The following is a 72,089-nucleotide window of genomic DNA, read 5'->3' as shown; positions in this document are numbered from 1 at the left end:
TAAAAGTCTCATTGACAGCTATTGTAAACGCTTGTTTACAATTACTTAGTGTAAAATAGGGACAATAACTTTTTCACACTGTGCCCTGTAGCTTTGGATTACATTTTTCCTTAAAAATGAAGACCTTCATTTAAAAACTGCATTTTGTGTTTACCTGTGTTATCTTTGTCTGATATTTAAATTAGTTTGGTAATATGAAACATTTAAGTGTGACAAACATGCAAAAGAATAGGAAATCAGGAAGTGGCAAACACTTTTCTCACAACTGTAAATTGTTTGTGCTAACAATGTGGTGCAGCCAGGAGTCCACATTTGCAAATCTAAATAGTTTGTGCTAATAGTGTTGTGCAGCCAGGAGTCCACATTTCAGAATTTAAATCCTTTCTGCTAATAGGGTGGTGCAGCTGTATGGGGGTGGCAGGTCCCCTTAGTTATGTTTTCCTTCCTCCTCGTGACCTCCCGTGCCTTTCATGGAATATATATGTGATGTTCACTATATGTCTGTCATACCCTGTATTGTCATGTGTTCCCAATGTATTACTGTTATGCACCTGTTTACCGTGTATTATAATGTTCTCCTTTAACTGCTATATTCTGCCTGTTGTTAGCTCAGGGAAAGCAACAGTTAATCTAGTGGGCTGGCCAGCTGCAGAGGGGCTGGGCTAGCAGCCACGAGGTGAAAGGAAGCTGCAGCTTCCTCAGTACTGCCTGGAGCCTTTGACCAGAGCAGACTTGCTTGACAGATGGGGACACTGCCAGAACCCTTGGACAGGAGAGGTCTGTTGCCCTGGAACTTGGAATATCCCAAAGGAACTCAGGATTGCAGCACAGGTCTCCAGGACTTTGGAAGGGCCCCCCACTGAAGGGGTCTCAGGTGCCCAGATGCCAGCATTTGGAGGACTGTGAATCTCAGCTACCGTGGACGTTGTGGGTACAGACGTAGATAGTGTGAGGGAAGGATCATGAATCCAGTTTTGTGCCTTTGTTTCTACCATCCATACTCTATCCTTTATTTTTATAAAAGAATACCAAATAAAGTTTTCAATGTTGGATCCCAAAAGTTACCCTGGACTCTCATTACCTGGACTGCAGTGACCAGAGGAGAGAAGGTAATCGGTGGGGAAAATCTGCATCACCTCCATCTTACATGTACAAGGGATGGGGGGCGCTCACTGACCTTTGTTCAGTTGACTCTATCTAAACACTGTGCCTTTAAATACCTTGGCTACAACTACTTCCCCTTGGTGCCCTTGTTACACTTCGTGTATTCGGCAGGATGGATCCCCACAGCCTTACAACCCTGGGACCAATGGAGTATATGAAACATGTGGGACTTGTAATTCTGAAGTGCCTATAATAGAATAAGTGGAGATGGCAGCTGACTGGGGCTATGACTCTGAAGTGTGTGATGTGGTGCCTGAGCTGGACGATATGGAACTGTCAGCTGACAGAGACCCTGAGACTTATCATGGCGAATTTGGGACTTTTGTTTTGTTGCCTGCCATTATAGCCTTCCAGGCAGATGTTGCTGAGTTACAAATGGCGTCGCCCGCCGAAAAGATGGCACCCATTGGCACGAAAAATGGGAAAATTGCCGCCTTTCGTGGGCGTCATATAGAGAATTTGGTACCAGGAGAAAATGGGCCATACCCTATTGTGATGGATGCCCACCCTAAATGGGTGCGGGCGAAGGCAGAACTCCTGCCCCCACAGTTGAACTTAAATAAATGGGTGATGCCGCAGGAAGTGACCCCATCCATGAGTGGGTGGAACCTGAAAGAGATGATCTATCTACCAAAGGATGAGCCGCCATTGCCACATGACATGGAAAGGAGCAGCATGTCTTACCGTGGTGGCATCAGCCGCCAGGATTGAAGACATTCGAAGACCCGCATGGAGGCAGGCCTATGGTTTGAAGACTGGTGGTCTGAAGAATGGGAGGGCCGGTCCCTGTTTCGGCAGCCTCAACAGCCACCTGTGGAGGATGATGAGGAGTACAAGGGCCTGGTGATGCCTTGACGGGAGCCTGCAGGAGTCTGGAAGGCGCTGGATGTGGCTCTGCAGGGCATGATGTCATCCGCAATCAGTGATGTTGGCTGCCGCACCAGAGGACTACCGATGGCTGTGGCAATGGGTGAGAAATCCCTGCCCTGCTATCCCAGCTCTCTTACGTCCCGTGGATATGCAGTCATCTCTATAGCTGTCCCTGTCATCTGCCCCTTCAGCATCATCTGATGCACCCCAACCGCAGACTCTGCCATCACCTGCAGCAATAATGGCCCCTGCGCTTCCTCAGGCTGACCCCATTCTGGCTGCCGCCCGTGGTAGAGAAGTGGAGAGGCCCCATGCACCTGCGGCAGCGGAGGATCCGTCACTCCAGGAGGTCATCCAGGAAAAGACACAGCCGAAGCATCAGATCATCTGGAAACTACAGCGCCATGACAGAGGGACCGCAGCTAGACAGATGACCCATGGCCTCATCCAGTATTTGAACAGGAAGCAAGTTTATGGCTTTGTGCAGGAGTTAGAGACTGGAGCCAAGGTCTATATTATCGCTTGCTCCCTCATGTTTTGTGGTCCCTTCCGAGAGGGGGATTACTGTTATGGTTCCCAATGGCAGGGGAACATCAGAAGCATAGAAAAAACGGACAAGCTCTCGGGTGATGGAAACTAGAGCTGACCGCGATGCTAAACCTATACACACAACTAATAGTAGCCAGGGAACGTACCTACGTTTTCTCTAGACGTCTCACACCAGCCGGAGAGCTAACTACCCCTAGTAGATGAAACACAGTCCTGGCTTGCCTCCAGAGGAAAATCCCCCACAGGAGATAGTAGCCCCCCACATATAATAACGGTGAGTTAAGATGAAAAGACAAACGTAGTATGAAAGCAGATTTAGCACAGCGAGGCCCACTAACTAGATAGCAGAAGGATACAATAGTGGACTTCGCAGTCAGCTACAAAACCCTATCAAATACCTGAAATTACCTTAAACTCATGTGCCAACTCATGGCACCGGAGTGGCAATTTCAGCCCACAAGAGCTTCCAGCTGCAGAGAATCACATAAGTGCAAACTGGACAAAAGATACAAAAATAGACAAAGGACAGAAATGTCCAACTTAGCTGGTCAGCAGACTGGGAGCAGGTACATGCAACAGAAAGACTCTGGTTACATTGATGGCCGGCATTGGAATGACTGAGGAACAAGGCTAAATAGGAAACTCCCACATCCTGATAGAAACAGGTGAAAAGCTCAAAGACACCAGTACCACAAGCGACCACTGGGGGAGCCAAATAACCGAATCACAACAGATTACATCTCCTTCATCAAAGAAGAAGGACCTCAGGGGCCTTTTGCGGTGGCCATAAATCTGGACTCAGGTTGGGAGGCAAGCCCACCGCAGTGGGACCCACCTGGTGAGCTGCCAATTGCCGTGGCTACAGGTCCTGCAGCTAAGCAGGAGAGAGCGGCACCTCGGAGCAGTGAGGCGGTAACAGATACATGAACAGAGTCAAAGGCTCAAGGAGATGCAGGATCACCACTGGAGGTAGTGTGGAGCCGGAGGAATATCGGAGACTCCTTCTTCTCCAATGGGTCCTTGTCCAATGTGTATGTGGCAGTGCAGGGTCCCCATGCGGCCCACTATGCCACACAGCGGCCGTGTCCAGACTGATGCCATCTGGTCCCTTTAAGGAAAGTGATGATAATAGGTGTTAGGTGCACCCAGCTTTTCTAGGGGACTGTCCTGCATCCCCAAGAGGGCAGTTAGTCCTGCATGGCGCATGAAGGACAATGTCACCTGATGTGGCCCCATGGTAATGGCCACAACTGTTTGTTTTCCCTTCCTCCCAGTTTTGTTTGCACCTGTTGGTGCCTCCCTTACTGGCTCACAGGACCAAGACCCCATGTGGGATAATGACGGTGGACTCCAGATGTGGCTGTAAGACTGCCTGCTCCTGAACTTTGTCCCCATTCTTACCCTTGGACTGACCCCATGTTTAAACACAGCCCACCACAGTCAAAAGAGGCCAGTGATCTGCCGCAGGGAGGGAGGGGGAGACTGTCATCAGTGGGGCCAGGGTTATGTGGACCAAAAAGGACTGTCGGGTCTACAAGCGGCCCATTTCTAAAACTGTGGCCAACCATGTTAAAAGAGGATAACCAGCCATTATAAAAGTTAAATGAACCACTGTTTTATGTTTTTTCCAAGTTTTCTATGGCCGGGAACATCCATGCTTAAGGAGGGGTGTGTTTAAGGGGGTGGCAGGTCCCCTCAGTTATGTCCTCCTTCCTTCTTATGACCTCCTGTGCCTTTCATGGAATATACAGTACAGACCAAAAGTTTGGAAACACCTTCTCATTTAAAGATTTTTCTGTATTTTCATGACTATGAAAATTGTACATTCACACTGAAGGCATCAGAACTATGAATTAACACATGTGGAATTATATACTTAACAAAAAAGTGTGAAACAACTGAAATTATGTCTTATATTGTAGGTTCTTCAAAGTAGTCACCTTTTGCTTTGATGACTGCTTTGCACACTCTTGGCATTCTCTTGATGAGCTTCAAGAGGTAGTCACCGGGAATGGTTTTCACTTAACAGGTGTGCCTTGTCAGGTTCAATAAGTGGGATTTCTTGCCTTATAAATGGGGTTGGGACCATCAGTTGTGTTGTGCAGAAGTCTGGTGGATACACAGCTGATAGTCCTACTGAATAGACTGTTAGAATTTGTATTATGGCAAGAAAAAAGCAGCTAAGTAAAGAAAAACAAGTGGCCATTGTTTCTTTAAGAAATGAAGGTCAGTCAGTCGGAAAAATTGGGAAAACTTTGAAAGTGTCTCCAAGTGCAGTGGCAAATACCATCAAGTGCTACAAAGAAACTGGCTCACATGAGGACCGCCCCAAGAATGAAAGACCAAGAGACACCTCTGCTTCTGAGGATAAGTTTATCCGATGTAATAATAGAACAACACAGCACTTGTAGTAGTGTATAGAGTAGGTGCTCAAGTAGGGGTATCCAGCCCAAAAAATCCGAATCTGAAAAAACTTGGAGCTCTAGATGAATAATTATCATATGCAAAAGGTTTATTGATGTGCATCCATAAAGGAAAGTCAAAAGTTTTCGGTCCACATCCGGACCTTCATCAGAACAAATATAAGAGATCTGGTGCAGGGAGAAACATTAATCCTGTCTCTATAAATTCCAATATTGGTAGGGTAGCCTGGATGCAGCAAGAAGTCCTGTCCAAGTAGGCGCACATGTAATGTGACCGGAGTCGCTGGGTAAATAGCGCCATTTACCCAGTGACTCCGGTCGCATTACATGCAGAATAGACTTGTTTGGGCTAAAGAACACAAGGAATGGACATTAGACCAGTGGAAATCTGTGCTTTGGTCTGATGAGTCCAAATTTGAGATCTTTGGTTCCAACCACCGTGTCTTTGTGCAAGGCATAAAAGGTGAACAGATGGATTCTACATGCCTGGTTCCCACTGTGAAGCATAGAGAAGGAGGTGTGATGGTGTGGGGGTGCTTTGCTGGTGACACTATTGGGGATTTATTCAAAATTGAAGGCATACTGAACCAACATGGCTACCACAGCATCTTGCAGCGGCATGCTATTCCATCCGGTTTGTGTTTAGTTGGACCATCATTTATTTTTCAACAGGGCAATGACCCCAAACACACCTCCAGGCTATGTCAGGGCTATTTGACCAAGAAGGAGATTGATGGGGTGCTACGCCAGATGAGCTGGCCTCAACAGTCACCAGACCTGAACCCAATCGAGATGGTTTGTGGGGAGCTGGACCGCAGACTGAAGGCAAAAAGGCCAACAAGTGCTAAGCATCTCTGGGAACTCCTTTAAGATTGTTGGAAGACCATTCCCGGTGACTACCTCTTGAAGCTCATCAAGAGAATGTCAAGAGTGTTCAAAGCAGTCATCAAAGCAAAAGGTGGCTATTTTGAAGAACCTAGAATATAAGACATAATTTCAGTTGTTTCACACTTTTTTGTTAAGTATATAATTCCACATGTGTTAATTCATAGTTTTGATGCCTTCAGTGTGAATGTACTATTTTCATAGTCATGAAAATGCAGAAAAATCTTTAAATGAGGTATGTCCAAACTTTTGGTCTGTACTGTATGTGTGATGTTCACTATATATCTGCCATACCCTGTATTGTCATGTGTTCCCAATGTATTACTGTTTTGCACTTGTTTAAGGTGTATTATTATGTTCTCCTTTAACTGCTGTTTTCTGCCTGTTGTTAGCTTAGGGAAAGCAACAGTTAATCTATTGGGCTGGCCAGAAGCAGAGTGGCTGAGCTAGCAGCCAAAAGGTGAAAGGAAGCTGCATCTTCCTCAGAACTGCCTGGAGCCTTTGACCAGAGCAGATGTGCTTGACAGACTGGGAACTGCCACCCCCTGGACAGGAGATGTCTGTTCCCCTGGACTAAGGACTATCCCAAAGGAACTCAGGATTGCAACAAGTGTCTCCAGGACCTTGGAAGAGCCCTCCTGAAAGGGTATCAGGCGCCCAGATGCCAGTGTTTGGAGGACTGTAAATCTCGGCTACCGTGGACGTTGTGGCTACGGATGTGGATAGTGTGAGGGAAAGAGCAGGAATCCAATGTTGTGCCTACATTTCTACTACCCATACTTTATCCATTATTTTATAAAAGAATGCAAAAAAAGTTTTCCCTGTTGGATTCCAGTGGTGACCCTAGACTCTCATTACCTGGACTGCGGTGACCAGAGGAGAAAAGGTAATAGGTATGGAAAATCTACATCATCTCCATCTTACATGTACAAGGGGTCGGGGGCGCTCACTGACCGTTGTTCAGTGGAGTCTATCTAAACACTGTGCCTTTAAATACCTGAGCTACAACTACCATCCCTGGTGCCCTTGTTACACAGCCAGGAGTTCACATTTCAGAATCTAAATCATTTGTGCTAAGAGTGTGGTGCAGCCAGAACTCCAAATTTCAGAATCTAAATACTTTGTGCTAATTGTGTTGTCCATCCAGAAGTCCCCATTTCAGAAGCTAAATCCTTTGTGCAAATTGTGTGGTCCAGCCAGCAGTATCTATTTCAGCATGTAAATCCTTTGTGCTAATTGTGTTTTCCATCCAGAAGTCCATATTTCAGCATCTAAATCCTTTTTGCTAATTGTGTGATACAGACATTAGTCCATATTTCAGTATCTAAATCTTTTGTGATAATTCTGTGGTCCAACCATGCTATATCAGCAAATAAATACAGACTGTTAATTTACTGACAGGTGACTGACAAGTTTAGGCCTAGGGTTGTGAAACAGCTGGTTAAAAGAGGGGAAGAACATCCAACATGAATGGAAAAAAGCAAGGTAATGGTGGAAGGGGAAATGGGCTTGGTGTTCGAGATGTACGGTGGGTAGGTGGTAATGTTATTGAAAATTGTACTGAACAAATGCAGTCTTATCCTTTCCAAAGGCAATTGACAACTTCTGTTACTGGACAGGCTACTTGTCTCCCAATCTTTGGCAGCTGCACAGCTGTACACCTTGTAGATGAGGGCCAGAAAGAGCATGTGCTCCAGTGGATGGCAAGCGCTGCATCAAGTGGCCGCTCGTCCTCTTCGTCCACCTTATGGTCATACACAGTACATTCCTCAGAGGTTACATCCCAATTACCCTAGTTCCCCTCCGAGTCACAAGTCTCCAACTGCTCATTTGACCCGGAGTCCAATTAGTATAATTGTGCAGCATGGATGCACAAGAGAGGGCCTACGACAGGACTTGGAAGAGCATCTCCATCTTAAACATTGATCAGATTGGGACCGATGCAGGCTTGCAGTGCTGAGAACCCGGACACCTCATGCAACAGCTCAAACTGCTTTACTGCTCTGCCAGTGAGTTTATGTTCAGCTGCCTTTCCTGTGACCCTTGTGTTGTATGCACTTTGGCCAACACTAATTTCTGGTGGGTCCCCCTCCTAGACCTACGCTACAAGGAGAACTTTACATCTCTCCTTCTCATGGAAGAGAGGTCTATTAAAATGTTGCGGAACCAGAAGGCCTCAGTTTGAGTATTTTGTCAGTTTAATTCAACTCTAATTCACCACATAGCAGTTTTGAGGGCTCACATTTAGGACTTTGGCAGAGGTTAGTAGGTCAAGTAGGTAGTGCTATATTTTATAATATCAGATTGCAGCAATTAATAAATTAATGGTTTTGGCGATAACCCTAATAAGATAATTAAGCTCTATAGAACAATATGAGACAATAAAATGATCCATTACATACTAATAAATTACTAGTTCCATTTTGTATGTTGGGTCCTATTGAAGTGTCTATATATATATATTATATATATATATATATATATATATAAAGTTGAAATATTGTCAAATCAGGAGGAGACGTCCACCGATGAACATAAAAATATCGACACTGGAAGAGAAATATCAGTTCAATTCCTTGAGCCGAGGACTGTAAATCATATAAAGTGACTCATACAACATTGTGTTTTTAATCTTTATTGCACATGATTATATTAAGTTTAAAAATAAAAGTTATATTTTAATACCTATTACAGAATCTTTACTTAGGGTTTAGTTGCCTTAGGCAATTTGTAATAAATGTCCATCTAATTTTTTACATCCCTTGCACTTAGTGCATACTTTTTTCAGTGTAGGAAACCCACTCTTTAGTAATGGGAAAAATTATGTTCTTTAGATTCACCTTTCAGTTGAGGGACAAAATTTTGAAGCCAAAAGAGGAGATAGGTTCTATTAGGATATGGCTGAGTAAATGCGAAGCGCTCCACTATATTCCCCAGCAGGGTTGATGAAATAAGAATCTTGATGTTACTACATTAAATTAATTGCTTTTTTTCAGGGCTAATTCAAATAGATTCTATCCTGTTAAAATAATACCTCTCTTATCTGCATTGCATACGGTGAGGTATGGCAGTGCTAATAGAATATGACAGGCATCTAGTTAGGGATTATTGTCTTATAAATTGTAAGCCTTGCTGTTGCTTTTTTCCATGGACTCATTTACTTATTCATGAAAAATATTTAGAATTGAGAGTCCTCAGTGGTTGATACCTTTTAATGGCTAACTGAAAAGATGGTAACAAATTGTAAGCTTTCGAGACTACATACGTCTCTTCATCAGGCAAAGACTAAAACAAATTCTCAAGAATCACATATTTATGCACAACATAGTATAGAAGAAAAAAAAAAAAAAAGGGAGAGGGGAAAAAAACCATGGATAAGCCAGGTGACATGAAGCAGAATTACCATGGGTGATAAACAGTTACGTCCATAAATATTGGGCCAATTCTTAGATAAGGATTGTTTTGTTGTCCTGTGATTAGGGTCTGGTTCTGTTGTGATGACCCCACATGGTCTGATGGGCAAGTTCATTAGTTGATGTAAAAAGACATAAATCCGTGTGACACATTCATTCCTGCATTTAGAGTGTCAAAGGTCGTCATCAGTTTATATTCCCAGACTCTCCTGTCTTTCTGCGATTTGAAGTTACCCTTTAATACAAGTAATTTCATGTCCATAATGTTATGATTTGGGAGACAGAAATGTATTGCCACAGGTATATCCATTCTTTTTTCTCTTATTGTATGGCGATGAGAGTTCATCCTTGTTCTCAGTTTCTGCCCTGTCTCCCCTACATACAGACCCCCAGTTGGACATTTAGTACAAATGATTAGGTACACCACATTAGAAGTGACGCAGCTGAATGTACCTGGTATCTTGTAGTCCTGATGTGAATTGGGGATCTTTATCTTGTCCGTGGTCATTATAAATGGACAGGTTTTACATTTTTTCTGGTTGCAAGGAAAGGTACCTGCAGCTGTTGGAGAGGACAGGGAGCTCTTGACAATGATGCTTCTTAGATTTGGGGGCTGCCTAAAACACAGTAGTGGGGGGTCTGGAAAAATTGCTTGTAGTCGGGCATCTTTTTGCAGTAAAGGTTGTAATTTCTGTGCAGCTCCCCTTAGCGCCTCCAGATTTGGATTGTAGGTAACTACTAGAGGTACCCGGTTATTTTCTTCTTTAGTTTTGTAATGTAGCAGGTGATTCCTTGATATTCTGGTGGCTCTTGTGATCTGATTTTCAATTGTTTTTAGATGGTAGCCCTGATTCAAAAAGGTCTTTCTGAGGCGACCAAGGTGTTCATCTCTATCGATTGGGTTGGAACATATACGTCCATGTTCTTGGACTTTCTGGTATCAGGTCATTGGCTCTTATGGATACGTCGGGCAGACAAGATACTAACTTGATTAGTTCCTTGTAATAGTCCTGTGTAGGATCCGACGTATCCATAAGAGCCAATGACCTGATACCAGAAAGTCCAAGAACAGGGACATTCTACATGCTTCCCAAAATCCACAAATCTGGAAATCCAGGAAGACCAATTATTTCATGTGTGGGCACCCTTACTGAGCAGGTATCTGGATGGGTAGAGGGTGTTCTTAAACCCTTGGTAAAGGACACACCCAGCTTCATTCAGGACACAACTGACCTATTGAATAAACTATCAGCAATAGGTCCTCTACCAGAAGGAACCATCCTGGCCACCATGGATGTGGAATCTTTGTACTCCAATATCCCACACCAGGAAGGATTAAATGCCTGCAAATTCTTCCTGGAAAACACAGGGACTGATGCAAATTCTGTGGTGAAACTTATAAAATTCATCCTCACCCACAATTACTTTGAGTTTGACAAGAAGATCTATCTACAGGAGACTGGCACAGCAATGGGAAGTAAAATGGCCCCACAGTATGCAAATCTTTTCATGGCCAAGCTTGAAAGCGACTTTTTGTCCTCATGTCCCATCAGGCCTCTGGCCTACTACCGCTACATTGATGACATTTTAATCATCTGGACGGAGTCTGAGCCACAGCTAAAGACGTTCCATGAACAGTTTAATCAATTTCATCCCACCATCAACTTGACACTCAACTACTCCTGCACTGAAATTAACTTTCTGGACACCATCATTAAGCTGCAGAACAATAAAATAGAGACATCACTGTATCAGAAGCCAATCGACCGTCCAACATACCTTAAATGGGACAGTTTCCATCCAAAACACATAAAATACTCCATTGTCTACAGCCAAGCCATCAGATACAATCGTATATGTTCCAACCCAATGGATAGAGATGAACACCTTGGTCGCCTCAGAAAGACCTTTTTGAATCAGGGCTACCATCCAAGAACAATTGAAAATCAGATCACAAGAGCCACCAGAATATCAAGGAATCACCTGCTACATTACAAAACTAAAGAAGAAAATAACCGGGTACCTCTGGTAGTTACCTACAATCCAAATCTGGAGGCGCTAAGGGGAGCTGCACGGAAATTACAACCTTTACTGCAAAAAGATGCCCGACTACAAGCAATTTTTCCAGACCCCACTACTGTGTTTTAGGCAGCCCCCAAATCTAAGAAGCATCATTGTCAAGAGCTCCCTGTCCTCTCCAACAGCTGCAGGTACCTTTCCTTGCAACCAGAAAAAATGTAAAACCTGTCCATTTATAATGACCACGGACAAGATAAAGATCCCCAATTCACATCAGGACTACAAGATACCAGGTACATTCAGCTGCGTCACTTCTAATGTGGTGTACCTAATCATTTGTACTAAATGTCCAACTGGGGGTCTGTATGTAGGGGAGACAGGGCAAAAACTGAGAACAAGGATGAACTCTCATCGCCATACAATAAGAGAAAAAAGAATGGATATACCTGTGGCAATACATTTCTGTCTCCCAAATCATAACATTATGGACATGAAATTACTTGTATTAAAGGGTAACTTCAAATCGCAGAAAGACAGGAGAGTCTGGGAATATAAACTGATGACGACCTTTGACACTCTAAATGCAGGAATGAATATGTCACACGGATTTATGTCTTTTTACATCAACTAATGAACTTGCCCATTAGACCATGTGGGGTCATCACAACAGAACCAGACCCTAATCACAGGACAATAAAACAATCCTTATCTAAGAATTGGCCCAACATTTATGGACGTAACTGTTTATCACCCATGGTAATTCTGCTTCATGTCACCTGGCTTATCCATGGTTTTTTTCCCCTCTCCCTTTTTTTTCTTCTATACTATGTTGTGCATAAATATGTGATTCTTGAGAATTTGTTTTAGTCTTTGCCTGATGAAGAGACGTATGTAGTCTCGAAAGCTTGCAATTTGTTACCATCTTTTCAGTTAGCCATTAAAAGGTATCAACCACTGAGGACTCTCAATTTTAAATATTTTTCTATCTACTGGCTAACACGGTACCAAGATATATTTCTTTCCTGTTACTTATTCATGTCTTTTTGCGGTGTTATGTGTTATGATCCTTAGTGGCTGAGGATCACAGAACTGACGAGCTAAGTAACTGAACATAGAACGAGCTCTAGGGAGGTGGTAACTGGACTGACCGCAAAACCTGATCCTAACCAAACACACTGAAGGTAGCCGGTGAACGTGCCTAAATTCCTGGACGTCTCGACACAGACTGAGAAACTTGCTACCCCTATAGAGAAAATAAGACCTCACTTGCCTCAGAGAAATGACCCCAAAGATATAGGAAGCCCCCAACAAATATTAACGGTGAGGTAAGGGGAAAATACAAAACGTAGAAATGAAAACAGATTCAGCAAATGAGGCCCACTAATACTAGATAGCAGAAGACAGGCAGGGAACTGTGCGGTCAGTAAAAAACCCTATACAAAATATCCACGCCGAGAATTCAAGAACCCCCACACCAACTAACGGTGTGAGGGGAGAAACTCAGCCCCCCAGAGCTACCAGCAAGCAAGGAAATCACATATTAGCAAGCTGGACAAGGACAAGTAAATAACCAAGAAACATATTGAACACTGATGAGTAGTGTTGAGCATTCCGATACCGCAAGTATCGCGTATCGGCCGATACTTGCGGGTATCGGAATTCCGATACCGAGATCCGATACTTTTGTGGTATCGGGTATCGGTATCGAAACAACATTAATGTGTAAAATAAAGAATTAAAATAAAAAAATATTGCTATACTCACCTCTCCGACGCAGCCTGGACCTCACCGAGGGAACCGGCAGCATTCTTAGCTTAAAATGCGCGCTTTTCCTTCCTTCCATGACGTCACGGCTTCTGATTGGTCGCGTGCCGCCCATGTGGCCGCGACGCGACCAATCACAGCAAGCCGTGACGTAATTTTCAGGTCCTTCTAGGCATTCAGTATTTTAAAATTACGTTCCGGCTTTGTGATTGGTCGGGTCGCGGCCACATGGGCGGCACGCGACCAATCAGAAGCCGTGACGTCACGGAAGGAAGAAAAAGCGCGCATTTTAAGCTAAGAACGCTGCCGGTTCCCTCGGTGAGGTCCAGGCTGCGTCGGAGAGGTGAGTATAGCAATATTTTTTATTTTAATTATTTATTTTACACATTAATATGGTTCCCAGGGCCTGAAGGAGAGTTTCCTCTCCTTCAGACCCTGGGAACCATCAGGGATACCGTCCGATACTTGAGTCCCATTGACTTGTATTGGTATCGGGTATCGGTATCGGATTAGATCTGATACTTTGCCGGTATCGGCCGATACTTTCCGATACCGATACTTTCAAGTATCGGACGGTATCGCTCAACACTACTGATGAGCAAAAAATAACCAAACAGAAAACTTAGCTTCTCTTGAAGAGACTGATAGCGAAGGAATTCAGGAGAGATCAAAATAGCACTGAATACATCGACAGCAGGGAAACACTGAAAGTCCAGGTGAGCTAAATAGGAAACCAGCTAACAGATAACGAGACAGCTGATCCTGCCTCAGACCTGCAGAATGACACAAAGAGCCACCAGAGGGAGCCCAAAGACAGCACTCACACAGTACCACTTGTGACCACAAGAGGGAACCCAAAAACAGAGTTCACAACAGTACCCCCCCTTGAGGAGGGGTCATCGAACCCTCATCAAAACCCCCAGGGCGATCAGGATGAGCCACATGGAAGGCATGAACCAAATCGGCCGCATGAACATCAGAGGCGACAACCCAGGAATTATCCTCCTGACCATAGCCCTTCCACTTAACCAAATACTGAAATATGAGAATCCAAGATCTTCTCCACCATGTACTCCAATTCGCTCTCAACCAGCACCGGGGCAGGGGGCTCAACAGAGGGAACCACAGGCACCACATACCTCCGCAACAAAGATCTATGGAACACGTTATGAATGGCAAACGACGCTGGGAGGTCCAAACGAAATGACACCGGGTTAAGGATTTCCAAAATCTTATAAGGACCGATGAAGCGAGGCTTGAATTTAGGAGAGGAGACCTTCATAGGAACATACCGAGAAGACAGCCATACCAAATCCCCAACACGAAGTCGGGGACCCACACCGCGACGGCGGTTGGCAAAGCGCTGAGCCTTCTCCTGTGACAACTTCAAATTGTCCACCACATGGTTCCAAATCTGCTGCAACCTATCCACCACAGAATCCACCCCAGGACAGCCAGAAGGCTCAACCTGACCCGAGGAAAAACGAGGGTGAAAACCAGAGTTGCAGAAAAAAGGTGAAACCAAAGTATCCACGCCGAGAATTCAAGAACCCCCACACCAACTAATGGTGTGAGGGGAGAAACTCAGCCCCCCCAGAGCTACCAGCAAGCAAGGAAATCACATATTAGCAAGCTGGACAAGGACAAGTAAATAACCAAGAAACATATTGAACACTGATGAGCAAAAAATAACCAAACAGAAAACTTAGCTTCTCTTGAAGAGACTGATAGCGAAGGAATTCAGGAGAGATCAAAATAGCACTGAATACATCGACAGCAGGCAAACACTGAAAGTCCAGGTGAGCTAAATAGGAAACCAGCTAACAGATAATGAGACAGCTGATCCTGCCTCAGACCTGCAGAATGACACAAAGAGCCACCAGAGGGAGCCCAAAGACAGCACTCACACAGTACCACTTGTGACCACAAGAGGGAACCCAAAAACAGAGTTCACAACAGTACCCCCCCTTGAGGAGGGGTCATCGAACCCTCATCAAAACCCCCAGGGCGATCAGGATGAGCCACATGGAAGGCATGAACCAAATCGGCCGCATGAACATCAGAGGCGACAACCCAGGAATTATCCTCCTGACCATAGCCCTTCCACTTAACCAAATACTGAAATATGAGAATCCAAGATCTTCTCCACCATGTACTCCAATTCGCTCTCAACCAGCACCGGGGCAGGGGGCTCAACAGAGGGAACCACAGGCACCACATACCTCCGCAACAAAGACCTATGGAACACGTTATGAATGGCAAACGACGCTGGGAGGTCCAAACGAAATGACACCGGGTTAAGGATTTCCAAAATCTTATAAGGACCGATGAAGCGAGGCTTGAATTTAGGAGAGGAGACCTTCATAGGAACATACCGAGAAGACAGCCATACCAAATCCCCAACACGAAGTCGGGGACCCACACCGCGACGGCGGTTGGCAAAGCGCTGAGCCTTCTCCTGTGACAACTTCAAATTGTCCACCACATGGTTCCAAATCTGCTGCAACCTATCCACCACAGAATCCACCCCAGGACAGCCAGAAGGCTCAACCTGACCCGAGGAAAAACGAGGGTGAAAACCAGAGTTGCAGAAAAAAGGTGAAACCAAAGTATCCACGCCGAGAATTCAAGAACCCCCACACCAACTAATGGTGTGAGGGGAGAAACTCAGCCCCCCCAGAGCTACCAGCAAGCAAGGAAATCACATATTAGCAAGCTGGACAAGGACAAGTAAATAACCAAGAAACATATTGAACACTGATGAGCAAAAAATAACCAAACAGAAAACTTAGCTTCTCTTGAAGAGACTGATAGCGAAGGAATTCAGGAGAGATCAAAATAGCACTGAATACATCGACAGCAGGCAAACACTGAAAGTCCAGGTGAGCTAAATAGGAAACCAGCTAACAGATAATGAGACAGCTGATCCTGCCTCAGACCTGCAGAATGACACAAAGAGCCACCAGAGGGAGCCCAAAGACAGCACTCACACAGTACCACTTGTGACCACAAGAGGGAACCCAAAAACAGAGTTCACAACAGTTATGTACTCAGAAATTAATCAAAGCAAGCAACATTAACTGATTTAATATGTCCATTCACAGTTTCTCTCTAGCTTCTGTATGTAAGAGGTAGCGGTTGGAGACTTGAGTTGGAATATCCACTTCTGAACTCTGCAGTGCTTTGTTTCCATCTATTTCTGGGTGCTTCTTGAAGTATGCTTGGGGTCATTGTCCTGCTGGATGACTCATGACCTACTGTGATGCAATCCCAGCTTTCTGACCCTGGGGACATTGCGACCCAAAATCCCATGGGATTCTTCACATTTCATGATGCCTTGCATACAGTCAAGGCACCCAGGGCAAGAGGCAGTAAATTAACCTCAAAATATCTTTGGACCTTCACCATATTTGACTATAACTACTGATGTTTTTCTATTTGTAGGCCTCATTCCATTTACAGTAAACAGTAGAGTTATGTGCTTTACCAAGAAAACTTTATCTCGGTCTCATCTGTCCACAAAACACCTGCTGGCCCTCTAACAGTAGAAAGGACAGCCTGATGGCCCACTGCAAATAGTGATGACCAGCTGATGGCACTGAAAAAAAAATGTGACTTTCCATGTGTTTGATCATCACTCACACACCACATGGCCAGTAGGTATTAAAATGATAAAATTACATTTCCTGTTGAATGTTTTTTTCACTATTGATAGCATGAAAACATGTAAAAATGCAGCAAAAACAAGATGTGGAGGAGCATTTTTTTTCATCTTATTTATTTTGCTTTATATGCAAGTCATTATCCTGGAAAGAATGTTTCTTAACATTATTTCCAATCAATTTAAGTGTGGTTTTGTATGTTTTATTATCAGTCCATAAAAATGTCGTAACACTCTGACAACATTGTTCTCAGCACCTACCTGGGATTCAGAGATACTTCCAGGAGTCTTCCCATTGCAGTTCCTTTGCCATTTCAGCACTGTTTACGTCTTTTTCAGCAATTTTTAGACCACCTCCAGACTTCTGGGATGACCACCGGAAAAATGCTCGAGTTTCCCATTGACTTCCATTACACTCGTTACTCAAGTAGAGCACCTGAGCATTAATATTTGCTCGACTTGAGTAACGAGTACCCAAGCAGTTTAGTGCTCGCTTATCACTAGTGTCCAACATTTGGCAAATGCTCGAATGGAAAATAAACAGACCCCTATTATAAATATAGGTACAGTATACAGTACATCTGATGGTTTTTGCATCCATCATGTGATAAATACAGCTTGCATAAACCTGACGGTGGTTCTGGTGATGTATTAAAATCTGGTGACATATTCATGTAGTTGTGGTTGTTCTGGTGCTGTATTCATGTAGTGATGATGATTCTGGCGATATATTCATCACCAGAACCATCATCAGTACATAAATAAGAAGCCAAAATCATCATCAGTACATAAATAGAGAAACAGAGTCAAATAGTACATGAATATGGCACCAGAAACATTATCAGTAAATAAATACTTCTCCAGAACAATTATCAGTACATGAATATGTCACCAGAACCACCATCAGTACATGAATATGTCAATAGATCCTCCATAAGTACATGAATACATGATCAGAACCAGGAGTACTTCAATACAAGAGCCAAGCTTAATACAACAATCATTTCTAATATCAAGTTAGTCGCATAAACAGTTGTATTGCAGGAACCTACAATGCTCCAACTCCCAGTATGTCCTTAACAATGGTAAGGAGATACTGAGAGTTGTTATTAACAGCCATCATCAGACTGCGGACCATACAGGAACCACAGTGCTGATGATAGTCAGTATCTCAAATAAACATTTAAATCCAGATACCTTGTAAGATGTAATCTATAGTCATCTATTTCTCTTTATATCCATCTTGTGTAGATGCCATGATGAGTTTTCACATCCACAGCTGTTCTCTGCAGACCTCCCTCTTCTCTGGTCTTTTGCAGCACATCCCCACACAATGCCCTTAAAAATAAGAGTGTTATTAAAATGCCCTCTGCATAAAAATATCTGTCCATATTATGAAGCTAAAAAGCCTCCTATGGTATATGACCTCCACATTGTCTACCATTATCAGCTGTAAACACCACACCATCCAATCCACCCTTATGAACAATGGCCTAAACCATGACTATCCCCGCTCTCTAAGTTTCTATTACACTTTCTATATCTACACACTGTTCTCCCACCATGCTAACACCTCTCCCTATTGTGCTTCCATTTCACTCTGTCCTCTCTCCATATCCATTTTGGGTCCTTTTTACACTATGCCAACATACAGCCCACCACGCTGCTCTTTTCAACCTGTAACCACTTCTTACTCTGTTACCCTACACAGTATGATGGTCACCATAGCTGCCCATGTGGTATGATATCCACAACAATCCCAAGTTTTTTGTATGGTCACCTCCAGAGCCTCCCATATATAGTACGATGTCCACCACACACCCTCCTAATAGCCTCCATGAATACTATGATGATCCCCACAATAACCCATAGTTTTATGGCCCACAAACAACATCCAAACAGTGTGATATTCACCACAGCTCCCTATCTAGTATGGTCACCACAGTCCCCAGTATAATGACCTCCAAAGCCACATATACAGTATGGTCACCATGGCTCCTCATATACTTTGCTGTCTCCCCTTCACCTCCTCTCATTTCATGACCAAGATTCTCATCCCCTCCCTTCATGGCCCCTGCACAGTCCTCATCGCAAGACCCATGCAGAGCTTCTCAGTTTATTCCATTCCATCTGCACTGCCCCATATTTTATCCCCCTTTGCACAGCACCTCAGTTTGTTCTCCCCATCTGCACAGCCCTCCAGTTTATTCCCTCTCCATCTGCACATCCCTTTAGTTTATTCCCCCTTCTGCACAGTCACTCAGTTTATTGCCCCCTCTGCACAGCTCCTCTGTGTATTAACCCATCTGCACAGCACCTCTCTTTATATCTCCCTGTTTGCACAGACACAGTTTATTCCTTCCATCTGCACAGCACTTCTATGTATTCCCCCATCTGCACAGCCCCTCAGTTTATTCCCCCATCTGCAGAGCCCATCAATTTACTTCCATCTGCACAGCCTGTGAGTTTATTCCTCCCCTTCTGCACATACCTTCATTTCATTCCCCCATCTTAGCCCCTAATTGTATTCCCCCTTCTATGTACAGTCTGTTATTTTATCCCCTCTGCACAGTCACTCATTTTATTCCCACTCCTCTGCACAGCCTATTTTATCTCCCTTCATCAATGCCCCTCAGTTTATTCCCACATCAGCACTGCCCTTCTGTTTATTTCCCCCCTATCTGCACAGACCCTCAGTTTATTCCTCCCATATGCACAGCCTCTCATTTTATTCCCCCATCTGCACAGCCCCTTATTTTATCTCCTCTGCAAAGCCCCTCATTCTATATCCATTCCTCTGCACAACCTATTTTATCTCCCTCTGCAAAGTCCCTGCGTTTATCCCCCATCAGACCAGTCCCTTTGTTCAATCTCTCTCATTAGCACAGCCCTCAGGTTATTCCCCTTTCTGCAAAGCCCCTCAATTTCTTCCCACTTCTCTACGCAACCCATTTTATCCCTCCTCTTCAAAGCCCCTGAGTTTATTTCCCACCATTAGCACATACCCTCACTTTATTCTCCCCATTAGCAGAGCCCCTCAGTTTATTATTCCCATTAGCAGTGGCCCTCAGTGTATTCTCCCCATCAGCACAGCCCCTCATTTATTTCCCCCATTAGCACAACTATTCAGTTTATTCCCCCATTAGCACAACCACTGTTTATCCCCCATTTGCAGAGCCCCTCAGTTTAATCCCTCCAGCTGCACGGCCCCTCACCTCATTTTATTCTCCCATCTGAACAGCCTCACCTCATATCCTTCCCATCAGCACAGCCCCTCGCGTCATGCCCCCCTGTACAGTCAGGAATATAAGAATTGAAGAAGAAAAAAAAGCTCATACCTACATAATCTTAGCTCCCGTTCATCATCTCCTCTTCTGTGAAGTGCAGCAGTGGACACTGGACAGCGTGATGACATCACTGTATTGCGCCATTCTTGCTGGACATCACTGTAGAGTAAAAGAGATTACAGCGTCTCTGCTCCTGAGCAAGCAGCATGGCTCACAGCAATTGTATTCTTGTCTGATAGTTGTGAATGAACTTGAGAGCAGGGAGAAAGCGACTGCCAGGGCGCAGGACAGAGAGAGGGGTGAGTGGTGTCACGTCAAGTATGCAGGGTTAGCGCCGTAGGCAGGTGCCTACCCCTTGTCCTGGTCCTGATGCCTAGTGTACATTAAAAAATCCCCATGTGTAGGCTCACATGAGCTTATAAAAGAATGTTTAGCATTTTATCCAGAAAAGTGGGATGATTTATTTTCTCACTTGTTGTCTGCGTGCAGTCCGTATGCAATTATTTTTTTTTCTACAGCAGCAGTTATTACTCATTTGCAGGTTCCTATTTTGCAGAATTGTAATGTAACTATGAAAAAACCCACATGCTATATTGTGGCTCTGTGTGGCATCTGTTTTTTTATGTACCCATAGACTTGAATGAGTGAGTCTCAATCAATTTACAGAAGAAATTAGTGCATTCTGCGATTTTTTTTCACACAGATTCCATCAGTGAAAAAAAAATCATTCATCTGCACTACCCTATTGAATAACATTGGTTCAAGTGCTGTTCGTGGTTTTTATGGACAGCTCTCAGACCAAAAATACAGTCATGTGAACAAGCTGTTAAAGATTAAGTAGCTCCCGATTGGTGTGTCTATCCATTGCCACTTTCACAAATTATGTGCAGAAATCACTCTGCTCCAACTACGTCCGTAAAATACGCATAACACACAGCCCAATGATTCCCTATGTCCCAGCTCCTATCAGCCGTATTTTACTGATCCATATTATACGGTCTTGTACGGCCGTACAAAATCGCAGCATGCTGCGTTTGTCACCGTCTTGCGCAAAAAAATCGCCAATGAAAGTCTATGGGGGGCGAGAAAAATACGGATTACACACGGACCGGCAGTGTGACCTGCGAGAAATATGCAGTGGTGTTAGAGAGAAAAGCCGGTAATTCAATTGCCGACTTTTCATTTCTCCTTCCCAAACCCGACAGGATATGAGACATGGTTTACATACAGTAAACCATCTCCCATCCCTTTTTTTTTGCATATTCCACACTAATAATGTTAGTAGTGTGTATGTGCAAAATTTTGGCTCTGTAGCTGCTAAAATAAAGGGTTAAATCATTTTACAGCCAGGAGCTGTGCTAAAGCACTCGCTCCTGCCTGTAAAACCCCGGGTACTGAATGGAAAGCAGGGTAATCTGTAGTTACAAACAAAAAAAGAAAAAAGCCAGCTCACCGATAGATGTAAGAGGCATGGAACTTCGTCTTGACACGACGTAGTGGAATCCCAAAAACAAAGAAAAGTTGTTCCAGCTTCTTGATAAAATTTAGTTTTTAATCCAACATATTAAAATCAAAAAGGACACACTCCTGGGACAATGCCATAACACGTGAAGAGAGCTACGCGTTTCGACCTGACGGTCTTTGTCACAGCTGATCTATTAGGTAGCCCATCCGATATAAGAAGGACTACTGCACCAATGGAAAGGTGAGGAGAAGTCACCTGACCCGAAGGTCCTGTGCAATATAAAATATATAAGACATTATCAAATTGCTATATGCATACAATAGAAAAATTCAATAAAATCCAACAGATGCATAAATAAACAGAAATCACCGAGGGCACATCACCGCGACTCAATGTAACTACAGATCAAACTGCTTTCCATTCAGTACCCGGGGTTTTACAGGCAGGAGCGAGTGTTTTAGCACAGCTCCTGGCTGTAAAATGATTTAACCCCTTCAGATGGATTTACATCGTGGGACATAACGACGGAAGGTATGGAATATTGTTGTTTTTTTTTTTAACTTTGTTTCAGGATGATGGTCTTCAGGTGGATTAAGAGTCTAATAAAATATTACAACAACATGTGTCTTTATTTCATTAAAATACTTGTAAATAATGTGTGCGTGTTTTATTAACCATTTCGTACTATTGGATTAATAATGGATAAGTGTCATAACTGACGCCTCTCCATTATTAATCTGGCTTAATGTCACCTTACAATAGCAAGGTGACATTAACCCTTCATTACCCCATATTCCACCGCTACACGATAGTGGGAAGAGAGTGGCCAAGTGCCAGAATAGGCGCATCTTCCAGATGTGCCTTTTCTGGGGTGGCTGGGGGCAGATGTTTGTAGCCAGGGGGGGCCAATAACCATGGACCCTCTCTAGGCTATTAATATCTGCCCTCAGTCACTGGCTTTACCACTCTGTGGCGGAGAAAATTGCGCGGGAGCCCACGCCAATTTTTTCCACGATTTAACCCTTTATTTTACAAGCTACAGTGCCCAAATTTAGCACATACACACTACTAACATTTGTAGTGTGGAATATGATAAAAAAAGGGATATGAGATGGTTTACTGTATGTAAACCATGTCTCATATCATGTCGGGTTTGGGAAGGAGAAATGAAAAGCCGGCAATTGAATTACCGGCTTTTCACATATATCGCGCTGAATTAAATATAAATACAGAATATATATATATGTGTCTCAATGACATATATATATATATATATATATATATATATATATATATATATACAGTGGGGCAAAAAAGTATTTAGTCAGTCAGCAATAGTGCAAGTTCTACCACTTAAAAAGATGAGAGGCGTCTGTAATTTACATCATAGGTAGACCTCAACTATGGGAGACAAACTGAGACAAAAAAATTCAGAAAATCACATTGTCTGTTTTTTTTATCATTTTACTTGCATATTATGGTGGAAAATAAGTATTTGGTCAGAAACAAACAATCAAGATTTCTGGCTCTCACAGACCTGTAACTTCTTCTTTAAGAGTCTCCTCTTTCCTCCACTCATTACCTGTAGTAATGGCACCTGTTTAAACTTGTTATCAGTATAAAAAGACACCTGTGCACACCCTCAAACAGTCTGACTCCAAACTCCACTATGGTGAAGACCAAAGAGCTGTCAAAGGACACCAGAAACAAAATTGTAGCCCTGCACCAGGCTGGGAAGACTGAATCTGCAATAGCCAACCAGCTTGGAGTGAAGAAATCAACAGTGGGAGCAATAATTAGAAAATGGAAGACATTCAAGACCACTGATAATCTCCCTCGATCTGGGGCTCCACGCAAAATCCCACCCCGTGGGGTCAGAATGATCACAAGAACGGTGAGCAAAAATCCCAGAACCACGTGGGGGGACCTAGTGAATGAACTGTAGAGAGCTGGGACCAATGTAACAAGGCCTACCATAAGTAACACACTACGCCACCATGGACTCAGATCCTGCAGTGCCAGAAGTGTCCCACTGCTTAAGCCAGTACATGTCCGGGCCCGTCTGAAGTTTGCTAGAGAGCATTTGGATGATCCAGAGGAGTTTTGGGAGAATGTCCTATGGTCTGATGAAACCAAACTGGAACTGTTTGGTAGAAACACAACTTGTCGTGTTTGGAGGAAAAAGAATACTGAGTTGCATCCATCAAACACCATACCTACTGTAAAGCATGGTGGTGGAAACATCATGCTTTGGGGCTGTTTCTCTGCAAAGGGGCCAGGACGACTGATCCGGGTACATGAAAGAATGAATGGGGCCATGTATCGTGAGATTTTGAGTGCAAACCTCCTTCCATCAGCAAGGGCATTGAAGATGAAACGTGGCTGGGTCTTTCAACATGACAATGATCCAAAGCACACCGCCAGGGCAACGAAGGAGTGGCTTCGTAAGAAGCATTTCAAGGTCCTGGAGTGGCCTAGCCAGTCTCCAGATCTCAACCCTATAGAAAACCTTTGGAGGGAGTTGAAAGTCTGTGTTGCCAAGCGAAAAGCCAAAAACATCACTGCTCTAGAGGAGATCTGCATGGAGGAATGGGCCAACATACCAACAACAGTGTGTGGCAACCTTGTGAAGACTTACAGAAAACGTTTGACCTCTGTCATTGCCAACAAAGGATATATTACAACGTATTGAGATGAAATTTTGTTTCTGACCAAATACTTATTTTCCACCATAATATGCAAATAAAATGATAAAAAAACAGACAATGTGATTTTCTGGATTTTTTTGTCTCAGTTTGTCTCCCATAGTTGAGGTCTACCTATGATGTAAATTACAGACGCCTCTCATCTTTTTAAGTGGTGGAACTTGCACTATTGCTGACTGACTAAATACTTTTTTGCCCCACTGTATATATATATACTGTATATATGTTTTAACGAACATTTGAGCACATAAATCCATTAGATGTCGGTTTTGCAAGCCTGCGAGAAAATATCGCAGTACGGATGCCATACGGATTACATACGGAGGATGCCATGTGCAAAATACGCTGACACACCCTGCCTACGGAGGACATACGGATCACTATTTTGGGGACTTTTCTGCGTATTACGGCTGTAATAAACGGACCGTATTTACATACGCTGAGCGTGAGGCCGGCTTAAGGGCTCATGCAGATGTCTGTGGACCTCGATCTGATCATAGACATCAATGCATAGACTGGCTATGTATCTCCCGACCCGAGCTTGACATTTTCACAGAAATTTAAGAAGCCATAATGCACTATTGGCCAGTCTGCAGTGGGGGAAATAAGTATTTGATCCCTTGCTGATTTTGTAAGTTTGCCCTCATGAACAGTATCTAATTTTAAGGGTAGGTTAATTTTAATAGTGAAAGATAGAATATAAAAAAAAAAAAAAAAAAACTGAAAATCACATTGTATAAATTATATAAATTTATTTGCATCTTACAGTGAGAAATGAGTAATTGATCCCTCTGGCAAAAAAGACTTACCGTATTTTACGCTTTGTAAGATGCACTTTATTTCCCCCAAATTTGTGGGGGGGAAATGTGGGTGCGTCTAATAAAGCGGATATACCGCTTACCATTACAGGCTGGGATGAGGGGGTGTCCGCTGCCGCTACCGCCAGCCGCCGCTGTCGTCCGCCGCCGCTGCCGGGGTTGTCCGCTGCTGCCCCGGGTGATGCTGGAGGCTCCGGTGCTGCGGGGGGCTCTGGTGACATTTTGTGAAAGATCAGAGCCCCCCGGCAGTTTGTCCATGCGTTCCAGTATGACTAATTCCGGGAAAATGGCCGCCGGAATCTCGGGAGATGAGATTTCAGCGCTGAGATCTCATCTCTCGAGATTCTGGCGGCCATTTTCCCGGATTCAGTCATACAGGAACGCATGGACGAACTGCCGGGGGCTCTGGCCTTTCACAAAATGTCGCCAGAGCCCCCCGCAGCACCGGAGACAGCCCTGCAGCATCGGAGACAGCCCTGCAGCACAGGAGCCCCCTGCAGACCTCTCATCCCAGCCTGCAGCACAGGAGCCCCCCTGCAGCACAGGAGCCCCCTGCAGACCCCCTCATCCCAGCCTGCAGCAATGCTCCACTCCTGCCTCCAGCAATGACCCTGGGACCCTGATCCACCACAGCCACAACCCCTGGTAAGTAATAAGACGCATGGATTATAAGACTCCCCACCAATTTATTAAAAAAAGTTTTTTCCTATTTTTCTCCTCAAAATTTGGGGTGCGTCTTATAATCCGGAGCATCTTACAAAGCGAAAAATACGGTAATACTTGGTGGCAAAACCATTGTTGGCAAGCACAGCAGTCAGACATTTTTAGTAGTTGTTGATGAGGATTGCGCACATGTCAGGAGAAATTTTGGTACACTCCTCTTTGAAGATCATCTCTAAATCATTAAGATTTTGGAGCTGTCGCTTGGCAACTCGGAGCTTCATCTCCCTACATAAGTTTTTAATGGGATTAAGGTCTGGAGACTGGCTAGGCCACTCCATGACCCTAATGTGCTTCTTTTTGAGCCACTTCTTTGTTGCCTTGGCTGTATGTTTTGGGTAATTGTCTTGCTGGATCACCCAGCCACGACCCATTTTTCTTATCCTGTTGGAGGGAAGGAGGTTGTCACTCAGGATTTTACGGTACATGGTGTTAGGGCTAGCGGAATGCACCGAGTATAGATAGGTAACTACAAGGTGCATTCTCAGCCCGGGGTCCACCGTGCAGAGATGTCTGCTGCAAAGTAACGACGGATAACCTCTGAGCTCACACATGGGTTAAGCTTCACCCCGTGTGAACTGGAGGCGATCTCTGTTGACTCACAGAGTCACGCTGTACTCAAAACTATTACCCTAACTAAGGGTTGTGCTTGCTCTGGAACTCTTCTGTGCTAACCGCACACATGAAGGAACTAGATGCTAAGCCAACGCTAATTGCCCCCACTGATGCTAGCTGCCTGCCTGAGTGTACAGTCCCAAAGCTACAGCCTCACACCACATATGTATAGAATGGTATAGTATCCACTGGCATAAGCCAAACCAATTTGATACTAGCGCATGGCCGTGCGGCCATGCAAACCTTTTATAGTTGCTGCTCTTCAGGACCTTCCTGGTGGACCAATAGGAACTGCTACAAGACCTGAGCATGTGACCCCCAACCTCCAATAAGAGGTCTTCCCGTGGGCATGCTCAGTGCTTGAAAAGCAGGACTTAGTCCCAGAAAAGCTTGCTCGCCGCTGACCAGTGCTGGCTACAAAGGCAGAGCCTGGAAAGGCAGCAGTAACCATTTACACAGTATCAGGCTGAGCCAGATGCTGGGACCAACATCTCCGCTGAGCAGGTTCCACTGTGGCTGGAGGGGAATGGGAGACTGCAGCAGACATGGTTCGAGATATCCCCTGTGCAGCCGTGGGAACTTGACACCTAACATATGGCTCCATCCATTCTCCCATTGATTCAGTGAAGTAGTCCTGTGCACTTAGCAGAGAAATACCCCCAAAATATGTTTCCACCTCCATGCTTGACAGTGGAGACGGTGTTCTTTGGGTCATAGGCAGCATTTCTCTTCCACTAAACACTGCAAGTTGAGTTAATGTCAAAGACCTCTTTTTTTGTCTCATCTGACCACAGCACCTTCTCCCAATCACTCACAGAATCATCCTGGTATTCATTGGCAAACTTTAGACGGGCCTGCACATGTGTCTTCTTGAGCAGGGGGACCTTGCGGGCATTGCAGGATTTGCAACCTTTGTGGCGCAATGTGTTACCAATGGTTTTCTTGGTGACTGTGGTCCCAGCTGCCTTGAGATCATTAACAAGTTCCCCCATGTAGTTTTAGGCTAATCTCTCACTTTCCTCATGATCAAGGATATCCACGAGGTGAGATTTTGCATTTCTTCCATTTTCTTACTATGGCACCAACAGTTGTCTCCTTCTTACTCAGCGTCTTACATATGGTTTAATAGCCCATTCCAGCTTTGGGCAAGTCTATGATCTTGTCGCTGAAATCCTTATAAGGCTATGTGCACACGTTGCGGATTTTGCTGCAAATCAGCTTTCCATGCATTTACAGTACAATGGAAATGCTGCGGGTTACATCATGTCAATTCTTTCTCCTTTCTATGTGTGCACATACTCTCAAGCTCTTTGGTCTTGCCCATGTTGTAGAGATTTGAGTCTGACTGATTAACCCCTTAACGACCGCCGATACGCCTTTTAACGGAGGCAGTTAAGGGTACTTAAACCACAGTGCTGTGGAAAAAGTGAATAGCGTCCCCCAGAGTCAGATTTTCTCTGGGGTCTTGGTTACTGGGGGTAGCCGTGACCCCAGAGAACATGATTCGGGGTTTTTTTTACCGACCCCAGGGTTGAGATCGCCGGTAATTAACCGTTTACCGGCGGTCGCAAAAAAAACCAAAATCGCGATTTCCCATTTAATTTCTCTGTCCTCCGATGTGATCGCACATCAGAGGACAGAGAAATGGGGTTCCCGATCGCCCCCCGATACTCACCTGTCTCCCCTGGTGCTCGCCGTGACTCCCGATGGGTGCTGCCAAAAAATGGCAGGCGCATGCGCAGTGCGCCCGCCGGCCGGCACCCGGAAGATCTTTGGGGTCTCGGCTGCCGGGGGTAGCCAAGACCCCAAAGAACATGATCGGTGTCGGTTTTTACCGACCCCTGTTTTGCGATCGCCGGTAATTAACTGTTTACTGGCAACCACAAAAAAAGGGTTGTGTCATTCTCTGTCCTCTGATGTGATCGCACATCAGAGGACAGAGAAATAGGGGGATTCGGGGACCCTGTTATACTTACCGTTGTCCCTGGGTCCTAAATTTAGGGTTAGGGTTGTGGCTAAATTTAGGGTTAGGGTTGGGGCTAAATTTAGTGTTAGGGTTGGGGCTAAATTTAGGGTTAGTGTTAGGGTTGGGGCTAAATCTAGGGTTAGGGTTAGGGTTGGGGCTAAATTTAGGGTTAGGGCTGGGGCTAAATTTAGGGTTAGGGTTAGGGTTGGGGCTAAATTTAGGGTTAGGGTTAGGGTTGTGGCTAAATTTAGGGTTAGAGTTGGGGCTAAATTTAGGGTTAGGGTTGGGGATAAAATTAGGGTTAGGGTTGGGGCTAGGGTTTGGGCTAAAGTTAGGGCTAGGGTTGCGGCTAAATTTAGGGGTAGAGTTGGGATTACGGTTAGGGTTTGAATTAGGGTTGGCATTAGGGTTATGTTTGGGATTAGGGTTAGGTTTGGGATTAAGGTTAAGGTTAAAATTGGGATTAGGGTTAGGGGTGTATTGGGATTAGAGTTAGGTTTGAGGTTAGGGTTGAGTTTAGGATTAGCGGTGTGTTGGATTTAGGGTTTTGATTAGGGTTATGGTTAGTGTTGAGATTAGGGTTGTTTTGGGGTTAGGATTGTGATTATCGTTAGGGTTGTGATTAGGATTATGGATCGGGTTGGAATTAGAGTTAGGGGTGTGTTGGGGTTAGGGCTTGGAGTTAGAATTGGGGGGTTTCCACTGTTTAGGTACATCAGGGGGTCTCAAAACACGACAGCCAATTTTGCGTTCAAAAAGTCAAATGGTGCTCCTTCCATTCTGAGCTCTGCCATGCGCCCAGTGGTTTACCCCCACATATGGGGCATCAGCATACTCGGGATAAATTGAACAACAACTTTTGGGATCCAATTTCTACTGTTACCTTTGTTAAAATAAAAACTTGGGGGCTAAAAAATCTTTTTTGTGGAAAAAAAATATTTATTTTCACGACTCTGCATTATAAACTTCTGTGAAGCACTTGGGCATTCAAAGTTCTCACCACACATCTAGATAAGCTCCATGGGGGTTTATTTTCCAAAATGGGGTCACTTGTGGGGGGTTTCTACGGTTTCTGTACATCAGGGGCTGTGCAAATGCAACATAATGCCCGCAGACCATTCTATCAAAGTCTGCATTCCAAAACGGCGCTCCTTCCCTTCCGAGCTCTACTGTGCACCCAAACCATGGTCCCCCCACACATGGGGTAACAGCATACTCAGGACAAATTGGACAACAACTTTTGGGGTCCAATTTCTCTTGTTACCCTTGTGGAAATAAAAACTTGGGGGCTAAAAAATATTTTTTGTGGAAAAAAATATATTTTTTATTTTCACGACTGTGCATTATAAACTTCTGTGAAGCACTTGGGCATTAAAAGTTCTCAACACACATCTAGATAAGTTCCTTGGGGGGTCTATTTTCCAAAATGGGGTCACTTGTGGGGGGTTTCTACTGTTTAGGCACATCAGGGGCTCTGCAAACGCAACATAACGCCCGCAGACCATTCTATCAAAGTCTGCATTCCAAAACGGTGCTCCTTCCCTTCCGAGCTCTGCCATGCGCCCAAACAGTGGTTTACCCCCACATATGGGGTATCAGCCTACTCACTATAAATTGCACAATAAATTTTGGGGTCCAATTTCTCCTGTTACCCTTGTGAAAGTAAAAATTTGGGGGTGAAGAGATCATTTTTGTGGAAAAAATATGTTTTTTATTTTCTTGGCTCTACATTATAAACTTCTGTGAAGCAGTTGGGGGTTATTAGTGCTCACCACACATCTCGATAAGCTCTTTGGGGGTCTAGTTTCCAAAATGTGGTCATTTGTTTGGGGTTTCTACTGTTTAGGTACATGAGGAGTTCTGCAAATGCATCATGACACCCGCAGACTATCCCATCAAAGTCTGCATTCCAAGCAGCACTACTTCTCTTTCAAGCTCTGCGGTGCGCCCAAACAGTGGTTTACCCCCACATATGGGGTATCGGCGTATTCAGGAGAAATTGCATAACAAAATTTATGGTTACATTTCTGTTTTTACACTTGTGAAAATAAAAAAATGGTTCTGAAGTAAAATGTTTGCAAAAAAAAGTTAAATGTTTATTTTTTCCTTCCACATTGTTTCAGTTGCTGTGAAGCACGTAAAGGGTTAATAAACTTCTTGAATGTGGTTTTGATCACCTTGAGGGGTGCAGTTTTTAGAATGGTGTCACACTTGGTTATTTTATATCATATAGACCCCTTAAAATGACTTCAAACGTGATGTTGAGATGAGAAATGAGAAATTGCTGGTTAAATTTTAACCCTTATAACTCCCTAACAAAAAAAAAATTGTTTCCAAAATTGTGCTGATGTAAAGTATACATGTGGGAAATGCATAAAAATACAAAGTTTTTAAACTGCAAAATTTTAAAAATTTTCGCCATATTTCCGTTTTTTTTCATAAATAATCGCAAGTAATATTGAAGAAATGTTACCACTAACATGAAGTACAATATGTCACGAAAAAACTGTCTCAGAATCAGCAGGATCTGTTAAAGCGTTCCAGAGTTATAACCTCATAAAGTGACAGTGGTCAGAATTGAAAAAATTGGCTCGGACATTAAGTACCAAATTGGCTCTGTCACTAAGGGGTTAATTGAGTCTGTGGATAGGAGTCTTTTATAAAGGTGACTATATAAGATAGCTGTCTTTAATTCAGGTAACGAGTTGATTAGGAGCGTCTAAATGATCTGTAGGAGCCAGAACTCTTAATGCTTGGTAGGGGATCAAATACTTATTTCTCACTGCAAAATGCAAATAAATTTATATTATTAATACAATGTGATTTTCTTGATTTTCTTTGTGACATCCATCAAAGACCATCATAAGTTCCAATAAAAGTAATTGCCAAAGCTATTTAACTTAAAATAGTGTTTTGGATTTTATTTACATCAAAATATTCGTTATTTAGATGTCATTCAAACAAAAAGATTTTGAGAACTTGAAATAAAACTAATCATTTTGTCAGCTCCATTCAGAATCACCATGGAGATAATGATGACAGATGAAATTCTCACCTGGAATAATAAGCTCCGTATAGCAATTCAATCAAAGTTTACTTTGCATTGTCATTTAACAGCACAAAACCAGTAGCACTAGCTGAGAAAAGTGACAATTTCATAGTCTGAGGTCCCTTTGTGCATTTTTCTCAAACACTATTCAAATAATGAAAACTAATATAAAATTATGTACTTACTTATGTTACGGAGATTTCAAAGTTTTAGCTTCTGTTCTTTTAAAAGTTGCCTTAGAGGGGATTTACCCAAGAGTTTAACCCCTTTGGGAGTGGCCGGGTTTTTGTAGTTTTGTCTTGTCCTTTTCTTCATTTAAAAGCCATAACATTTTCATTTTTTTTCAATCAAGCTGTATGAGGGCTTGTCTTTTGCTAGACAAATTATAGTTTTAAATTCCACCATTCACTTTGCAATATTATCTATTCAAAAATTTTAAAAAATGTCCAAGTTGGAGGAAACTGTGAAAAAAATGCAATTCTCCCATTTTTTTGCTTTCAGTTCAGTATTTGGTCAGTATTTTACCTCAGTATTTCTAAGCCAAAATCAGGAGCCGAATAATCTGAGGAAAAGTAGAATAGAAATATGTGGACCACTTCTGTACTTTTTCACCTACTCCTGGTTTTGGCTTACAAATACTGATGTGAAAAACTGACCAAATACTAAATGTATGAAAGTGACCTGACAAATACTGAGGTAAAAACTCACCAAATACTCAACATGTCCACATGGCCTTAATGATTTAACAGCAACCATCTTACCATACTATACTCCACTCTGCTCTTGAGTGATGGTTATAGGCTATATCTTTTAGACTTAGACTTATACGTAGTAGTATATCTAGTAGACTTAAAAACCTATCATTCAGTTTATTCAGGACACTCATTACACACTTGGGAACACTAAGCAAACACTTAGCAGGGAACACCAAGTATACACATATGTAAGTTTAGTAAGTTTAAACTATTTTTTGTTCACATCTAGCATTGTCAGCAGATTCACTTTAGTGTTTTTTTCCTTGACGTCAAAAACTACCAATTTTCTAGAGAAAGCTGTTTCAGTAAATTCTCCTTCTTTTTGAGTATTTTGGAGAAGTTTTTCTTTTCCTGATGCATCTTCTGAAGAACGGTTGAAGAATTTTTGCTGTGTTTTGCATTTTTCTTTTTCAAATTTTTTTTTCTAATCTTTTGATTGGATATTGCCTAGTTTGGAGCATTTGCCTTCAGGGACTGATTTCAAGAAAGGACATCCATTTACTTTTCTCCAACCAAGCGTTTTTGAAAGCCTGAAGCCTTAAAAAGACAGATAAAAGTCATTTTCCAACAGACAGGAAGCAAAAACCTTGTGTGGACCACAGCAGAGGGCAGCGACCATAAGAGAAGGTGATGAAGCTGTGCTGAGTCTAGTCACATTCAAAACACTACTTAGCTATTTGTGCTGCACAAGTTCTCTGAAATTCATTATCCACAGACAATAAGATTAGGGCCACATTCACATATTCAGTATTTGGTCAGTATTTTACATCAGTATTCATAAGCCAATATCCGAAGCGGGTGATAAATACAGAAGTGGTGATGTGTTTCTTTTACAGTTTTCCTCTGATTTTTCCATTCCTGATTTTGGTGTGGAAACAGTGAGTGGAAATACTGATCGTGTGAACGTGATTTAATTCCCATGTTCATGGTTTGAAATGCAACCTGTCAGCTAATTCATGTTGCCTGAAACTGCATAAATCAGTCACTGGCTGCATTATTATAGGAACTGTGTATGCTTAAGGGCTCCTTCTCACTTGCGAGCAACTCGGATGAGTCTCGCATGTTTAAAACCCGGCTCTGCACCCGGCACTTAGATCGAAGCGTGCGGCCACATAGCAATACATGCAGCCGCTTGCTCTGCTCCTCTGTGCAAGGTGCAGTGCCGGGGTATTGCCGTGCGAGACTCATCCGAGTCTCATGCAAGTGAGAAGGAGCCCTTAGTCTGAAACACTGTGGCATTTAAGAGTAAACATACTTTGAAAAGTCAGACAGCCAAGGAGTAAACAGGTGTTTCTCATAAAAATAGAATATCATCAAAAAGTTAGTTTATTTCAGTTTTTCAATACAAAAAGTTAAACTCATATATTATATAGAGTCATTACAGAGTATTCTATTTCAAGTGTTTATTTCTGTTAATGTTGATGATTATGGCTTATAACCAATGAAAATCCAAAAGTCATTACCTCAGTAAATTACAATAATAAAAAAACACCTGCAAAGGCTTACTAAGCATTTAAAAACTTCCCTTAGTTTGCTTCAGTAGGCTCTACAGTCAGGAGAAAGACTGCTGACTTGACAGATGTTCAGTAGGCAGTCATTGACACAATCCACAAGGAAGGTAAGCCACGAAAGGTCATTGCTAAAGAAGCTGGATGTTCACAGAGTGCTGTATCCAAGCATATTAATGGACAGTTGAGTGAAAGGAAAAATGTGTGGTGGAAATAGGTTCACAAGCAACTGGGAAAAATGCAGCCTTGAAAGGATTGCTAAGAAAAGGCCATTCAAAAGCTTAGGGGAGATTCACAAGGAGTGGACTGCTGCTGGAGTCATTGCTTCAAGAGCCACCACAACCAGATGTATCCAGGACATGGGCTACAAGTGTCACATTCCTTGACCAATAGACAACGCCAGAAGTGTCTTACCTGGGCCAGGGAGAAAAAGAACTGGACTGTTGCTCCTTGGTCCAAGATGTTGTTTTCAGATGAAAGTAAATTTTGCATTTCATTTGGAAATCTAGGTCCCAGAGTCTGGAGGAAGAGTAGAGAGGCACACAATCCAAGCTGCTTGAGGTCTATTGTGAAGTTTCCACAATCAGTGATGGTTTGGGGAGCCATGTCATCTGCTGATGTAGGTCCACTGTGTTTAATCAAAATGAAAGTCAGTGCAGCCATCTGCCAGTAAGTTTTAGAGCACTTTACGCTTCCCTCTGCCGACAAGTTTTTTGGAGAAGGAAATTTCATTCTCCAGCAGGATTTGGCACCTGTTCACACTGCCAAAAGTACCAGTACCTGGTTCAAAATCACCAGTATCACTGTGCTTGATTGGCCAGCAAATTTGCCTGACCTTTACCCCATAGAGAATCTATGAAGTATTATCAAGAGAAAGATGAGAGACGCCAGACCCAACAATGCAGATGAGGTCAAGGCTATCGAAGCAACCTGGGCTTCCATAACACCTCAGCAGTGCCACAAGATGATTGCCTACATGCCACGCCGCATTGATGAAGTAATTGATGCAAAAGGAGCCCCGACCAAGTATTGAATGGATTTACTGAACATAGATTTCAGTAAGCCAACATTTCGGATTAAAATCATTTTTCAAGCTGGTGTTATAAAGTATTCTAATTTACTGAGATAATGACTTTTGGATATTCATTGGCTGTAAACCATAATTATCAGCATAACATAAATAAATAGTTGAAATAGATCACTCTGATTGTAATGACTCTATATAATATGAGTTTCAATTTTTATATTGCAGAACTGAATTAAATTATCTTTTTGATGATTTTCTAATTTTGTGAGAAGCACCTGTACATCTTTGATGACTATTCTTGAGACCTGTCAGTCATGGGCAGTGGAGCGAAAAAAAGTCACAGGGGACATGCCTTAAACCATTCGTCCAAGACAAAGAGCATTCATCATTTGCTAGTTATTGAAGTAAATTATTTTTGTCTTGTGGTATTCTCTGATGTTTTTTACACAAAAATCTTCAAAATGGCACCAGAGATTCCTGAATTTAGCTCAAAATAAAGAAAATCTCTTTATTTTTGTCTTTAACTAGTGTTTGCTATTCTTTAGCACCAAAAGTTGCTAATCTTTTTAAAGGATTCAAGAGTTTTTGAATTTCCACAAAAATGTAAAATAACCAATAAATTTCGTTCAACTTCACAGTTGTGTTCCACTTGTTGTTGATTCTTCACCAAAAATGCCTGATAAGCATGATAAGTGGGAAAAGGTTGAAAAGTTCCAGGGAGCCGAATACTTTCGCAAGGCACTGTAAGTCAAATTTAAAGCTCCTCCACAAATATTACTTCATGCTGTGGTTGGAGTTAGATGCTCCACAAGTGTTTATTTATGGAAAAAGTTGCATTTTATGAATCCGTAAAAAATACAACTTAAATGTGGAGCAAAACATATAGAGAATAAGATGCAAATACTAAAGCCACTAAAAATTAGCAAATTACTTCAGTTAAGTGGAGAAACAGAAATGATAAATCCATTCTATTTAATTAGTAATTTGGTTAGTATATAATTTGGGAAAATATATAAAAAAAAAATATAGAAATCAAAGCTGAAGTGTTACTACAGAAATCAACAGCACTGTTCTATTCAGTACAAAATCATGGCGAGATTAAAGTGTATTTGACTTTATAATATATTGGACACATTCTTAACCTGGAGTCCATCACTTTGAAAAAATATGTAATAACTACTTATTTGCAAGCAAATTGTTCAGGTCACACTATTGTAACTTCATGGCAGTCTGGTTGGGTTGACAAAGGTTCTACCTTACAGGCAACATATGCTTTTCTAATCTGTACCATTCAAAAAGTCTCATGATACCTATTGTGATATATCCACATAGTTGCTTTGGTCTAGCACATGGCCCAGCTGTGTCAACAGATGGTACAGAAGAGAACTTTGTCTTCACTATTGCAATATCAGCACTTGAAAACATTCAACTCCAGTGCTTTATGTAATGTGAGGAGGCTGATGAAATAAGAGCTGTGGCTAGTCTAATCATTTGTCACCTCCACATATTTTCGCTACTTCAGTTGCTGATGCTGACAGCTCTCTTTTTTGCAAGCTGTCAGATTTACTGAACCGGAAGAAGAATGAATATAATAGTAGGGAAATCATAAAATCTCTTGCTTATGATATACAAGTGTCAATCTGAACGAGACATCAAACATCTGATATAAAGATCTGTTATTATTACCTCTTTTGCCTAAATGGTGCACTGATAGTGATAAACTTCCCTCTTTATGTTTGCAATAATAAAATATTCTCAATTCTTAAATCTAATGTGTTTAAAGAGTATTGAGTTGGACATTTTGTTACAGTGAAAGACAAAAGTGGTGAGTTTTTTATGCTTGCTGCTCACCTGAGTGTTCCTGTTTTTTGAAAATCTGCCCTACTATTCAAGATTAGGGATAAGCTTTGATGCTAAGATAGCTGCTGAGAACAATGGTGTCACACTTTTACTCCACTTTTAAGGAATAATAATTAGTGATGAGTAGTAATGGGCGACCCCCCCCCAATGTTCGGGATCTGCGGCTTCACCCGAGTTTTTCTGTAAAGTTCAAGTTTGGGGCCTGAGATGACGCAAACTTGCGTCCAAACCCCGAACTTGGACTTTACAGATATTGGATGGGGCGGGGGGTCTGTAAAAGAAAGAATATAATTAATCTACTGTATAATTGTCTAAGGGCACTTCCGTCTTTCTGTCTGTCTGTCTGTCGCGGATATTCATTGGTCGCGGCCTCTGTCTGTCATGGAATCCAAGTCGCTGATTGGTCGTGGCAAAACGCCCACGACCATTTCCACAACCAATCAGCGACGCGCACAGTCCGGAAGAAAGTGGCCGCTCCTTACTCCCCGCACTCTCACTGCCTGGCACCCACATGCGCTGTCCGGTCACCGCTCACACAGGGTTAATGCCAGCAGTAACGGACCGCGTTATGCCGCGGGTAACACACTCAGTAACCGCTGCTATTAACCCTGTGTGCCCCCAATTTTTTACTATTGATGCTGCCTATGCGGCATCAATAGTAAATAAATGTAATGTTAAAAATAATAAAAAAACAAAAAACCTGCTATACTCACCCTCCGTAGTTCGCCGAGCCGCTGGCGCCGGCCGCCAACTTCCGTTCCCGGCGATGTATGGTGAAATTACCCAGAAGACTTAGCGGTCTCGCGAGACCGCTAAGTCTTATGGGTAACTTCGCAAAGCAGCCTGGGAAAGGATGATGGCCGGCGCCAGCGGCTCGACGGAGCTTCGGTGGATCCCAAGCGTCGGTAACTGCTTCCTGGATCGAGGCACCAACGGAAGGTGAGTATATAACTATTTTTTATTTTAATTCTTTTTTTTTTTAACAGGCATATCATGCCCACATTGCTATATGCGTGGGATGTGCAATATACAACGTGGCCTGTGCAATATACTACATGGGCTGGGCAATATACAGCGTGGGCTGCACAATATACAGCGTGGGCTGCGCAATATACAATGTAGGCTGGGCAATATACTGCATGGGCTGTGCAATATACTACGTGGACTGCGCAATATACTACATGGGCTGGGCAATATACTACGTGGGCTGTGCAGTATAATACGTGGGCTGCACAATATACTATATGGGCTGCACAATATACTATATGGGCTGCGCAATATACAACATGACCTGCGCAATATACAACGTACGCTGCGCAATATACTACGTGGACTGTGCAATATACTACATGGGCTGGGCAATATACAACGTGGGCTGCGCAATATACAACATAGGCTGGGCAATATACTATGTGGACTGCGCAATATACTACATGGGCTGGGCAATATACAATGTGGGCTGCGCAATATACAACATAGGCTGGGCAATATACTACATGGACTGCGCAATATACTACATGGGCTGGGCAATATACAACGTGGGCTGTGCAATGTACTGCGTGGGCTGTGTAATGTACTGCGTGGGCTGTGCAATGTACTGCGTGGGCTGTGCAATGTACTACGTGGGATGTGCTATACACTACGCATACATATTCTAGAATACCCGATGCGTTAGAATTGGTTCACCATCTAGTATATATATATACAGTATATAATGTATATATATATATAATGTAAATGAGGAAGAAAATTAGAGCTGCACAAAGAAAGGTCCGGGTGCCGAGACCCCAGGCAAATACCAAACCTCAATTATAAAAATCCACACAAATTGGAGGCAGCACAGCTTTTGTAGCGAAAAGGAGCTATTTAGTCAACCCAGAAGGCGACGTTTGAAGCTTGAGAAAGGTTCCTGTTGGGACCGAAAAGTTGCCTTCTGGGCTGACTAAATAGCTCCTTTTCACTACAAATGTTGAGCTGCCTCCAATTTTTCTGTATATATATATATATATATATATATATATATATATATATATATATATATATATATATATATATATATATATATATATATATATGTATTTTTTTCCATTCTTTGCAGTTGTGGTTAGTGTTAGGTTTAGGGCTATGGTTGTGTTTGGGTTAGGGTTAGCGTGGTATTTGGGTTAGGAATGGGTTAAGGTTGCAGTTAGGACTGGGGTTTTTCAAAACTAAAAAAGAAGATAATGATATGGCAATTGCCAAGAGCAAGTGCTTGCTACTCAAGTTTGCATTGGGTGCTTGGGTATGCGGATCCCCGCATGTTTTTTTCGCTGTCAAACAGCATGTGTCTCGAACACCAGAAATATTCAGTGCATACCCAAGCACTCGATGTAAACTGAAGTAGAGAGCACTTGCGCTCAACACTAGTGACAACGTATTCAATATGACACTTTAATTTTATCGAATTCTGTGTCATACCTGTGGGTTCCAAATGCTCACTATACTACTGCATAAAATCCTTGAGGAATCTAATTTCCAAAATAGTGTCACTTGTTGGGTGTCCACTGTTTAGGTCTTCAGGGGCTCTCCAAACGTGACAAGGCATCTGCTAATTATTCCAGCAAATTTTGCATACAAAACATCAAACAGTGCTCTTTCCCTTCTAAGCCCTGCCTTGCACTCAAAGAGTGTATTTCCCCAAATTATGTGGTATTGGTGTATTCAGGAGTAATTGCACAAAACAATTTGTAATCCATTTTATCCCGATACCCTTGTGAAAATAAAAAAGTGTGGGTCTAAAGTAAATTGTTTGCGAAAAAAATTAAATGTTCATGTTTTCCTTCCACATTGCTTCAGTTACTGTGACGCAACTGAAGGGTTAATAATAGTGATGGTTGAGCACGAGCACTAAAATGCTCAGGTGCTCATTGCTAGGGTTGAGCAAATTGGAATACTCGGGTACTCGACCCGAGCAACGAGCCCAATGTAAGTCTATGGGAAACCCAAGCATTTTTGCCGCAATCCCCTTCTAGGGTCTAAAAATGTCTGAAATCGATGGGAACAGTGCTCAAATGACACAGGAACATAATGGGGAAGAACCCTGGAAGCATTTCTGACTCCTAGGTCACAGCTGTGACCAATGTTGTCAGAGTGCGATGCCACTTTTACAGGCGCACACTAAAACATATAAAAGTGAAACCAAAATGGATTTTCCCAGGAAATATGTTAAGGAACATCCTTTCCAGGATAATAATTTGTATGTAAGGCAAAATAAAGAACCCCCCAAAAAATGTACCTCCACCACTTGGGCTAATGTTTTTGATGCATTTTTAAACATTAGCATTGCTTTCAACCAATACAAATGCATTCACTCGGAAATGTCATTTTAACATTTAACAACCTTAGCTGACCATGTGATGTGTGACATGTCATCAGACACATCTTGTATCCTCTATGAAGGAGGGACTCTTAAAGTCACAAAACCTATTTTATATGGGCATCAGGTGGCATTAATTTTCTTAAAGGGCCATTATTAAACAGTGGGTCTTTTATACTGATATTGCCTATACAGTGAGTGGCTAGGCTGCCAAAAATTAGGATGCACCCCAATACCCCTTTAACAAGATGTACAGGAGAGCCTCCTGAAAAACTGCTCCCATTATGAGAAAGTGGGTCTCCCATACTGTTTGCTTATGCATTGAATGCAAGGCCTGCCCTGCACCAAATTTACATGCACCCCAATAACCTTTTCAGCAGACGTACTTGAGGGCCACATGACAAAATTGTTCCTATTAGATGAAAATGTGTCTCCCATACTGTTTGCTTATGCACTGAATGCAAGGCATGCCCTGCCCCAAAGTTACACGCACCCCAATAAGCCTTTAAACCCACATACTGGATGGCCACAGGGAAACAAAGTTCACACTACTCATTTTGTACTCCCATACTGTTTGCTTATGCATTGAATGAAAGGCTTGCCCTACCAGAAAGGTAAACCCACCTCAATAAGCCTTTGATCCCGCGTACTGGATGACCACATAAAAACCAAGTTCACATTATTCATTTGGTACTCCCATACTATTTGCATATGCAAAGAACGCAAGGCCTGCCCTGCACCAAAGTTAAACCCACCCCAATAAGCTTTTGAAACCACGTACTGGATGGCCACAGAAAAACCAAGTTCACATTATTCATTTGGTACTGCCATACTATTTGATTAAGCATTGAATGCAAGGCCTGCCCTACCCCAATGTTACAAGCACCCCAATAAGCCTTTGAAACCACGTACTGGATGGCCATATGAAAACCAAGTTCCCAATATTCATTTGGTACTCCCATACTGTTTACTTATGCATTGAATGCAAGGCCTGCCCTGCACCAAAGTTGAACCCACCCCAATAAGCTTTTGAAATCACCTACTAGATGGCCACATAGAAACCAAGTTCACATTATTCATATGGTACTCCCATACTGTTTTCTTATGTATTGAATGCAAGGCCTGCCCTGCATCAAAGTTACATGCACCCCTATAAGCCTTTGAATCCACGTATTGAATGGCCACATGAAAACGTAGTTCACATCATTCATTTGGTACTCCCGTATTGTTTGCTTATGCATTGAATGCAAGGCCTGCCCTGCACCAAAGTTAAACTCACCCCAATAAGCCATTGAACCCATGTACTGGATGGCCACATGAAAACCAAGTTCTCATTATTCATTTGGTAAATCCATACTGTTTGATTATGCATTGAATGCAAGGCCTGCCCTGCCCCAAACTTACACGCACCCCAATAAGACTATGAACCCACGTACTGGATGGCCACGTAAAAACCAAGTTCGCATTATTCATTTGGTACTACGGCACTGCTTTTGCATTTAATGCAAGGCCTGCCCTGCATCAAAGTAACACGCATGCCAATAAGCCTTTGAACCGACGTCCTGGATGGCTGCATGAAACCAAAGTTCTTATTATTATTAATTTTATACTCCAATACAGTTTAAACATGAAGTGAATGCAAGGCCTGCTCCAAATTTAGACGCGCCACAATAACCTATAACACAGATGTCCTGGATGGCCACACGAAACCAAAGTTCCCTTTTTTCATTTGGTACTGCCATACTGTTAGCCTATGTATTGAATGCAAGGCATGCCCTGCCACAAAGATACATGCATCTCAATAACCCTTGGAAGAAACATAGAGGTGGGCCTCCTGAAAACAATGTTCCCATTATTATAAGTTATAAATTATAGTTATATATTATATTATTATAAGTTACATATATTATTATAAGTGGGTCTCCCATAGTGCTTGCCTAAGCAATGAATGAAAGGCCTGCAAAAAATTAGGGGGCACACCAATGCCCCTTGAAATAGATGTGGAGGATGGCCTCATAAAAAAAATGTCCCCATTATAAAGGATTGGGTCTCCTATACTTGTAATGCCCATACACTAAGTGTATGGGATGACAAACATTTCCCCCTGGGGGGTACACATCAGCTTTTTAAAAAAAATTTTTTTACGGGCATCATAAACACCCTTGCCAAAAACTAGAGTGGTTGATGCATCACGGAATATGTTCACCCTTGTGTTCTAGTGTTGGTGTCTGTAGAGATGTGGAGGATGTCCTCCTATGAATCTTTTCTCAATTTAAAGGAGCAGGTCTCCTATACTTGTAATGCCCATACACTAAGTGTTTGGGCTGACAAACATTTTCCTCTGGGGGGTACATATTTTTTTAAAACATTTTACGGGCATCATAAACACCCTGTAACATCACGCAACACGTTCACCCTGGTGTTCTATTGGTGGTGGATGATGAAGATGAGGAGAAGGACGATAATACCAAATATCCAAAATCAGGAAGCGTATATCCATGTGTGGGTGTGAAGCGGTGCATGGGAATACACCTCCCAAAAAATGACACTGTATTGAAGGTTATGTTTTGCTCTTATCATTCGGTGGTGTTGAGAAGTCTGGCCCAATCCAGCCCTTGTTCATTTTTATAAGAGTCAGCCTGTCAGCATTTTCAGTTGACAGGTGGATGCGCTTATCAGTTATAATTCCCCCAGCGGCACTAAAATCCCGCTCTGACAAAACGCTAGCAGCAGGGGAGGCCGGGACCTCCAAGGCATAGAGAACCCATTCATGCCATGTGTCCAGCTTGAGTACACAATAACTAAAAGGCACAGAGGAATCACCGAGGACATTAGTACAGTCAGCAAGGTACTCCCTTAGCAACTTCCCAAAAATTGCACTCCTAGTGACAGTACCCCTTGCCTCTGGGTCTGGGCAATGGGAGGGTCTGAGAAAACTCTCCTGGAAATTTGCCAGTGTTCCCCTGCCTCTGCTGGATTGGAGTTGTGTCTCTCTCGCCTGTACTCCTTGGTTGTCCAACAAACTGTTACGTCTGCCGCCAGCATTTTCAGATGGGAATTTTTTAAATAATTCTGCAACAAAGGCCCTCTGATACTGCACCATTTTAGTACACCTGTCTGCCTCTGGAAGAAGAGATTGAAAGTTCTCCTTGTAGTGTGGGTCTAGAAGTGTCACCAACCAGTAATGAGTGTCACCGAAAATTTTGATAATGCAAGGGTCACTGGAAAGGCAGTGCAACCAGTCAGCCTTGCATGCCAAAATGCTAACAGGCAAGACTTCCATGTCCTCACCAACAGGATGACTGACCATGCTGTCCTCCTCCTCCCTGCCCTCAGGCCATCTACACTGAACATACGGTATGACAGTTGTGCTTGTAGTGACATCTATAGTGCATGAAAGTAGCTCCTGTTCTTCCTCCTCCTCCTCTTCCTCATTGTGGATTGGTATCCATGTTGGGACAACATGAGGCTGAGCTATCTCCCTGCATGGTTCCATGCTCCATGTCCTCATGCTCCACCTGCAATGCGTCATCTTTCATTGTTAGCAGATAGCTTTTCAGAATGCAGCAAAGTGGGATGGTGTCACTAATTATGGCGTCATCGCAGCTCACCATCTTGGTGGAGTCTCAAAGTTTTGTAGGATGGTACATATGTCTGGCATCCATGCCCACTTCTGAGGTCTTATGTGTGGATTTTGAACTGAATAACGACGGCCTTGTTGATGCTTATAGCCAACAACTGCCCTCTTCTGCTTACAAATCCTTTCCAACATATGCAGTGTAGAGTTCCAAAGCATGGGGACATCACACACCAGTCGGTGAGCCGGAAGCTGCAAACGTTGCTGAAGCAAGCCAAGGGCGGCTGAAGCTGTAGCTGGCTTTCTAAAATGGGCGCACAGGTGGTGTGCTTTCATAAGCAGACCTGGCAGCTTTGGGTAGCTTTTGAGAAACCGTTAAATTACAAGGTTAAGCACATGGGCCAGGCATGGTACGTGTGTGAGCTCACCTCGCCTCAGAGATGCTATCAAGTTCCAACCATTGTCACACACGACCATGCCTGGCTGTAGGTTCAGTGGCGTCAGCCACAAATTAGACTGCTCTTTCAGAGCTGTCGACAACTCTTCCTCATTGTGCGGTTTGTCACCTAAGCATACTAGCTTCAGCACAGCCTGTTGCCACTGGGCTGAGGCAGTGCTGCAGTGCTTCGAGCTTGTGACTGACGTGCTCATTTCAGAGATGGAGGATGAAGAGGAGGAGGAGGTGCAGGAGCTGCAGACTGTGGGGGCAACCCTGATTGATATAAGGCCCGCAATCCTCGGTGTCGGGATGATGTGTTCCATCCCAAGGTCCAACTGGGTCCTGGTTTCCACTCTTTTAACCCAGTGTGCTGTCAGCGAGATGTACCATCCCTGCCCACAAGCACTTGTCCACGTGTCCGTGGTTAGGTGGACTTTCCCTGTAACAGCATTGTTGAGAGCACCGCTAATGTTTTGGGACATGTGCTTGTGTAATGCTGGGAAGGTACACTTGGAGAAATACTGGCGGCTGGGGAACGAGAACCTTGAGACAGCCACCGCCATCAGGTTGCAGAAAGGTTCCTTTTCCAGAAGCCTAAAAGACAACATTTTGAGCGCAAGCAGACGAGAAATGTGTGAATTTAGTACTGCGGCCTGTGGGGTGTTGGCTGCGTTTTTCCACTTGAGTTCCAATGATTGGGGTATGGACAACTGAAGGCTGTGCTGGGACAAGGACATGGACATGCTTGATGATGGTGCTGGTTGACTGTGGGTAACTACAGGTGCAGGGCAGGAGGCATCTTCGCATGCACCGTGGACAGGGGAATAGCTTGCACGCACCACATTGGAAGAAACAGTGGTGTCACCCACAGACACTGTTCCTGGAGCCTGGGGTTTGTCCCGCAAAGTTGGGTGCTTTGATACAATGTGCCTGATCATGCTGGTGGTGGTCAGGCTGGTAGTTTTGCTACCCCTGCTGATGCGGGCATGGTAGGTGGTGCAAATGGCCTGTTTGGGGTTATCGGCAGAGTCTTTAAAAAGCAACCACACTTGGGAAGAGCTAACAGTTGGACTGGTAACTTCCGTCATGTTGGTGTTATTGGGAACGGTTGCCTGCCTTCTGTCTGTGGCAACCACAATGCTTCCTGCCTGTTTAGGTGCTATGCCTCCTTCCCCATGTGTACTACTGTCCTCGCGCTGCATGTACTCCTGTCAGCATATACAATAACCATCAAGCACATAATGTAATCAAGGGCCATGGGTATATTACAGTTAAGACCCTCCCAGTATATCCAAGCAATATATCACCAGGTGAAATACTTCAAAAGACATTATATACCAAAGAAAAGAGTACCAGCAACACCAAAAGAGTAAATAATTAAAAATTCAGCTTTATTACATAATAAAACATGTCAAATTCACATACACCATAATATGAAATAAAAAAGAAAAAGGAGGAAACAGAAACAGATACACATAAGGAAGATCACATGTCCACTGTATGACACTGTATGGGAAAGCACAAAGAAATATGGCTATCTAGGCAATCAAAAGGACCGGGTGCAGAGGTTCCCAATCATGCGGTAATCCCATAAGTATCACAGTAAACAAAGCACCACCAGGTCAAATCAGCATATATTAATATATCAGAATCAATGCTCACCCATGGTAAGTCAGGACTGCAAGCTGGCCTTCCCACGACCTCTGTTTCTGTTTCCTCCTTTTTCTTGTTTATTTCTTATTATGGTGTATGTGATTTTGATATGTTTCATTATGCAATAAAGATTAATTTTTAATGATTTACTCTTTTGGTGTTGCTGGTACTATTTTCTTTGGTATTGTTAAAGAAATGGTTAATCTTCATTTTGTTAAATATCAGAAAAATATCAGAAAAACAAAGTATTGCACAAGGTTATCATCTGAGTCTCATTTCCCGGATATCTTACATAACAGTGGTCAATAATTCCCAGAAAATGTCAAGGACACCGGCTGTTATTGTCCAAATTCTGCTTTTGTCTGAAAACACCCCAAAATGCTGAATGTTTAGCCAGCATCTCATAAAACTGCAGACATGTGCAAAGCCTCCCCGCATTCTTTCACCTAATTTATCTTGTATACTAGGATGTGTCTGACAACCCACTGCCAATTTATTATGTTACTCTACATTTCCTTTTTTTCTTTGGCCTTTAAAGGCCCAGCCCTAAAAATAAAGACCAGAGACTATTTGGATGGACAACGAGCGTGTGTCTCTCTGAATATTGCTTCATTGCGTAGGTACCTAAAAGACAGAAATCCCTTCTCTGACAGTATATAATATGTACTCCTGCCAGGTTGGGTCAGTTACTATATCATCCACCACCTCGTCTTCCACATCCGCACCCTGGTCCTCCTACTGACTTTCTGGCAATTATGTCTCATCATTGTCCACCTCTTGTGACACATTCCCACCATCGCCTTCATGTGACTGTGGCTGCTCAAATATTTTGGCATCACTACATGCGATCTCATCTTGTCCCACTTCAAGTGGACCGGGCGAGAGGCCCGAATCTATAAATGGAAAATTGAACAGCTCTTCGGAGTGTCCAAGTGTGGGATAAGTTGTCTCCAGGCACTCGGAATGGTGGGAGGAAGGAGGATCGGAGTGAGTAATATGCAATCCAGACTCACGGCTACTCAGAGTTGACTATGTGGAAGACGTGGTAGTGATGGTGGCAAAGTGACTGGTAGTATTATCCGCTATCCAACCCACAACCTTTTGACACTCAATAGGGGTGTGCTGTGGTCCCCTAGTAATTGGGACAGGAAGGTTGAGCGAGAAGATGTGGGTGTTTGTTGTGGCGCAATTTCCGCTTGCCCACGGCCTCGGCCTTTGCATGCACCATCAGCATCACGTCCACTTCCCCGTCCCTTGCCATGCACTTTCCCAATTTAAATGGATTTCATTATTTTCCATGTTCACTATAAATGGATGAATTTGGAGCAAACTTATATGTGATCAGAGTGCGTAAAAACCACAGTTTAAACTATCTGTACTGTAGGTAACAATTATATTTTTTTACCAAACTGTTGTTAATAACTAGGGTAAGACACAGCAATAACAGTTAAATGGAGCCCCCAAATACTACAAGTTTTAGCCCACAGATAGAAGAAGCATTTGACAGAGATACCATACTGATCAATATGTGGCCTGTATTTTTATTTTTACAGGAAAATACTGTATTGAACTAGGGTAACACACCGCCTAAAAAGGTAAATGTAGGCCTGAAATGCCCAAATTTGTAGCCCACAAGCTAGATCAGGCGTCTGACAGAAATACCACACTGTTCAATATGTGGGCTGAATTTTTGCTTTTTTTTTACAGAAAAATACTGTATATAACTAGGCTAACACACCGCCAAAAAAGGTGAATGTAGGCCTGAAATGCAAAAATTTTTAGCCCACAGATAGATGAGGCGTCTGATAGAGGTACCACACTGGTCAATATGTGGCCTGTATTTTTTATTTTTTTTTACAGAAAAACACCGTATAGAATTAGGGCAAGACATAGCAAAGACAGGTGAATGGAGCCCTCAAATGGCACAATTTTTAGCCCACAGATAGAAGAGGTGTTTTCAGAGATACCACACTGTTCAATATGTGGCCTGTATTTTCTTTTTTTTTTTTTACAGAAAAATATTGCCAATTTTTACAATTCTGACCACTGTTATTTTATGAGGTTATGGCTTTGGAATGCTTCAATGGATCCCACTGATTCTGAGAATATTTTTTCATGACATATTGTACTTCATACTAGTGAAAAATTTCTTTGATGTTACTTGCGTTTATGAAAAAAATGGAAATTTTGCAAAAATTTAGAAAATGTTGTAGTTTTCAAACTTTTAATTTTTGCGCCCTTAAATCAGAGTCATATCACCAACAATAATTAATAAATAATATTTCCCACATGTCCACTTTACATCAGCACAATTTCAGAAACATATTATTTTTTTTTAGTACATTATAAGGGTTAAATTTGACCAGCGATTTCTCATTTTAACAACAAGATTTACAAAACCATTTTTTCAGGGACCTTTTCATAGTTGAAGTGAGTTTGGGGGGTCAATATAACAGAAAATACCCAAAAGTGACACCATTCTAAAAGCTGTACCTCTCAAGGCGTGCAAAACCACATTCAAGCTCCTGAAAGGCCTCCACGGCCGCAGGAGACCAATTCGTCACATCAGAACCCTTCTTGGTCAAATCCGTCAAAGGCTTAACCACACTGGAAAAATTAGTGATGAAGCGACGGTAAAAATTAGCAAAACCCAAGAACTTCTGAAGACTTTTTAGCGATGTAGGTTGAGTCCAGTCATGAATAGCCTGGACCTTGACTGGATCCATCTCAATGGTAGAAGGAGAAAAAATAAAGCCCAAAAAGGAAACCTTCTGGACTCCGAAGAGACATTTAGAGCCCTTCACAAACAATACATTGGCTCGCAGGACCTGAAATACCATCCTGTCCTGCTTCACATGAGATTCCCAATCATCAGAAAAGACCAAAATATCATCCAGGTACACAATCATAAACCTATCCAGATACTCTCGGAAGATGTCGTGCATGAAGGACTGGAACACAGAAGGGGCATTAGAAAGCCCAAAAGGCATCACCAAGTATTCAAAATGGCCTTCGGGCGTATTAAATGCTGTTTTCCATTCATCGCCCTGCTTTATACGCACAAGATTATACGCTCCACGAAGATCTATCTTGGTGAACCAACTGGCCCCCCTAATCCGAGCAAACAGACCGGACAACAGTGGCAAAGGATATTGAAATTTGACCGTGATGTTATTTAGAAGGCGATAATCTATACAGGGTCTCAGAGAACCATCCTTCTTGGCCACAAAAAAGAACCCCGCACCCAAAGGGGACGAGGATGGGCGAATATGCCCCTTCTCCAAAGACTCCTTGATATAACTCCGCATAGCGGCATGTTCTGGTACAGACAAATTAAAAAGTCGTCCCTTAGGGAACTTACTACCAGGAATCAAATTTATGGTGCAATCACAATCCCTATGAGGAGGTAGGGCACTGGACTTGGGCTCATCAAATACATCCTGGTAGTCCGACAAAAATTCAGGGACTTCAGAAAGAGTAGAAAAAGCAATTGACACCAAAGGAGCATTGCCATGAATCCCCTGGCAACCCCAACTTGACACAGACATTGCTTTCCAATCCAAGACTGGATTATGAGCCTGCAGCCATGGCAGACCTAACACGACAACATCATGCAAATTATGTAACACAAGAAAACGAATCACCTCCTGATGTGCAGGAGTCATGCACATGGTCATTTGAGCCCAGTACTGAGGTTTATTCTTGGCCAATGGCGTGGCATCAATTCCCTTTAGTGGAATAGGGAATTGCAAAGGCTCTAAGATAAAACCACAGCGCCTGGCAAAGGACAAATTCATCAAATTCAGGGCGGCACCTGAATCCACAAAAGCCATAACTGAGTAGGATGACAGAGAGCAATTTAAAGTAACAGACAAAATGAATTTAGGTTGTACAGTACCAATGGTGACAGACTTAGCGAAGTTTTTTGTGCGCTTAGAGCAATCTGAGATAACATGAGCAGAATCACCACAGTAAAAGCACAACCCATTCTGATGTCTGTGATTTTGCCGTTCAATTCTGGTCAGAATCCTGTCACATTGCATAGACTCAGGCTTCTGCTCAGAAAATACCGCCAGATGGTGCACTGGTTTGCGCTCCTGCAAACGCCGATCAATCTGAATGGCCAAAGACATTGACTCATTCAGACCCGCAGGCGTGGGGAACCCCACCATAACATCCTTAATGGCTTCAGAAAGACCCTTTCTGAAAATCGCTGCCAGGGCACACTCATTCCATTGAGTGAGCACAGACCATTTCCTAAACTTCTGACAGTAAACCTCTGCTTCATCCTGACCCTGGGAGAGAACCAGCAAAACCTTTTCTGCTTGGTCTACCAGATTAGGTTCCTCATAAAGCACTCCAAGCGCCAGAAAAAACGCATCCACATTTTGCAATGCAGGATCTCCTGGCGCCAGAGAGAATGCCCAATCTTGAGGGTCACCACGCAACAAAGAAATAATAATTTTAACTTGCTGAACCGGATCACCAGAGGAACGAGATCTCAGAGAAAGGAATAATTTGCAATTATTTTTAAAGTTCAAAAACCTAGATCTGTCTCCGGAGAACAGCTCAGGAATAGGTATCTTAGGCTCTGACATAGGACTGTGAACTACATAATCCTGAATGCCTTGTACTCTAGCAGTGAGATGATCCACACTAGAAGACAGACTCTGAAGGTCCATAGCTGCAGCTGAATGCTGAACCACCCAGAGATTAAGGGGAGGAGAGAGGCTAGACACACTGCAGAGGAAAAAAAAATGAGCTCAGGATTTCTCTTATCCCTCTTTTGCGATGCATTAACTCTTTACTGGCCTGCTGTACTGTTATGATCCGGTGGTAGGATCACCAAACTGACCTGATAGGTAAACCTGAATAGTTGGACAAGCTCCGGGGATGTGGGAACTATTCCGACCGCAATCCTGATCCTATCCACACACACTAAAGGCAGCCGTGGAGCGTTACCTAAAAACCTAGACGCCTCTTCACAGCCTGAGAAACTGGTTACCCCTAGAGAGAAAGCAAAGCCTCACTTGCTTCAGAGAAATAACCCCCAAAGTTTAGACAGCCCCCCACAAATAATAACGGTGAGTTAAGGGGAAAATACAAACGTAGGAATGAAAATCAGGTTTAAGCAAATGAGGCCCGCTAACACTAAATAGACAGAAAATAGCAAGGGATCTGTGTGGTCGGTACAAAAACTATCCACGCAGAAAGTACAAGAACCCCCACACCGACTCACGATGTGAGGGGCGCACTCTGCACCCCAGAGCTACCAGCAAGCGAAAAATCACATATAAGCAAGCTGGACTGAACAAATCATATACTGAGAAACATTTTTAAGGAAACAATGAGCAAAAAGAACTAGCAAGACTTAGCTTCTCAGAAAGAGACAGGTCACCTGGGAAATCCAGGAGAGGTCAGAACCAGTACTGAATACAACAACAGCAGGCAACAAGTAAAGGTCCAGGTGGAGTTAAATAGGAACCAGCATAGCAGGAAATGAGGCAGCTGAGCCCAGCTCCAGACCCGCAGTATCGCTAAAGGCCACCAGAGGGAGCCCAGATGGAATTCACAACAGACAATAGCCATCGATCCAGGATCGGGGTCATCACAGCTGAGAAGACCTGCTGCTGATCAAGTAAGTGTCTGTTCCTTCATGATATCCCTTGCACTGTACATCGCCTGAGGCCACAGCACCGGGTCAAGCCACTAGTGACATCCCCTGTTGTGAATTCTGTTTGTGGGCTCCCCCGGTGGTGTTTTATGGTAGTGCCACGTATTTGCCTTCTTCTATCCTTGATCACCTGTTGACACCCATTAGGGGAGTTTCCTATTTAAGGCTGCTTGGCTTCTGGTCCGATGCCGGCCAACAATGTATCAGTAGCATTCTGTTGCATTCTCCTGCCTCAAGATCCTGTTCAGCTAAGTTGAATTTTGTTTCTAGTTAATGCTATTTTTGTCCAGCTATTTGCAATGTGACTCTCTGTAGCTGGAAGCTCTCGTGGACTGAAATTGCCACTCCAGTGGCATGAGTTGTCACTGGAGTTTTAAAGTAATTTCAGGATGGTGTTTTTGAGTAGTGTTTTGAAGTTGACCGTGAAGTGACTCTTTCCTGTACTTCTGCTATCTAGTAAGCGGACCTCACTGTGCTAAATCTGCTGTTCATCCTACGTATGTCTTTTCCTCTTGACTCACCGTCAATATCTGTGGGGGGCTGCTATCTCCTTTTGGGGTTCATCTCTGGAGGTAAGGCAGGCCTGTATATTCCTCTGATAGGGGTAGTTAGATCTCCGGCTGGCGCGTGGTGTCTAGGGCATCGTAGGAAACACTCCCCGGCTACTTCCAGTGTCGTGTCAGGTTCAGGTCACGGTCACTTTAGTTCCCATCACCCGAGAGCTAGTCCGTTGTTATTTTGATTTCCCTGCCATTGGGAAAATCATAACAGTTTGGCCGGCCAAATGTGTTAAAACTATGCACTAAAGCAGGAAAGGATATGAAAAGGTTTTTTTTTTTCCTTCTGTGTTTGGAAAGTGCTTATTTGTACTCCTTGCTTAAACTGCAGTCTTCAGCCTTTTTTTTTTTTCCTCTCCTCTTAATCTCTGAATGGCTTTGGTTACACCTGTTTGAATCATGGATCCACAGAGTTTGGTTGCAGGTCTGAATAACCTGGCTACAAAGGTCCAGAACTTACAAGATTTTGTTATACGTGCTCCAATGTCTGAACCTAAGATCCCTATGCCTGAATTTTTTACCGGAGACAGATCCCGTTTTTTGAATTTCAGAGAGAATTGTAAATTGTTTTTGTCTCTGAAATCGCACTCTGCTGGTGATCCTGCGCAACAGGTTAAAATTGTTATTTCTCTATTGCGGGGTGACCCACAAAGTTGGGCATTTGCATTGTCGCCAGGGGATCCTGCGTTATTAAATGTAGATGCGTTTTTTCTGGCTTTGGGGTTGCTTTATGAAGAACCTAGTTTAGAAATTTTGGCTGAGAAAGCCTTGATAGCTCTTTCCCAAGGGCAAGATGAAGCTGAGATATACTGCCAAAAATTTCGTAAATGGTCAGTGCTTACTAAATGGAATGAGTGCGCTCTAGCAGCTAATTTCAGAGAAGGTCTCTCTGATGCCGTGAAGGATGTCATGGTGGGGTTCCCTGTGCCTACAGGTCTGAATGATGCCATGAAATTGGCTATCCAGATTGATCGGCGTTTACGGGAGCGCAAATCTGTGCACCATATGGCGGTATCTTCTGAGCAAAAATCTGTGCACCATATGGCGGTATCTTTTGAGCAAAAACCTGTGCACCATATGGCGGTATCTTCTGAGCAAAAACCTGTGCACCATATGGCGGTATCTGCTGAGCAAAAACCTGTGCATCATTTGGCGGTGACCTCTGAAAAGGCACCAGAGCATATGCAATGCGATAGTGTATTGTCTAGAGGCGAACGACAGAATTACAGGCGCAAAAATGGGTTGTGCTTCTATTGTGGAGATCCAGCTCATGTTATATCAGCATGCTCTAAACGCATAAAGAAGGTTGATAAAAAGGTTGATAAATCTTTTTCTATGGGTACCTTGCAGTCTAAATTTCTTTTGTCCGTGACATTGATTTGTACTTTATCATCTGTTACTGTGGATGCTTATGTGGATTCTGGCGCCGCTCTGAGTCTCATGGATTGGTCCTTTGCCAGGCGTTGTGGGTTTGATTTAGAGCCTCTGGAGGTTTCTATTCCCTTAAAGGGTATTGATTCTACACCTTTGTGTCATGATTCTCAATGGCGAGAGAACATAGCCCAGCATATATGAGAACTAGCTCTTGGAAGATGGAAACTATACTGACCATGAACTAAACCTGCCGCACAACTAGAAGTGGCCGGGTAGCATGCCTACGTTTTTTAACCTAGATGCCCAGCGCCAGCCGGAGAACTACCTAATCCTAGCAGAGGAAAAGACAGTCCTGGCTCACCTCTAGAGAAATTTTCCCAAAAGGCAGACAGAGGCCCCCACATATATTGGCGGTGATTTTAGATGAAATGACAAACGTAGTATGAAAATAGGTTTAGCAAAATCGAGGTCCGCTTTCTAGATAGCAGGAAGACAGAAAGGACACTTTCATGGTCAGCAGAAAACCCTATCAAAACACCATCCAGAAATTCCTTTAAGACTCTAGCATTAACTCATAACACCAGAGTGGCAATTTCCGATCACAAGAGCTTTCCAGACACAGTAACGAAACAGCAGCTGTGAACAGGAACAAAATGCAAAAACACACAAGGACAAAAGTCCAACTTAGCTGGGAGTTGTCTAGTAGCAGGAACAAGCACAGAAGGCTTCTGATTACATTGTTGACCGGCAAGAAACTGACAGAGGAGCAAGGTTATATAGCGACTCCCACATCCTGATAGGAGCAGGTGAACAGAGGGGATGATGCACACAAGTTCAATTCCACAAGTGGCCACCGGGGGAGCCCAGAATCCAATTTCACAACACCTTTGGCTAGCAATAAACCACAATATTGGACACAAGTGACTATGCACCTTTCCCCAGACCATCAGGAGATTATTCGTTTCCTTGTGTTATATAATCTACATGACGTATTAGTACTTGGATTACCATGGTTACAAATTCATAATCCAGTCTTGGACTGGAGATCAATGTCTGTGCTGAGCTGGGGATGTCGGGGGATTCATGGGGATGCACCTTTGGTTCCCATTTCTTCATCTACTCCCTCTGAGATCCCAGCATTTCTGTCAGATTTTTATGATGTCTTTCAGGAGCCTAAAACTGATTCTCTCCCCCCTCACAGAGAGTGTGACTGCGCTATTGAGTTGATTCCCGGTAGTAAATTTCCTAAGGGTCGCTTGTTTAATTTGTCTGTACCTGAACATACTGCTATGCGGGAGTATATCAGAGAATCTTTGGAAAAGGGTCATATTCGCCCCTCTTTGTCTCCACTGGGGGCAGGGTTTTTCTTTGTGGGTAAAAAGGATGGTTCATTGAGACCTTGTATCGACTATCGACTTCTGAATAAGATTACAGTTAAATACCAGTACCCGTTACCTTTACTGACTGATCTTTTTGCTCGCATAAAGGGGGCGAAGTGGTTCACTAAGATCGATCTACGTGGTGCGTATAATTTGGTGCGGATTAAGCAGGGGGATGAGTGGAAGACCGCATTTAATACGCCTGAAGGCCATTTTGAGTATTTGGTAATGCCTTTCGGTCTCGCGAATGCCCCTTCCGTTTTTCAGTCCTTTATGCACGATATTTTCCGTGAATATCTGGATAAATTTATGATTGTGTATTTGGATGATATTTTGATTTTTTCGGAGGACTGGGAATCTCATGTTCAACAGGTCAGGAGAGTTTTTCAGGTTTTACGAGCTAATTCTCTATTTGTGAAGGGCTCAAAGTGTATTTTTGGGGTTCAGAGAATTTCCTTTTTGGGATATATTTTTTCCCCTTCATCTATGGAGATGGACCCTGTTAAGGTTCAGGCTATTTGTGATTGGATACAACCTACTTCTCTAAAGAGTCTTCAGAAATTCTTGGGATTTGCTAATTTCTATCGCCGATTCATAGCGGGTTTTTCTGCCATTGCTAAACCTTTGACTGATTTGACCAAGAAGGGTGCTGATGTTGCTAATTGGTCCTCTGCGGCTGTGGAGGCCTTTCGGGAGCTTAAGCGCCGCTTTTCTTCTGCTCCTGTGTTGCGCCAGCCTGATGTTTCGCTCCCGTTCCAGGTTGAAGTAGATGCTTCCGAGATCGGAGCAGGTGCAGTTTTGTCGCAGAAAGGTCCTGACTGCTCAGTGATGAGACCATGTGCGTTTTTCTCTCGAAAGTTTTCGCCCGCTGAGCGAAATTATGATGTTGGAAATCGGGAGCTCTTGGCCATGAAGTGGGCATTTGAGGAGTGGCGTCATTGGCTTGAGGGTGCTAGACACCAGGTGGTGGTCTTGACTGACCACAAAAATCTAATTTATCTTGAGTCAGCCAGGCATCTGAATCCTAGACAGGCGCGCTGGTCGTTGTTTTTCTCTCGATTTAACTTTGTGGTTTCATATCTGCCTGGGTCTAAGAATGTGAGGGCGGATGCCCTCTCTAGGAGTTTTGAGCCTGACTCGCCTGGTGATTCCGAACCTACTGGTATCCTGAAGGATGGGGTGATATTGTCAGCTGTCTCCCCAGACCTGCGGCGTTCTTTGCAGGAGTTTCAGGTGGATAGGCCTGATCGCTGTCCGCCTGGTAGACTGTTTGTCCCTGATGACTGGACCAGTAGAGTTATTTCGGAGGTTCACTCTTCCGCGTTGGCAGGTCATCCTGGAATTTTTGGCACCAGGGATCTGGTGTCTAGGTCCTTCTGGTGGCCTTCCTTGTCTCGAGATGTACGTATTTTTGTGCAGTCTTGTGATGTTTGTGCTCGGGCTAAGCCCTGCTGTTCCCGGGCCAGCGGGTTGTTGTTGCCCTTGCCTATTCCTAAGAGGCCTTGGACGCACATCTCTATGGACTTTATTTCTGACCTTCCTGTTTCTCGTAGGATGTCCGTCATCTGGGTGGTGTGTGACCGTTTTTCCAAGATGGTTCACTTGGTACCTTTGCCCAAATTGCCCTCCTCCTCTGAGCTGGTCCCTCTATTTTTTCAGAATGTTGTGCGTTTGCATGGTATTCCTGAGAATATAGTGTCTGACAGGGGTACTCAGTTTGTGTCTAGATTTTGGCGGGCGTTCTGTGCCAGGATGGGCATCGACTTGTCTTTTTCGTCTGCATTCCATCCTCAGACTAATGGCCAGACTGAGCGTACTAATCAGACCTTGGAGACTTACTTGAGGTGTTTTGTGTCCGCTGATCAGGACGATTGGCTTGATTTTTTGCCATTGGCAGAGTTTGCCCTTAACAATCGGGCCAGTTCTGCCACTTTGGTTTCTCCATTTTTTTGTAATTCAGGGTTTCACCCTCGCTTTTCGTCCGGTCAATTGGAGTCTTCGGATTGTCCTGGAGTAGATGCTGTGGTTGATAGAATGCATCAGATTTGGGGACAGGTTGTGGACAATCTGAAGTTGTCCCAGGAGAAGACCCAACAGTTCACTAATCGCCATCGGCGTGTCGGTCCTCGTCTTTGTGTTGGGGACCTGGTTTGGTTGTCTTCTCGATTTGTTCCTATGAAGGTCTCGTCTCCTAAGTTTAAGCCTCGGTTTATCGGCCCTTATAGGATTCTGGAGGTTCTCAATCCTGTGTCCTTTCGTTTGGACCTCCCGGCATCTTTTACTATTCATAATGTTTTTCATCGGTCATTGTTGCGGAGGTATGAGGTGCCGGTTGTTCCGTCTGCTGATCCTCCTGCTCCTGTGCTGGTTGAGGGTGAGTTGGAGTATGTGGTGGAAAAGATCTTGAACTCCCGTGTTTCCAGACGGAAACTTCAGTATCTGGTTAAGTGGAAAGGCTATGGTCAGGAGGATAATTCTTGGGTGACAGCATCTGATGTTCATGCTCCTGATTTGGTTCGTGCATTTCATAGTGCTCATCCAGATCGCCCTGGTGGTTCTGGTGAGGGTTCGGTGCCCCCTCCTTAAGGGGGGGTACTGTTGTGAATTCTGTTTGTGGGCTCCCCCGGTGGTGTTTTATGGTAGTGCCACGTATTTGCCTTCTTCTATCCTTGATCACCTGTTGACACCCATTAGGGGAGTTTCCTATTTAAGGCTGCTTGGCTGCTGGTCCGATGCCGGCCAACAATGTATCAGTAGCATTCTGTTGCATTCTCCTGCCTCAAGATCCTGTTCAGCTAAGTTGAATTTTGTTTCTAGTTAATGCTATTTTTGTCCAGCTATTTGCAATGTGACTCTCTGTAGCTGGAAGCTCTCGTGGACTGAAATTGCCACTCCAGTGGCATGAGTTGTCACTGGAGTTTTAAAGTAATTTCAGGATGGTGTTTTTGAGTAGTGTTTTGAAGTTGACCGTGAAGTGACTCTTTCCTGTACTTCTGCTATCTAGTAAGCGGACCTCACTGTGCTAAATCTGCTGTTCATCCTACGTATGTCTTTTCCTCTTGACTCACCGTCAATATCTGTGGGGGGCTGCTATCTCCTTTTGGGGTTCATCTCTGGAGGTAAGGCAGGCCTGTATATTCCTCTGATAGGGGTAGTTAGATCTCCGGCTGGCGCGTGGTGTCTAGGGCATCGTAGGAAACACTCCCCGGCTACTTCCAGTGTCGTGTCAGGTTCAGGTCATGGTCACTTTAGTTCCCATCACCCGAGAGCTAGTCCGTTGTTATTTTGATTTCCCTGCCATTGGGAAAATCATAACAATCCCCCTCAAGAGACGGACCTCTTTGATCTGGTGCTGGGTACCTCGGTCTCCCGGGCGTCACAACTGGCGTCATGAACAGGATTGGGCCAGCCCGTACACCGGGTATTGTGTGCCGTAATTGGAGTCTGAAACTGTGAAAATTTGGATGAAAAATCTTGGAAATTGACTTTGTTAAAGAAAATCCCGTTCCCCATTGAAAACTATTGAAAGTGACTTTTCTCCATTGATTATAATGGGGTAAAAATGGCCGCCATCCCCAGATGTGATCATCTCATAATCGTTAGGCACAAAACTGTTAATCGAGCTACGAGCCCCAGTCTAACTGAAAAACTTCAAAATCCATCATCACAGAGCGTGCGGCAGTTAGAGGCAGCAGGGGGCGTGTCATTGTTATCCTGCTGCACAGAGGAATGAATCTACATTATCTAGACGGAAGCTGGGACCGGAGGGGTCTGGATTAACTAAGGGGGTACAGTATGTCGCAGCACGGAGACGCCGCAGCACCCGTCGACGCTAATGCAGCTGAAAGACAGAGTGTCGATAGAGAGCCTGGCAGCGCAGCAGTGCAAGGAGTGGCGCCCATCATACCGGTGTTGATGCCATATACCCCGGGTGGCCCGTGGCTTCCAATGTATGAAGGTGAACCTAATACCCTTGACGGTTTCAGGGAAAAGATGCTGGCTCATTTTGATATGTTCCCCGTGGGTGAAGCTCAGCGTGTTAGTCTCCTGATGATGCAGTTAAGTGACCATTCTAAGCGAGAAGTCACGGCATGGGCAACTGATCTAAAAGGTACTGTTGAACGCATATTTGCTGGATTAAAAGCTACATTTGAAACCACTGCCAGCAGCAAAGCTAAAGTACAATTCTTTAATTGCAAACAAAAAGCTAATGAGGGCGTGAGAGATTTTGCCTTAAACCTGCAGGAAGCCCTTAAATCACTTACACTGGCTGAACCCATTTTTAACACAGGAGCCGATAAACTGCTAAGAGATCAATTTATTGAGGGACTCTACACCCCTTCTCACCGGAGGCATGTGAGCATGCTTGTTTTTAAGAACCGTGAATTGACATTTGCCCAATTAAAGGAGAGCGCTATACGTCTCCAGCTGGCAGAGGCACCTCGGGATCAGGATCTCACACAACCCATGGCAGATGCACTTCAGCAATGGGGAATGCCAGTGACATCAGCTACGTCCGGTGCCAGTGCTAAGTCCCTGGGGCCCATTACTAATGAGACTCTTCAGCAAAAGCTTGACTCTTTAACTGATGTTGTTGCTTCAATGGCTAAAACCATGCAGGAGATGAGAGAATCCAAGATGGAGTTGGTAAACCGTAGAGAGGATGTTCCAAGGATGAGGTCCCGGAGATACCCGACATGGAGAGGACAGCCCCGTGACCGCTACCAACCGGATGGACAGCCCATTTACCGCAAGTTGCCAGCAGCCAGGCCACTTTGCACGAGATTGTGATTTAAACGGGAATCCCCTGGGAATGCGGTCCGCTTCGCAGGAATGAATTTTCAAGGCCCAACACCCTGGCATGACAGATACATCGGAGGACGACCCATCATCCCTATCGTGCTGGACGGAATTCCCCTCAACGCTTTGCTGGATACAGGTTCCCAGATTTCATCTATACCATATATCCTTTATAAGAGGTACTGGGCTGAGGTAGATATTGATAAAGGACCCTCTGATGTTGAACTAGATATATGGGCCAGTAATGGTAAGTTGGTACCGAAACTAGGATTCAGGGAGATGACCATAAAGATTGGTAAAGCAGAATTGAAGAAACAGGGTATAATTGTTGTTGATGTTGATCGGCAGAACTGTGAACCAACTGTATTGATAGGGATGAATGTGTTAGAGAATTGCTTTTCCGAAGTTATTTCTGTCTTACAACAAATTGCTGAAACTGCCCGATCCTGCCAGCAGAGAGTTCTCCGGAGGGAAATAAAAGTATTAATGTTAAGGCAACAGATAGAAGTTGCAGGTGGAGAAATCGGCAGTGTGAGGGTGAGTGATCCAACGTCTATTGTAATCCCACCAAAAACAGAAATGCTGGTATGGTGTAGAGCGGCCATTGGTACTAAAGGACGAGACTATCAAGCCTTAATAGAACCAGCGTACACGGACAGCAGGCCCACTATACTCACGGCATGAGGGGTGGTCGAGGTACACCGGGGACGGGTGCCGGTACGACTTTTGAAGTGTGGAGAGGAAGAGGTAACTTTGCCAAGGTACACTACAGTGGCAAAGTTATATACTGTTGACAACAATGCCATCACAACCGTTGAGCCCTTAGAATCGACCTGTCAGGTGGAAAATAACGGCTCAGATGGAGAATCGGAGGATTGGTGCCAACAGCTAGACGTGGGTGTAGATTCAACACCTATCCATCAAAGACAAGGGGTGTATAGATTAGTGACGGAATATGAACAGGTCTTCAGTAAACACCCATTGGACTTCGGACGGATAGAAGGGGTGGAACATACAATCCCCACCGGTGACCATCCCCCAATAAAAGAAAGATATAGACCCATACCGCCACCTCACTATCAATGCGCGAAGGACATGCTGAGAGAGATGAAACAGGCCGGGGTAATAAGAGATAGTTGTAGCCCTTGGGCGGCCCCTCTGGTGATTGTCAAAAAAAGGATGGAACCATGAGAATGTGCATAGACTACCGGCGGATTAATAATATCACCCATAAAGACGCCTATCCCTTGCCCTGCTTTGAAATCTGCTAATTATTTTTCCACCTTAGACTTAACAAGCGGGTATTGGCAAGTCCCTGTGGCTGAGAGAGATAAAGAAAAAACGGCATTCACCACACCAATGGGTCTAAGCGAATTTAATCGCATGCCGTTCGGACTCTGCAACGCATCCGGTACTTTACAGCGACTGATGGAATGTTGCCTCGGACACAAGAACTTCGAGACCATCCTCCTGTACCTAGATGATGTGATCGTCTACTCAAAGACTTACGAACAGCACTTAACAGACCTGGCATAGGTGTTCGAAGCCTTATCCAAGTATGGTATGAAAATCAAACCATCCAAATGTCACCTTCTCAAGCCAAAGGTACAATACTTAGGGCACATCATGAGTTCGGAGGGAGCAGCACCGGATCCCGAGAAAATAACTGCCATAAGGGATTGGCCAAGACCTACCAACGCAAAAGAAGTGAGGCAATTCTTGGGATTAGTGGGTTACTATCGTAGATTTATAAAAGGATTTACCAAATTGGCAGCGCCCTTGCAAGATGCTTTGATAGGGCAGACGAAGAAACCTTCAAACCGAAACCCTCCTTTTCAGTGGAACGACGAAAGAGAAGATTCCTTTGAACAACTAAAGAAAGCACTAACCGGAGAAGAAGTTCTGGCGTACCCGGATTACCATCAACCTTTCATCCTTTACACCGATGCCAGCAATGTGGGATTGGGAGCGGTGCTGTCACAAAAGCAAGAAGGTCGGGAGAAAGTAATCGCCTTTGCAAATAGAAAACTCCGGCCTACTGAAAGAAATTCAGAAAATTATGGTTCCTTCAAATTGGAGCTACTGGCAGTAGTTTGGGCTGTGACTGAACATTTCGAACACTATTTGACTGGTGCAGAATTTATTGTCTATACTGACAACAATCCATTGACCCACCTAGACACGGCTAAATTAGGTGCGTTAGAACAGCGATGGATAGCCCGGTTATCTAATTACAACTTCGTGATCAAGTATCGAGCAGGTCGTAAGAATGGAAATGCCGATGCCCTATCCCGGATGCCACACTTGAGAGAGGTAGAAGAAGAAACGGGGGAGCTTGAAGAAATTGAACTACCAGCCTTTCATCAGCCCAAGGCAAAACATCGTCAGTCAAATACCTATCAGAAACAACAAGAAGTGAATTTTAATCCGTTAGCACACCATAGATGGGCTGATACCCAAGATAGCAATCCGGCTGTGAAGCTAGTGAGGGAACTATTGACTGAGCAAAGTGCATATCCCGATGAGGATGCCCCAGAAGAGACGCATCAACTCTGGAAAGAGAGAGGCAAAATGTTCCTGTATCAAGGGAAACTCTGTAGAAGATACACCAATCCGAAAACACATGAATTGGTTTGGCAGATTATCGTGCCTAAACAAGATGTGAAGATGGTCCTCGAGGCTTACCACAATGGTGCTGGTCACTTTGGTTGGAAAAAGCTAGAAGTACTTCTGAGAGAAAGATTTTATTGGGTCGGGATGAGAAAATCAATCGAACAGTGGTGTAGAAACTGTGGCCCGTGCATCCACAGAAGGAACGATCAAAAGAGCCAAAGAGCACCACTGCAGCCCATAATCACCAAACAACCACTTGAACTGGTAGCCATGGACCACGTGAAGTTGACACCAAGCCGGTCCGGTTACGTCTATGCCTTGACCATCGTGGACCATTATTCACGCTTCTTGGTAGTAGTACCTGTAAAAGATCTAACTGCAAAAACAGCAACCAAAGCATTCCAAACGTACTTTTGTAGACCCCATGGATATCCGGAACAGGTTCTCACTGACCAGGGTACAGCCTTTGAATCAGAGATCTTCAGAGAATTCTGTAATATTTATGGTTGCAAAAAGATCCGGACGACGGCCTATCATCCGCAAACAAACGGCTTATGTGAGAAGATGAACCATATTGTGATAGACCTACTAAAGACTTTACCTGAAACGGAAAGGAATCAATAGCCAGAGAAATTGCCTGACTTGGTGGATCTGTATAATCATGTCCCGGTGAGCTCTACCAACTGCACCCCAGCTTATCTTATGCGTGCAAGACCCGGCCAATTGCCAATCGATCTAGAAATGGGAATTCTGAAACCAGACACAGAAGTTCAAGACTCCAATTGGGATGTCGTACGGCAAAAGCAGTATCACCAAGTGCAAGAGAGTGTGGAAAGAAGCCTCCAGCAAACCAGAGAACGACAAGAGCGAACTTTCAACCAGAATGCTCTAGCAACTCCATTAAGACCGGGTGACCAAGTACTCAAGAGGAATCGTCGAACCAATAAACTGGATAATCAATGGGAAGCCATACCCTACACAGTTTTACCAACAAGAATGGATAATCCTAAAATGTGTCTCATTAGCAAAAACGGAGGTTTAACATCTGTACTAGTGTCAAGAGACAATCTTAAATTATGTCCGGAAACGTTGAAAGAGCCAGAAGTTGTCCAGCCAGAATCAGAAGTTATTCAACCTATACAGGTTCAACCAGTAAAGGAAAAAGAGGAGGAAATGTATCACACCTCTATAGGAGACTTTCCCAAAACCCTACTAACATACCATGGTGCAGTAGTGGTTCGCATGGTGGCCTTTTATCCAACACCGAACCCAATATTAGAAGTCCCAAGACAGGAAGAGGCTGACCCCGTACTACAAGAGGTTCCAGGTCAGGAAGAACAGATTCCTGATCAGAGTGATCCCATTCACGGTGGACTTGCCAACCCCATAGTGGTGGAATTATCTTTAGCAGAGAGGGCAGATGCTATATCCACAGTAGACAGAAGTACACCACATAAAGAGACACCGCTATTACGTAGATCCCAGCGTAGTACCCAGGGTCAATTACCGGCCAGGTATGCGGATTACCAACTATAAGACTATAGTCATTGTTATCGTTCTGTAACGTTTAAGCCCAGTACCTACAGAGACTTACCTATATGAACTTCTTGCATATTCTTGAACTTTTATCAGCCCGGAAACACTAAATCAAAGCTCCGGAAAGACTGCTTTGTGAACTTTGCTTCCTAGTACCTTCAAGGATAAAACTGTATTAATGGACGCTATTTGAAGTGACTTTTTACAGAATTCCATTTTTTTTGTTTCTTTGAGTGGTTTTTGTAACTTTTCATTTTTAAGACTCTGTACATATCAATTGTTATTTCAAAATGTTATCGTCCCACAGTCCCGGAGTACTGTTCTTAACTAAGGGGGAATGTGGCGCCCCTAGGGGTATTTGCCACAAAAATAGTTATTGACACCAAATACAAATATTAAAATAGCAAGACTGCACTACCATCTCCGGCCAGAAGGGGGAGCTCCAGAGACTCCCCTTGATCTATTCTGGTCTGAGAAAAGGACTGGCAGTTGGGTTGAGGAGCTGAAAGTGAGAGGTCGTATAACTGAACTCCTAACAGCCCTATGACGGATTATAGGCCCGTAATACCCATAGTAGGAAAAGAGGAATAGAGAAAAAGGACATTGTGAGAACCGGGTAGCAATAATTTCTACCTAAAATAGGCGCAGAGACGGATACCGGATCCGTGGCTATATTAGTTATATATAATACAACAACCGGAAGAAAGTGAGGTGATATCAGCTTCACCAGAGTAAGACACAGCAACAGACACAGAGTTCAGCGGTACTCCCAAAGGGGGTAAGCCGACAAAAAGGACTCGGGTTGTCCGTCGAACCAGAGCACAGAAGAGACAGATTGGTCGGCAGCCAGTTCACATACAGCAGCAGGGCCATACAGAAACTGCGCATAATAAGAGGTGGAAATCCTGACAGGGTCAAAGTAATTCAGAGTTCTTATACAGACTCCGGTGACAGTATTGGTTGCAAATCCTTTTTTGTTGAAGTAAACTGGTAAACGTTTCAACGCCTCAGTCTTTCATTTGGACAATAGCCATCGATCCAGGATCAGGGTCATCACAGCTGAGAAGACCTGCTGCTGATCAAGTAAGTGTCTGTTCCTTCATGATATCCCTTGCACTGTGCATCGCCTGAGGCCACAGCACCGGGTCAAGCCACTAGTGACATCCCCCTCAAGAGACGGACCTCTTTGATCTGGTGCTGGGTACCTCGGTCTCCCGGGCGTCACAGAACCAAACTTTATTATTTTCTCTAGGGTATCAGGAGAAAATGGACCACAAAATTTGGTGTGCAATTTCCACTGAGTTCGCCAGTTAGGTGAGTAAGCCATTGTTTGGGTGCATGGCACTGCTCAGATGGGAGGGAGCACTGTATAACTTTTTGAATGAAAAATTGGCTGGAATCAATGGCGGGCACCATGTCGCATTTGGAGACCCAATGATGTACCTAAGAAACCCCCCAATTCTATCTACAACCCCAACACAACCCTAATTCCAACCATAGCCCCAACACCACAAGCCTAACCCCAACACAACCATAACCCCAACACAACCCTAACCCCAAAACAACCCAACCCTAGTCCCAATCCAAACCCTAGCCCCAACCCTATATCCCTAACCCTAACCCAACCCTTGCCCCAACCCTAACCTAGCTCAACCCTAACCCTAGCCCTAGCCCCAACCCTAACCCTAGCCCAACCCTAACCCTAGCATCAACTCTAAGCAAATCGCCAAACCTAACCTTATCCCAACCATAACTCTAGCCCAATCCTAACCCTAGCTCTAACCATAGCCCCAACCCTAACCCTAGTCCCAACCCTAACCCTAGATCTAACCCCAACTTTAGCGGCAACCCTTACCCTAATGGAAAAATGGAAATAAACATATTTTTATTTTATTATTTTAACTATCTTATGTGGTGATAAAGAGGTTTGGATTTACTATTTTTTATTTTGATCACTGTGATAGGGTCTATCACAGTGATCAAAATGAACCAATAGGAGAAATCTACTATTGTTGACAGGTGCCGACTGGCAAATCTTGGCGGGCGCACTGTGCATGCGCCCGCAATTTTCTTCCCAGAACAAGATGCTAAGGGCCAGGGACAGGACGGGTGGTTGCAGAAGGTGCCGGAGGTACCGGGGGGGCTCGGTGGACCTCATTTCTCTCTCCTCTGATGAGCTAGATTATATCAGAGGAGAGAGAAATAAATAGAAATCAGACTTTTTTTTGCAGTCGCCATTATTCCATGAATAACGATGATCCCAACACTGGGGTCAGTAATAACCGACCCGAATCATGTTCTCCAGGGTCTCAGCTACCCCTGGTAGCCAAGATCCTAGAGATTTTATGACGCTGGGGGTGCTATAACCTTATTTATCAGCTCTGTTAAAAAGCAGCACTGAGGCATAAGTACCCTTATCTGCCGCAGTTAAAAGGCGCATAGGCGGTCATTAAGGGGTTAAAAGAATGATTTTGTAAATTTTGCTGAAAAAATTAGAAATCACTGGTCAACTTTTAACCCTTATATCTAATGAAAAAATAATGTTTCCAGAACTGTGCTGATGTAAAGTAGACATGTGTGCAATGTTGTTTTTGCACTATTTTGTGTCACATAACTCTTATTTAGAGGCATAAAAATTATATTTTGAAAATTACTAAATTTTCAATTTTTTAGTCAAATTTACATGTTTTTTTCATAAATAAACGCAAGATATATCACAGAATTTTTACAACTGTTATGAAGTACAATATTTCACGAGAAAACAATCTCAGAATCAGTGGCATATGTTGAAGTGTTCCAGAGCTTTTGGCGCATAAAGTGACAGTGGTCAGAATTGTAAGATTTGGCTTAGTCATTAAGGTCAAAATTGGCTTGGTCGCTAAGGGGTTAAGAAAAAAAGTGGCAGCAAAATATTGGAACACTCTTGGGAGCAGCAGAAATAGAAAGAGCAAAAAACTGGCCACTTTTGACCTGGTGACACATTCTCTTTAAAGATTATTTAAAAATTATACTTTATTACAGCTCACAGGGTAAGATTCAGCCTTTTTCATTGTGAACAATGTATTTTAAACTGAGTCTCTTAGCACAGAATGACTGTTTATGTCAAGTACAGGAACATGGTGCATCTTTAACATGGCCACAAATTTAAAGACATTCTGTCAGCTACCTTATTTAGCTATTGGAAGTCTACAATATGTTTTTGGGTCATATGTATTGTATCTCCATCATCCTATAGGAATTTTCTTTCATAGCACAAGTGCACTTTTCCTTATTTGCACTTTAATTCTCCTATTTCACTAATGCACTTTCACATTCCATCTTCAATACTGTTCTCATTTACTTAACATTTTCCTCTTATTGAACTGCAGCAATAATCGTCACATATTAGTCACTTACTTTTTGGCTCTGCTTACTTGGTTTGCTATTGTTGCTGATAATTTCGAAATTGTTACTTTATTCAATTAATAATAGGTGATCTAATAATAATTACTAGCTTTCAATCTTTCACTTCTGTGTGTCACTTTATTAACTATGCCTTTAATGTTCTGCTCATGCTAGTCACTATTTTCTCACTTTCATCCATTTTGCATTCACTTCACTTTGTGCTTCTTATATTAAACAAATACACATGTGTTTTATTTTATTTTCACTGCAGATTTCATTTATTACCAATTGTGATGTCTTGACCTTTTGTCCACAGATTTGCGAGTTCGCATCTCGGCTTCAGGAAAATGGCCGCCGCAATCTCCATCTGCGCACGCGCGGCATCCAGCGGCCATTTTCCTGAAGCCCCGGGAAGCAGAGCACTCCATCTGCGCACGCGCAGCCTCAAGAAGATGGCGGCCGCCCCACCGATAACCATCTGAATAACACAGATCGCGCACTTTTTTTGCCGTTGCGCAGTGCATTCGGCTGTTGCGCATGCGAGAACCACTACGCCAACGCCGGGAAGATAAGCAAGAGGTAGGGGAGAAACAGCCATTTCACCACGCCCTTTTGACCAGACCAGCGTGATTGACATGCGAAAACGGCGACTTTTGTAAGGTATTTCGGCAGCATAGGTGGGGAATCAGGGGACAAAAAATACACTATTGTAAAGCACAGCTCAGGCCCTATTTAACGGTATTTTTATCTCATACTGAAAAAACGGGGTGACAGGTTCCCCTTAAACAACAGCCACAAGTCGGATTTCCTCAACCAAGGTATCCTTTTCATAAGCATAACAGCACCAGCCTGACACTGTCTGTTTGTTACTGTGCACAATCCTGCTGACAGGTTCACTTTAAAGTGTTGTACCCATTTTATGTGCTCTTATATTGCTGACCTTATGTGCCCATGCTATTTAAACTGATACCTTATTTGATGTCTTGCAGCTCTGTAATGGCTTAATACTTTGCCTTGCATTTATACTGGGCTACAATTACCTGCAATGAGCATGCCTCACTGATCTATACAGGTTGCTATAGTGATTTTAGTCATTCCATAATATTCTCACTTTATTGATTCATGTATCAGTGGTGTCCTGTATTTAGACTACATCTCTATAAGTCACTGGCGTTTTTGACTCTGTTACTTATGGTGTTTGAGTCATAGCACAAAGGGCTTTCATTTTGGTCTATGTCCAGGCATCTGAGACAGCTCAGCAAAACTCTCTGTAGGTTATCATGCCCCCCCTGTTTTTTAGGTTTTGTTTTTTGATTTTTACAAAAGAGCGATTAGAAGTGTAACTAAACCAACCAAAGATTGTAAATCCCTCAAAATTATAGAACAAGGTAGCAATTGTAGGGAACTAAATCATAAAAATACTAGATGTAATAGTTTTGATGGGGGAGTGTATTCATTTTTGCATTAGGTAATTTGAGTAAAACTGAAGATTTTTAAATTAAAGTTATATTAAGCTTACGTTTATCTTACGGTTTGTTCTTGTATTCAATCAGATATTGATTAAAATCTTAATTTTCAAATGGGGTGTACTCATTTATGCTGAGCACAATATGTTTCTTGGCTGGTCTTTCTGTGCTGTCTTTGAATATTGCCCACTGTGTGCTTTTAGACTGTACGAATACCCACATAACAGACCTCATACAAGCGCAAAGATAGCACTTGAGCCTTCCTTTACATTAAAAGTTTTAAAGTATTGGCTTTTAGATATCCTCAGTTTATCTATAAAAATTAGTGTATTAATAAATAAAATGAATAACATTTTTGCTTTTAGCATGATAGATAACATAAATACTATATAAAATTGTAAAATAAATCTATGACAATATAAGTATATTTACTTTACCTTGAGCGTTTGCATACGAGAAATCAAGCTGCAAAATAAGCATTTCAGTGTATATTTATTTTTAGTTTTCCTGTCAATGCTAGCACAGCAATCCTTTTTAAACAAGAATATAGATGCAGAATAGCTTAGTATGCAGTTTCATTGCATTTTGAACTAATAAAGGTCAAAATCTCAGCATGAAGTTATAAGAAAACGAAAAGAGATCTCACTTATTTCGCTTTAAAATCCATTAGTGTCAGTTGCTGTTTTTGTTGTCACATACCAGTGAGCTTTAAGTGGAACAAAGGCAGCAAAGAAGATCTTTTTTTTGAGTGCATATAAAATATTACTGGATGCAAAAAAATGCCAATATAATAAAGACATAAAAGACTTCAAAGCCCAAGAGCCCACACTGGGGGAGAGCAGTAAGAGGATGACATTGTTTTTCACGTAATGCTCCCAGTTTGGGAAAGAGCAGGCTAGGAAGGTCAGATTGTGCCTGAGGTTCTGGGCAGTAGAGTATACATGAAGTTTTTTCAAGCTGCAAACTCACTGAGCTTTTCAAGAGGAAGGCACTTCACTAAATGCTGCTTTTCTCTGGTATTTTATAATCAGGAAGCAGTATTTATGTTGCAGCTTTCTTGATCATTAACTGAGTGCTTTTGCGAAATTTGAGACTGCAGGTCTTTTTTAGCATTTTCCCAGTGTGTTTGGGGCATCTTTTTTACTAGCATTTTCTTAACCTTTTCATTCAACTCAATTTAGCAATAAAGAAACCATTAGTGGTATTTGAAGCAAAAATGGTCTCAAAATGCTTAAAAAGATGCCCATCCATCTTTTTAGCCTTACATAGATTTGTAAAGAAAAGAACATTTTTAGAGCAGAAAAAGCTTGAAGAGCAGCCTGCTGACTTCTTTTTTTGACCATTTGGCATCTGTGCAAAACTAAAGTGGTTGAAAGACACTCAAAATACTGAACATACATAGAAATGCATATGCTCATTCTATGAAATGTTTATAGGGTAATTTTAGGCGAGTTTCAGAGAGAACGCTCCTGAAAAAAACGGCATGTACTTATACCTTAAGTGGGACAGATGGCACAGGATATATTTTGGCACTGTGATTGAGTCTTCCCTGTGCATGAATATAATACACTGTGTTCCAAATTATTATGCAAATTGGATTTAAGTGTCATAAAGATTTAATTGTTTTGTTTTTCAAATAAACTCGTGGAGGGTATTATGTCTCAGGGCTCAATGGATCACTGAAATCAATCTTAAACACATGTGATGATTAGCTTTTCAAGTAATTCTAATTAAAGGAGAACTACTTAAAAATGATGTTCCACATTATTAAGCAGGCCACAGGTTTCAAGCAAAATGGGAAATAAAAAAGGATCTCTCTGCTGCTGAAAAGTGTTAAATAGTGCAATGCATTGGACAAGGTATGCATCTTACCCTATCTTTCTAATTATTTGGTGACCAACGCTCTCTCTCGCTCTGTTGTATCATCATCAGAGGAGGAAGAGGAGCCTCAGCTTATTGTCCCCACTGAGAGCCTGAGAACTGTGGCCCCGGGTTTGCTAGAGTCTGTGCCTCCGGGCAAGACTTTTGTACCATCCAGCCTGCATCTGAAGGTTCTCTCTTGGGCTCACTCGTCCAGGGTGGGTAGACATTTTGGGTCCAAAAGGACATCTGAGCTACTGGCGGGGACATACTGGTGTGTCATGATTCCCCAATGGCATGGGAACATCAGAAACACAAAATAACAGACTAGCCCTCGGGTGATGGAAACTCAAGCTGACCGTGACCTAAATCTACCACACAACTAACAGTAGCCAGGAAGCATTCCTACGGCTGCCTAGATGCCATGCGCCAGCCGGAGAACTAACTACGCCTGGAAGAGGAAGGAACAGACCTGGCTTACCTCTAGTGAAATTCCCCGAAGATGATAGTAGCCCCCACATATATTAACGGTGAGTTCAGAGGAAAAGACATACACAGTATGAAGGTAGATTTAGCAAAGCGAGGTCCACTTACTAGATAGAGGAAGGATACAAAAAAGGACTTCACGGTCAGCTGAAAAACCCTTTCAAAAACCCATCCTGAAATTACTTTAAGACTCCTGTGTCAACTCATGACACAGGAGTGGCAATTTCAGTCCACAAGAGCTTCCAGTAACAGGAAATGACAAACTGTAAACTGGACAAAAAATACAAAACAAAAAGGACAAGAGTCCACTTAGCTGATCAGCAGACTGGTAGCAGGAACATGCAACTGAAAGACTCAGGTTACAATGATGACCGGCAAGGAAGTGACTGGAGAGCAAGGCTAAATAGGGAACTCCCAAAACTGATGGAAGCAGGTGAGCTGAGGCAGAAAAGAACACACAAGTCTCCAGTACCACCAGCCACCACTAGGGGAGCCCAAAAAGCGGATCACAACAGTACCCCCCCCTTAAGGAGGGGGCACCGAACCCTCACAAGAACCGCCAGGGCGACCTGGATGAGCCCTATGAAAGGCACGAACCAAATCCGAGGCATGAACATCAGAGGCAGTTACCCAAGAATTATCTTCCTGACCATAGCCCTTCCATTTAACCAGATACTGGAGTCTCCGCCTGGAAATACGGGAGTCCAAGATCTTCTCTATAACGTACTCCAATTCACCCTCAACCAGCACAGGAGCAGGAGGCTCAGCAGAAGGAGCCACCGGCACCTCGTATCTCCGCAACAACGACCGATGGAACACATTATGGATAGCGAAAGATGCCGGGAGGTCCAAACGAAAGGAAACAGGGTTAATAATCTCCAAAATCCTATAGGGACCAATGAACCGAGGCTTAAATTTAGGAGAAGAAACCCTCATTGGGACAAAACGGGAAGACAACCACACCAAGTCCCCAACACGAAGGCGAGGACCAACCCGATGCTGGCGGTTAGCAAACCACTGAGTCCTCTCCTGGGACAAATTCAAATTGTCCACCACTTGTTCCCAAATCCGATACAACCGATCCACCACAGCATCTACTCCAGGACAATCCGAAGACTCCGCATGACCAGAAGAAAAACGGGGATGAAACCCCGAATTGCAAAAGAAAGGGGAAACCAAAGTGGCCGAACTAGCCCGATTATTAAGAGCAAACTCCGCCAACGGCAAAAAGGCAACCCAATCATCCTGATCCGCAGACACAAAACACCTCAAATACGTCTCCAAAGTCTGATTAGTTCGCTCTGTCTGGCCATTAGTCTGAGGATGGAAGGCAGACGAAAAAGACAAATCAATGCCCAACCTGGCACAGAATGCCCGCCAAAATCTAGAAACGAACTGGGTACCCCTATCAGA

This window comes from Ranitomeya variabilis, chromosome 5 (assembly GCF_051348905.1).
Source record: "Ranitomeya variabilis isolate aRanVar5 chromosome 5, aRanVar5.hap1, whole genome shotgun sequence".
Lineage (NCBI taxonomy): Eukaryota > Metazoa > Chordata > Amphibia > Anura > Dendrobatidae > Ranitomeya > Ranitomeya variabilis.
The sequence above is the reverse complement of the archived record's forward strand: the minus strand, read 5'-3'. Positions refer to the sequence as shown.